The sequence below is a fragment of the Cyanistes caeruleus genome, chromosome 4 (genome assembly GCF_971803275.1).
Source record: "Cyanistes caeruleus chromosome 4, bCyaCae1.hap1.1, whole genome shotgun sequence".
Taxonomy (NCBI): Eukaryota; Metazoa; Chordata; class Aves; order Passeriformes; family Paridae; genus Cyanistes; species Cyanistes caeruleus.
The window spans coordinates 72,313,491-72,385,579 of NC_141704.1; positions in this window are offsets into that span (position 1 = coordinate 72,313,491).

Sequence of the window (72,089 nt, forward strand, 5' to 3'; positions counted from 1 at the left end):
TCAAGAAAAATCCCTCAAAATTCACTGAATTTTTTCAATATCCCACCAAAATCCAGAACCATCTCACAAAATCTCAACAAATTTCCACAAAATCTAAGAAAATTCCGCAAAATTCTTCAAGTCTCCTCCAAATCCCACAAAATTCAAGACAAATCCTCAAAATCCCACAAAAATCCCACCAAATTCCAGAACCATCTCACAAAATCTCAACAAATTTCCACAAAATTCAAGAAGACTCTCACAAAGTTCTTGAAAGCCCCTCAAAATTCCAGAAAAATGCCACAAACTTCCCTACATCTTCTCAAAACCCAAACAAACTCCTGCAACATCTCACAAAATCTCCACCAATTTCCAAACAATTCAAGAAAAATCCCGCAAAATTCTTCAAGTCTCGTACAAATCCCAGAAAAATCCCACAAAATTCCAGAAACATCCCACCAAATCACCTCAATATCACCAAACATTCTGGAAAAGCCTCACAAAATTGCAGAAAAATGCCACAAAATTCCCTAAACCTTCTCAAAACCCTACCCAATTCCTGCAACATCCCACAAAATCTCCAACAATTTCCACAAAATTCAAGAAAAATCCCGCAAAATTCACTGAATTTCCTCAATATCCCACCAAATTCCAGAACCATCTCACAAAATCTCAACAAATTTCCACAAAATCTAAGAAAATTCCCTCCAAATTCTTCAAGTCTCCTCCAAATCCCACAAAATTCAAGACAAATCCTCAAAATTCCTCAAAAATCCAACAAAATTCCTTCCATCTTCTCAAAACCCAAACAAATTCCTGCAACATCTCACAAAATCTCCACCAATTTCCAAACATTTCAAGAAAAATCCCGCAAAATTCTTCAAGTCTCCTCCAAATACCACAAACATCCTACAAACATCTCACAAACATCCCACAAACATCCCATAAAATTCAAGAGAAATCCCACAAAATTCAAGAGAAATCCCACCAAATTCTGTACAAGCCCCACACAATTCCCTAAATCTTCTCAGAACCCAACCACATTCCTGCAACATCCCACAAAATCTCCAACAATTTCCACAAAATTCAAGAAAAATCCCTCAAAATTCACTGAATTTCCTCAATATCCCACCAAATTCCAGAACCATCTCACAAAATCTCAACAAATTTCCACAAAATCTAAGAAAATTCCGCAAAATTCTTCAAGTCTCCTCCAAATCCCACAAAATTCAAGACAAATCCTCAAAATTCCACAAAAATCCCACAAAATTCCTCCCATCTTCTCAGAACCCAAACAAACTCCTGCAACATCTCACAAAATCTCCACACATTTCCAAACAATTCAAGAAAAATCCCGCAAAATTCTTCAAGTCTCCTCCAAATACCACAAACATCCCACAAGCATCCCACAAAATTCAAGAGAAATCCCACAAAATTCAAAAGAAATCGCACAAAATCCTGTAGAAGCCCCACACAATTCCCTAAATCTTCTCAAAACCCAACCACATTCCTGCAACATCCCACAAAATCTCTGGAAATTTCCACAAAATTCAAGAAGACTCACACAAAAAACTTGAAAGCTGCTGAAAATTCCACGAAAATCCCACAAAAATCCCTAAATCTTCTCAAAACCCAACCACATTCCTGCAGCATCTCACAAAATCTCCACCAATATCCAAAAAATTCAAGAAAATTCCCTCCAAATTCTTCAAGTCTCCTCCAAATCCCACAAAATTCAAGACAAATCCTCAAAATCCCACAAAAATCCCACCAAATTCCAGAACCATCTCACAAAATCTCAACAAATTTCCACAAAATTCAAGAAGACTCTCACAAAGTTCTTGAAAGCCCCTCAAAATTCCAGAAAAATGCCACAAACTTCCCTACATCTTCTCAAAACCCAAACAAACTCCTGCAACATCTCACAAAATCTCCACCAATTTCCACAACATTTAGGAAAAATCCCTCCAACTTCTTCAAGTCTTCTCCAAATCCCACAAAATTCAAGAGAAATCCTCAAAATTCCACAAAAATCCCACAAAATTCCTGCAACATCTCACAAAATCTCCGGAAATTTCCACTAAATTCAAGAAAACTCTCACAAAGTTCTTGAAAGCCCCTCAAAATTCCAGAAAAATGCCACAAAATTCCCTACATCTTCTCAAAACCCAAACAAACTCCTGCAACATCCCACAAAATCTCTGGAAATTTCCACAAAATTCAAGAAGACTCTCACAAAATACTTGAAAGCTGCTGAAAATTCCACGAAAATCCCACAAAAATCCCTAAATCTTCTCAAAACCCAACAACATTCCTGCAGCATCTCACAAAATCTCAACAAATTTCCACAAAATCTAAGAAAATTCCCTCCAAATTCTTCAAGTCTCCTCCAAATCCCACAAAATTCAAGACAAATCCTCAAAATCCCACAAAAATCCCAACAAATTCCAGAACCATCTCACAAAATCTCAACAAATTTCCACAAAATTCAAGAAGACTCTCACAAAGTTCTTGAAAGCCCCTCAAAATTCCAGAAAAATGCCACAAACTTCCCTACATCTTCTCAAAACCCAAACAAACTCCTGCAACATCTCACAAAATCTCCACCAATTTCCAAACAATTCAAGAAAAATCCCGCAAAATTCTTCAAGTCTCGTACAAATCCCAGAAAAATCCCACAAAATTCCAGAAACATCCCACCAAATCACCTCAATATCACCAAAAATTCTGGAAAAGCCTCACAAAATTGTAGAAAAATGCCACAAAATTCCCTAAACCTTCTCAAAACCCTACCCAATTCCTGCAACATCCCACAAAATCTCCAACAATTTCCACAAAATTCAAGAAAAAACCCTCCAAATTCACTGAATTTCCTCAATATCCCACCAAATTCCAGAACCATCTCACAAAATCTCAACAAATTTCCACTAAATCTAACAAAATTCCCTCCAAATTCTTCAAGTCTCCTCCAAATCCCACAAAATTCAAGACAAATCCTCAAAATCCCACAAAAATCCCACCAAATTCCAGAACCATCTCACAAAATCTCAACAAATTTCCACTAAATTCAAGAAAACTCTCACAAAGTTCTTGAAAGCCCCTCAAAATTCCAGAAAAATGCCACAAACTTCCCTACATCTTCTCAAAACCCAAACAAACTCCTGCAACATCTCACAAAATCTCCACCAATTTCCAAACAATTCAAGAAAAATCCCGCAAAATTCTTCAAGTCTCGTACAAATCCCAGAAAAATCCCACAAAATTCCAGAAACATCCCACCAAATCACCTCAATATCACCAAAAATTCTGGAAAAGCCTCACAAAATTGCAGAAAAATGCCACAAAATTCCCTAAACCTTCTCAAAACCCTACCCAATTCCTGCAACATCCCACAAAATCTCCAACAATTTCCACAAAATTCAAGAAAAATCCCTCAAAATTCACTGAATTTCCTCAATATCCCACCAAATTCCAGAACCATCTCACAAAATCTCAACAAATTTCCACAAAATCTAAGAAAATTCCGCAAAATTCTTCAAGTCTCCTCCAAATCCCACAAAATTCAAGACAAATCCTCAAAATTCCACAAAAATCCCACAAAATTCCTTCCATCTTCTCAGAACCCAAACAAACTCCTGCAACATCTCACAAAATCTCCACCAATTTCCAAACAATTCAAGAAAAATCCCGCAAAATTCTTCAAGTCTCCTCCAAATACCACAAACATCCCACAAGCATCCCACAAAATTCAAGAGAAATCCCACAAAATTCAAAAGAAATCGCACAAAATCCAGTAGAAGCCCCACACAATTCCCTAAATCTTCTCAGAACCCAACCACATTCCTGCAACATCCCACAAAATCTCTGGAAATTTCCACAAAATTCAAGAAGACTCACACAAAAAACTTGAAAGCTGCTGAAAATTCCACGAAAATCCCACAAAAATCCCTAAATCTTCTCAAAACCCAACCACATTCCTGCAGCATCTCACAAAATCTCCACCAATATCCAAAAAATTCAAGAAAATTCCCTCCAAATTCTTCAAGTCTCCTCCAAATCCCACAAAATTCAAGACAAATCCTCAAAATCCCACAAAAATCCCAACAAATTCCAGAACCATCTCACAAAATCTCAACAAATTTCCACAAAATTCAAGAAGACTCTCACAAAGTTCTTGAAAGCCCCTCAAAATTCCAGAAAAATGCCACAAACTTCCCTACATCTTCTCAAAACCCAAACAAACTCCTGCAACATCTCACAAAATCTCCACCAATTTCCAAACAATTCAAGAAAAATCCCGCAAAATTCTTCAAGTCTCGTACAAATCCCAGAAAAATCCCACAAAATTCCAGAAACATCCCACCAAATCACCTCAATATCACCAAAAATTCTGGAAAAGCCTCACAAAATTGCAGAAAAATGCCACAAAATTCCCTAAACCTTCTCAAAACCCTACCCAATTACTGCAACATCCCACAAAATCTCCAGCAATTTCCACAAAATTCAAGAAAAATCCCTCAAAATTCACTGAATTTTTTCAATATCCCACCAAAATCCAGAACCATCTCACAAAATCTCAACAAATTTCCACAAAATCTAAGAAAATTCCGCAAAATTCTTCAAGTCTCCTCCAAATCCCACAAAATTCAAGACAAATCCTCAAAATCCCACAAAAATCCCACCAAATTCCAGAACCATCTCACAAAATCTCAACAAATTTCCACAAAATTCAAGAAGACTCTCACAAAGTTCTTGAAAGCCCCTCAAAATTCCAGAAAAATGCCACAAACTTCCCTACATCTTCTCAAAACCCAAACAAACTCCTGCAACATCTCACAAAATCTCCACCAATTTCCAAACAATTCAAGAAAAATCCCGCAAAATTCTTCAAGTCTCGTACAAATCCCAGAAAAATCCCACAAAATTCCAGAAACATCCCACCAAATCACCTCAATATCACCAAACATTCTGGAAAAGCCTCACAAAATTGCAGAAAAATGCCACAAAATTCCCTAAACCTTCTCAAAACCCTACCCAATTCCTGCAACATCCCACAAAATCTCCAACAATTTCCACAAAATTCAAGAAAAATCCCGCAAAATTCACTGAATTTCCTCAATATCCCACCAAATTCCAGAACCATCTCACAAAATCTCAACAAATTTCCACAAAATCTAAGAAAATTCCCTCCAAATTCTTCAAGTCTCCTCCAAATCCCACAAAATTCAAGACAAATCCTCAAAATTCCTCAAAAATCCAACAAAATTCCTTCCATCTTCTCAAAACCCAAACAAATTCCTGCAACATCTCACAAAATCTCCACCAATTTCCAAACATTTCAAGAAAAATCCCGCAAAATTCTTCAAGTCTCCTCCAAATACCACAAACATCCTACAAACATCTCACAAACATCCCACAAACATCCCATAAAATTCAAGAGAAATCCCACAAAATTCAAGAGAAATCCCACCAAATTCTGTACAAGCCCCACACAATTCCCTAAATCTTCTCAGAACCCAACCACATTCCTGCAACATCCCACAAAATCTCCAACAATTTCCACAAAATTCAAGAAAAATCCCTCAAAATTCACTGAATTTCCTCAATATCCCACCAAATTCCAGAACCATCTCACAAAATCTCAACAAATTTCCACAAAATCTAAGAAAATTCCGCAAAATTCTTCAAGTCTCCTCCAAATCCCACAAAATTCAAGACAAATCCTCAAAATTCCACAAAAATCCCACAAAATTCCTCCCATCTTCTCAGAACCCAAACAAACTCCTGCAACATCTCACAAAATCTCCACACATTTCCAAACAATTCAAGAAAAATCCCGCAAAATTCTTCAAGTCTCCTCCAAATACCACAAACATCCCACAAGCATCCCACAAAATTCAAGAGAAATCCCACAAAATTCAAAAGAAATCGCACAAAATCCTGTAGAAGCCCCACACAATTCCCTAAATCTTCTCAAAACCCAACCACATTCCTGCAACATCCCACAAAATCTCTGGAAATTTCCACAAAATTCAAGAAGACTCACACAAAAAACTTGAAAGCTGCTGAAAATTCCACGAAAATCCCACAAAAATCCCTAAATCTTCTCAAAACCAAACCACATTCCTGCAGCATCTCACAAAATCTCCACCAATATCCAAAAAATTCAAGAAAATTCCCTCCAAATTCTTCAAGTCTCCTCCAAATCCCACAAAATTCAAGACAAATCCTCAAAATCCCACAAAAATCCCACCAAATTCCAGAACCATCTCACAAAATCTCAACAAATTTCCACAAAATTCAAGAAGACTCTCACAAAGTTCTTGAAAGCCCCTCAAAATTCCAGAAAAATGCCACAAACTTCCCTACATCTTCTCAAAACCCAAACAAACTCCTGCAACATCTCACAAAATCTCCACCAATTTCCAAACAATTCAAGAAAAATCCCGCAAAATTCTTCAAGTCTCGTACAAATCCCAGAAAAATCCCACAAAATTCCAGAAACATCCCACCAAATCACCTCAATATCACCAAAAATTCTGGAAAAGCCTCACAAAATTGCAGAAAAATGCCACAAAATTCCCTAAACCTTCTCAAAACCCTACCCAATTCCTGCAACATCCCACAAAATCTCCAACAATTTCCACAAAATTCAAGAAAAATCCCTCAAAATTCACTGAATTTCCTCAATATCCCACCAAATTCCAGAACCATCTCACAAAATCTCAACAAATTTCCACTAAATCTAACAAAATTCCCTCCAAATTCTTCAAGTCTCCTCCAAATCCCACAAAATTCAAGACAAATCCTCAAAATCCCACAAAAATCCCACCAAATTCCAGAACCATCTCACAAAATCTCAACAAATTTCCACTAAATTCAAGAAAACTCTCACAAAGTTCTTGAAAGCCCCTCAAAATTCCAGAAAAATGCCACAAACTTCCCTACATCTTCTCAAAACCCAAACAAACTCCTGCAACATCTCACAAAATCTCCACCAATTTCCAAACAATTCAAGAAAAATCCCGCAAAATTCTTCAAGTCTCGTACAAATCCCAGAAAAATCCCACAAAATTCCAGAAACATCCCACCAAATCACCTCAATATCACCAAAAATTCTGGAAAAGCCTCACAAAATTGCAGAAAAATGCCACAAAATTCCCTAAACCTTCTCAAAACCCTACCCAATTCCTGCAACATCCCACAAAATCTCCAACAATTTCCACAAAATTCAAGAAAAATCCCTCAAAATTCACTGAATTTCCTCAATATCCCACCAAATTCCAGAACCATCTCACAAAATCTCAACAAATTTCCACAAAATCTAAGAAAATTCCGCAAAATTCTTCAAGTCTCCTCCAAATCCCACAAAATTCAAGACAAATCCTCAAAATTCCACAAAAATCCCACAAAATTCCTTCCATCTTCTCAGAACCCAAACAAACTCCTGCAACATCTCACAAAATCTCCACCAATTTCCAAACAATTCAAGAAAAATCCCGCAAAATTCTTCAAGTCTCCTCCAAATACCACAAACATCCCACAAGCATCCCACAAAATTCAAGAGAAATCCCACAAAATTCAAAAGAAATCGCACAAAATCCAGTAGAAGCCCCACACAATTCCCTAAATCTTCTCAGAACCCAACCACATTCCTGCAACATCCCACAAAATCTCTGGAAATTTCCACAAAATTCAAGAAGACTCACACAAAAAACTTGAAAGCTGCTGAAAATTCCACGAAAATCCCACAAAAATCCCTAAATCTTCTCAAAACCCAACCACATTCCTGCAGCATCTCACAAAATCTCCACCAATATCCAAAAAATTCAAGAAAATTCCCTCCAAATTCTTCAAGTCTCCTCCAAATCCCACAAAATTCAAGACAAATCCTCAAAATCCCACAAAAATCCCACCAAATTCCAGAACCATCTCACAAAATCTCAACAAATTTCCACAAAATTCAAGAAGACTCTCACAAAGTTCTTGAAAGCCCCTCAAAATTCCAGAAAAATGCCACAAACTTCCCTACATCTTCTCAAAACCCAAACAAACTCCTGCAACATCTCACAAAATCTCCACCAATTTCCAAACAATTCAAGAAAAATCCCGCAAAATTCTTCAAGTCTCGTACAAATCCCAGAAAAATCCCACAAAATTCCAGAAACATCCCACCAAATCACCTCAATATCACCAAAAATTCTGGAAAAGCCTCACAAAATTGCAGAAAAATGCCACAAAATTCCCTAAACCTTCTCAAAACCCTACCCAATTACTGCAACATCCCACAAAATCTCCAGCAATTTCCACAAAATTCAAGAAAAATCCCTCAAAATTCACTGAATTTTTTCAATATCCCACCAAAATCCAGAACCATCTCACAAAATCTCAACAAATTTCCACAAAATCTAAGAAAATTCCGCAAAATTCTTCAAGTCTCCTCCAAATCCCACAAAATTCAAGACAAATCCTCAAAATCCCACAAAAATCCCACCAAATTCCAGAACCATCTCACAAAATCTCAACAAATTTCCACAAAATTCAAGAAGACTCTCACAAAGTTCTTGAAAGCCCCTCAAAATTCCAGAAAAATGCCACAAACTTCCCTACATCTTCTCAAAACCCAAACAAACTCCTGCAACATCTCACAAAATCTCCACCAATTTCCAAACAATTCAAGAAAAATCCCGCAAAATTCTTCAAGTCTCGTACAAATCCCAGAAAAATCCCACAAAATTCCAGAAACATCCCACCAAATCACCTCAATATCACCAAACATTCTGGAAAAGCCTCACAAAATTGCAGAAAAATGCCACAAAATTCCCTAAACCTTCTCAAAACCCTACCCAATTCCTGCAACATCCCACAAAATCTCCAACAATTTCCACAAAATTCAAGAAAAATCCCGCAAAATTCACTGAATTTCCTCAATATCCCACCAAATTCCAGAACCATCTCACAAAATCTCAACAAATTTCCACAAAATCTAAGAAAATTCCCTCCAAATTCTTCAAGTCTCCTCCAAATCCCACAAAATTCAAGACAAATCCTCAAAATTCCTCAAAAATCCAACAAAATTCCTTCCATCTTCTCAAAACCCAAACAAATTCCTGCAACATCTCACAAAATCTCCACCAATTTCCAAACATTTCAAGAAAAATCCCGCAAAATTCTTCAAGTCTCCTCCAAATACCACAAACATCCTACAAACATCTCACAAACATCCCACAAACATCCCATAAAATTCAAGAGAAATCCCACAAAATTCAAGAGAAATCCCACCAAATTCTGTACAAGCCCCACACAATTCCCTAAATCTTCTCAGAACCCAACCACATTCCTGCAACATCCCACAAAATCTCCAACAATTTCCACAAAATTCAAGAAAAATCCCTCAAAATTCACTGAATTTCCTCAATATCCCACCAAATTCCAGAACCATCTCACAAAATCTCAACAAATTTCCACAAAATCTAAGAAAATTCCGCAAAATTCTTCAAGTCTCCTCCAAATCCCACAAAATTCAAGACAAATCCTCAAAATTCCACAAAAATCCCACAAAATTCCTCCCATCTTCTCAGAACCCAAACAAACTCCTGCAACATCTCACAAAATCTCCACACATTTCCAAACAATTCAAGAAAAATCCCGCAAAATTCTTCAAGTCTCCTCCAAATACCACAAACATCCCACAAGCATCCCACAAAATTCAAGAGAAATCCCACAAAATTCAAAAGAAATCGCACAAAATCCTGTAGAAGCCCCACACAATTCCCTAAATCTTCTCAAAACCCAACCACATTCCTGCAACATCCCACAAAATCTCTGGAAATTTCCACAAAATTCAAGAAGACTCACACAAAAAACTTGAAAGCTGCTGAAAATTCCACGAAAATCCCACAAAAATCCCTAAATCTTCTCAAAACCCAACCACATTCCTGCAGCATCTCACAAAATCTCCACCAATATCCAAAAAATTCAAGAAAATTCCCTCCAAATTCTTCAAGTCTCCTCCAAATCCCACAAAATTCAAGACAAATCCTCAAAATCCCACAAAAATCCCACCAAATTCCAGAACCATCTCACAAAATCTCAACAAATTTCCACAAAATTCAAGAAGACTCTCACAAAGTTCTTGAAAGCCCCTCAAAATTCCAGAAAAATGCCACAAACTTCCCTACATCTTCTCAAAACCCAAACAAACTCCTGCAACATCTCACAAAATCTCCACCAATTTCCACAACATTTAGGAAAAATCCCTCCAACTTCTTCAAGTCTTCTCCAAATCCCACAAAATTCAAGAGAAATCCTCAAAATTCCACAAAAATCCCACAAAATTCCTGCAACATCTCACAAAATCTCCGGAAATTTCCACTAAATTCAAGAAAACTCTCACAAAGTTCTTGAAAGCCCCTCAAAATTCCAGAAAAATGCCACAAAATTCCCTACATCTTCTCAAAACCCAAACAAACTCCTGCAACATCCCACAAAATCTCTGGAAATTTCCACAAAATTCAAGAAGACTCTCACAAAATACTTGAAAGCTGCTGAAAATTCCACGAAAATCCCACAAAAATCCCTAAATCTTCTCAAAACCCAACAACATTCCTGCAGCATCTCACAAAATCTCAACAAATTTCCACAAAATCTAAGAAAATTCCCTCCAAATTCTTCAAGTCTCCTCCAAATCCCACAAAATTCAAGACAAATCCTCAAAATCCCACAAAAATCCCAACAAATTCCAGAACCATCTCACAAAATCTCAACAAATTTCCACAAAATTCAAGAAGACTCTCACAAAGTTCTTGAAAGCCCCTCAAAATTCCAGAAAAATGCCACAAACTTCCCTACATCTTCTCAAAACCCAAACAAACTCCTGCAACATCTCACAAAATCTCCACCAATTTCCAAACAATTCAAGAAAAATCCCGCAAAATTCTTCAAGTCTCGTACAAATCCCAGAAAAATCCCACAAAATTCCAGAAACATCCCACCAAATCACCTCAATATCACCAAAAATTCTGGAAAAGCCTCACAAAATTGTAGAAAAATGCCACAAAATTCCCTAAACCTTCTCAAAACCCTACCCAATTCCTGCAACATCCCACAAAATCTCCAACAATTTCCACAAAATTCAAGAAAAATCCCTCCAAATTCACTGAATTTCCTCAATATCCCACCAAATTCCAGAACCATCTCACAAAATCTCAACAAATTTCCACTAAATCTAACAAAATTCCCTCCAAATTCTTCAAGTCTCCTCCAAATCCCACAAAATTCAAGACAAATCCTCAAAATCCCACAAAAATCCCACCAAATTCCAGAACCATCTCACAAAATCTCAACAAATTTCCACTAAATTCAAGAAAACTCTCACAAAGTTCTTGAAAGCCCCTCAAAATTTCAGAAAAATGCCACAAACTTCCCTACATCTTCTCAAAACCCAAACAAACTCCTGCAACATCTCACAAAATCTCCACCAATTTCCAAACAATTCAAGAAAAATCCCGCAAAATTCTTCAAGTCTCGTACAAATCCCAGAAAAATCCCACAAAATTCCAGAAACATCCCACCAAATCACCTCAATATCACCAAAAATTCTGGAAAAGCCTCACAAAATTGCAGAAAAATGCCACAAAATTCCCTAAACCTTCTCAAAACCCTACCCAATTCCTGCAACATCCCACAAAATCTCCAACAATTTCCACAAAATTCAAGAAAAATCCCTCAAAATTCACTGAATTTCCTCAATATCCCACCAAATTCCAGAACCATCTCACAAAATCTCAACAAATTTCCACAAAATCTAAGAAAATTCCGCAAAATTCTTCAAGTCTCCTCCAAATCCCACAAAATTCAAGACAAATCCTCAAAATTCCACAAAAATCCCACAAAATTCCTTCCATCTTCTCAGAACCCAAACAAACTCCTGCAACATCTCACAAAATCTCCACCAATTTCCAAACAATTCAAGAAAAATCCCGCAAAATTCTTCAAGTCTCCTCCAAATACCACAAACATCCCACAAGCATCCCACAAAATTCAAGAGAAATCCCACAAAATTCAAAAGAAATCGCACAAAATCCAGTAGAAGCCCCACACAATTCCCTAAATCTTCTCAGAACCCAACCACATTCCTGCAACATCCCACAAAATCTCTGGAAATTTCCACAAAATTCAAGAAGACTCACACAAAAAACTTGAAAGCTGCTGAAAATTCCACGAAAATCCCACAAAAATCCCTAAATCTTCTCAAAACCCAACCACATTCCTGCAGCATCTCACAAAATCTCCACCAATATCCAAAAAATTCAAGAAAATTCCCTCCAAATTCTTCAAGTCTCCTCCAAATCCCACAAAATTCAAGACAAATCCTCAAAATCCCACAAAAATCCCACCAAATTCCAGAACCATCTCACAAAATCTCAACAAATTTCCACAAAATTCAAGAAGACTCTCACAAAGTTCTTGAAAGCCCCTCAAAATTCCAGAAAAATGCCACAAACTTCCCTACATCTTCTCAAAACCCAAACAAACTCCTGCAACATCTCACAAAATCTCCACCAATTTCCAAACAATTCAAGAAAAATCCCGCAAAATTCTTCAAGTCTCGTACAAATCCCAGAAAAATCCCACAAAATTCCAGAAACATCCCACCAAATCACCTCAATATCACCAAAAATTCTGGAAAAGCCTCACAAAATTGCAGAAAAATGCCACAAAATTCCCTAAACCTTCTCAAAACCCTACCCAATTACTGCAACATCCCACAAAATCTCCAGCAATTTCCACAAAATTCAAGAAAAATCCCTCAAAATTCACTGAATTTTTTCAATATCCCACCAAAATCCAGAACCATCTCACAAAATCTCAACAAATTTCCACAAAATCTAAGAAAATTCCGCAAAATTCTTCAAGTCTCCTCCAAATCCCACAAAATTCAAGACAAATCCTCAAAATCCCACAAAAATCCCACCAAATTCCAGAACCATCTCACAAAATCTCAACAAATTTCCACAAAATTCAAGAAGACTCTCACAAAGTTCTTGAAAGCCCCTCAAAATTCCAGAAAAATGCCACAAACTTCCCTACATCTTCTCAAAACCCAAACAAACTCCTGCAACATCTCACAAAATCTCCACCAATTTCCAAACAATTCAAGAAAAATCCCGCAAAATTCTTCAAGTCTCGTACAAATCCCAGAAAAATCCCACAAAATTCCAGAAACATCCCACCAAATCACCTCAATATCACCAAACATTCTGGAAAAGCCTCACAAAATTGCAGAAAAATGCCACAAAATTCCCTAAACCTTCTCAAAACCCTACCCAATTCCTGCAACATCCCACAAAATCTCCAACAATTTCCACAAAATTCAAGAAAAATCCCGCAAAATTCACTGAATTTCCTCAATATCCCACCAAATTCCAGAACCATCTCACAAAATCTCAACAAATTTCCACAAAATCTAAGAAAATTCCCTCCAAATTCTTCAAGTCTCCTCCAAATCCCACAAAATTCAAGACAAATCCTCAAAATTCCTCAAAAATCCAACAAAATTCCTTCCATCTTCTCAAAACCCAAACAAATTCCTGCAACATCTCACAAAATCTCCACCAATTTCCAAACATTTCAAGAAAAATCCCGCAAAATTCTTCAAGTCTCCTCCAAATACCACAAACATCCTACAAACATCTCACAAACATCCCACAAACATCCCATAAAATTCAAGAGAAATCCCACAAAATTCAAGAGAAATCCCACCAAATTCTGTACAAGCCCCACACAATTCCCTAAATCTTCTCAGAACCCAACCACATTCCTGCAACATCCCACAAAATCTCCAACAATTTCCACAAAATTCAAGAAAAATCCCTCAAAATTCACTGAATTTCCTCAATATCCCACCAAATTCCAGAACCATCTCACAAAATCTCAACAAATTTCCACAAAATCTAAGAAAATTCCGCAAAATTCTTCAAGTCTCCTCCAAATCCCACAAAATTCAAGACAAATCCTCAAAATTCCACAAAAATCCCACAAAATTCCTCCCATCTTCTCAGAACCCAAACAAACTCCTGCAACATCTCACAAAATCTCCACACATTTCCAAACAATTCAAGAAAAATCCCGCAAAATTCTTCAAGTCTCCTCCAAATACCACAAACATCCCACAAGCATCCCACAAAATTCAAGAGAAATCCCACAAAATTCAAAAGAAATCGCACAAAATCCTGTAGAAGCCCCACACAATTCCCTAAATCTTCTCAAAACCCAACCACATTCCTGCAACATCCCACAAAATCTCTGGAAATTTCCACAAAATTCAAGAAGACTCACACAAAAAACTTGAAAGCTGCTGAAAATTCCACGAAAATCCCACAAAAATCCCTAAATCTTCTCAAAACCAAACCACATTCCTGCAGCATCTCACAAAATCTCCACCAATATCCAAAAAATTCAAGAAAATTCCCTCCAAATTCTTCAAGTCTCCTCCAAATCCCACAAAATTCAAGACAAATCCTCAAAATCCCACAAAAATCCCACCAAATTCCAGAACCATCTCACAAAATCTCAACAAATTTCCACAAAATTCAAGAAGACTCTCACAAAGTTCTTGAAAGCCCCTCAAAATTCCAGAAAAATGCCACAAACTTCCCTACATCTTCTCAAAACCCAAACAAACTCCTGCAACATCTCACAAAATCTCCACCAATTTCCAAACAATTCAAGAAAAATCCCGCAAAATTCTTCAAGTCTCGTACAAATCCCAGAAAAATCCCACAAAATTCCAGAAACATCCCACCAAATCACCTCAATATCACCAAAAATTCTGGAAAAGCCTCACAAAATTGCAGAAAAATGCCACAAAATTCCCTAAACCTTCTCAAAACCCTACCCAATTCCTGCAACATCCCACAAAATCTCCAACAATTTCCACAAAATTCAAGAAAAATCCCTCAAAATTCACTGAATTTCCTCAATATCCCACCAAATTCCAGAACCATCTCACAAAATCTCAACAAATTTCCACTAAATCTAACAAAATTCCCTCCAAATTCTTCAAGTCTCCTCCAAATCCCACAAAATTCAAGACAAATCCTCAAAATCCCACAAAAATCCCAACAAATTCCAGAACCATCTCACAAAATCTCAACAAATTTCCACTAAATTCAAGAAAACTCTCACAAAGTTCTTGAAAGCCCCTCAAAATTCCAGAAAAATGCCACAAACTTCCCTACATCTTCTCAAAACCCAAACAAACTCCTGCAACATCTCACAAAATCTCCACCAATTTCCAAACAATTCAAGAAAAATCCCGCAAAATTCTTCAAGTCTCGTACAAATCCCAGAAAAATCCCACAAAATTCCAGAAACATCCCACCAAATCACCTCAATATCACCAAAAATTCTGGAAAAGCCTCACAAAATTGCAGAAAAATGCCACAAAATTCCCTAAACCTTCTCAAAACCCTACCCAATTCCTGCAACATCCCACAAAATCTCCAACAATTTCCACAAAATTCAAGAAAAATCCCTCAAAATTCACTGAATTTCCTCAATATCCCACCAAATTCCAGAACCATCTCACAAAATCTCAACAAATTTCCACAAAATCTAAGAAAATTCCGCAAAATTCTTCAAGTCTCCTCCAAATCCCACAAAATTCAAGACAAATCCTCAAAATTCCACAAAAATCCCACAAAATTCCTTCCATCTTCTCAGAACCCAAACAAACTCCTGCAACATCTCACAAAATCTCCACCAATTTCCAAACAATTCAAGAAAAATCCCGCAAAATTCTTCAAGTCTCCTCCAAATACCACAAACATCCCACAAGCATCCCACAAAATTCAAGAGAAATCCCACAAAATTCAAAAGAAATCGCACAAAATCCAGTAGAAGCCCCACACAATTCCCTAAATCTTCTCAGAACCCAACCACATTCCTGCAACATCCCACAAAATCTCTGGAAATTTCCACAAAATTCAAGAAGACTCACACAAAAAACTTGAAAGCTGCTGAAAATTCCACGAAAATCCCACAAAAATCCCTAAATCTTCTCAAAACCCAACCACATTCCTGCAGCATCTCACAAAATCTCCACCAATATCCAAAAAATTCAAGAAAATTCCCTCCAAATTCTTCAAGTCTCCTCCAAATCCCACAAAATTCAAGACAAATCCTCAAAATCCCACAAAAATCCCACCAAATTCCAGAACCATCTCACAAAATCTCAACAAATTTCCACAAAATTCAAGAAGACTCTCACAAAGTTCTTGAAAGCCCCTCAAAATTCCAGAAAAATGCCACAAACTTCCCTACATCTTCTCAAAACCCAAACAAACTCCTGCAACATCTCACAAAATCTCCACCAATTTCCAAACAATTCAAGAAAAATCCCGCAAAATTCTTCAAGTCTCGTACAAATCCCAGAAAAATCCCACAAAATTCCAGAAACATCCCACCAAATCACCTCAATATCACCAAAAATTCTGGAAAAGCCTCACAAAATTGCAGAAAAATGCCACAAAATTCCCTAAACCTTCTCAAAACCCTACCCAATTACTGCAACATCCCACAAAATCTCCAGCAATTTCCACAAAATTCAAGAAAAATCCCTCAAAATTCACTGAATTTTTTCAATATCCCACCAAAATCCAGAACCATCTCACAAAATCTCAACAAATTTCCACAAAATCTAAGAAAATTCCGCAAAATTCTTCAAGTCTCCTCCAAATCCCACAAAATTCAAGACAAATCCTCAAAATCCCACAAAAATCCCACCAAATTCCAGAACCATCTCACAAAATCTCAACAAATTTCCACAAAATTCAAGAAGACTCTCACAAAGTTCTTGAAAGCCCCTCAAAATTCCAGAAAAATGCCACAAACTTCCCTACATCTTCTCAAAACCCAAACAAACTCCTGCAACATCTCACAAAATCTCCACCAATTTCCAAACAATTCAAGAAAAATCCCGCAAAATTCTTCAAGTCTCGTACAAATCCCAGAAAAATCCCACAAAATTCCAGAAACATTCCACCAAATCACCTCAATATCACCAAACATTCTGGAAAAGCCTCACAAAATTGCAGAAAAATGCCACAAAATTCCCTAAACCTTCTCAAAACCCTACCCAATTCCTGCAACATCCCACAAAATCTCCAACAATTTCCACAAAATTCAAGAAAAATCCCGCAAAATTCACTGAATTTCCTCAATATCCCACCAAATTCCAGAACCATCTCACAAAATCTCAACAAATTTCCACAAAATCTAAGAAAATTCCCTCCAAATTCTTCAAGTCTCCTCCAAATCCCACAAAATTCAAGACAAATCCTCAAAATTCCTCAAAAATCCAACAAAATTCCTTCCATCTTCTCAAAACCCAAACAAATTCCTGCAACATCTCACAAAATCTCCACCAATTTCCAAACATTTCAAGAAAAATCCCGCAAAATTCTTCAAGTCTCCTCCAAATACCACAAACATCCTACAAACATCTCACAAACATCCCACAAACATCCCATAAAATTCAAGAGAAATCCCACAAAATTCAAGAGAAATCCCACCAAATTCTGTACAAGCCCCACACAATTCCCTAAATCTTCTCAGAACCCAACCACATTCCTGCAACATCCCACAAAATCTCCAACAATTTCCACAAAATTCAAGAAAAATCCCTCAAAATTCACTGAATTTCCTCAATATCCCACCAAACTCCAGAACCATCTCACAAAATCTCAACAAATTTCCACAAAATCTAAGAAAATTCCGCAAAATTCTTCAAGTCTCCTCCAAATCCCACAAAATTCAAGACAAATCCTCAAAATTCCACAAAAATCCCACAAAATTCCTCCCATCTTCTCAGAACCCAAACAAACTCCTGCAACATCTCACAAAATCTCCACACATTTCCAAACAATTCAAGAAAAATCCCGCAAAATTCTTCAAGTCTCCTCCAAATACCACAAACATCCCACAAGCATCCCACAAAATTCAAGAGAAATCCCACAAAATTCAAAAGAAATCGCACAAAATCCTGTAGAAGCCCCACACAATTCCCTAAATCTTCTCAAAACCCAACCACATTCCTGCAACATCCCACAAAATCTCTGGACATTTCCACAAAATTCAAGAAGACTCACACAAAAAACTTGAAAGCTGCTGAAAATTCCACGAAAATCCCACAAAAATCCCTAAATCTTCTCAAAACCCAACCACATTCCTGCAGCATCTCACAAAATCTCCACCAATATCCAAAAAATTCAAGAAAATTCCCTCCAAATTCTTCAAGTCTCCTCCAAATCCCACAAAATTCAAGACAAATCCTCAAAATCCCACAAAAATCCCACCAAATTCCAGAACCATCTCACAAAATCTCAACAAATTTCCACAAAATTCAAGAAGACTCTCACAAAGTTCTTGAAAGCCCCTCAAAATTCCAGAAAAATGCCACAAACTTCCCTACATCTTCTCAAAACCCAAACAAACTCCTGCAACATCTCACAAAATCTCCACCAATTTCCACAACATTTAGGAAAAATCCCTCCAACTTCTTCAAGTCTTCTCCAAATCCCACAAAATTCAAGAGAAATCCTCAAAATTCCACAAAAATCCCACAAAATTCCTGCAACATCTCACAAAATCTCCGGAAATTTCCACTAAATTCAAGAAAACTCTCACAAAGTTCTTGAAAGCCCCTCAAAATTCCAGAAAAATGCCACAAAATTCCCTACATCTTCTCAAAACCCAAACAAACTCCTGCAACATCCCACAAAATCTCTGGAAATTTCCACAAAATTCAAGAAGACTCTCACAAAATACTTGAAAGCTGCTGAAAATTCCACGAAAATCCCACAAAAATCCCTAAATCTTCTCAAAACCCAACAACATTCCTGCAGCATCTCACAAAATCTCAACAAATTTCCACAAAATCTAAGAAAATTCCCTCCAAATTCTTCAAGTCTCCTCCAAATCCCACAAAATTCAAGACAAATCCTCAAAATCCCACAAAAATCCCAACAAATTCCAGAACCATCTCACAAAATCTCAACAAATTTCCACAAAATTCAAGAAGACTCTCACAAAGTTCTTGAAAGCCCCTCAAAATTCCAGAAAAATGCCACAAACTTCCCTACATCTTCTCAAAACCCAAACAAACTCCTGCAACATCTCACAAAATCTCCACCAATTTCCAAACAATTCAAGAAAAATCCCGCAAAATTCTTCAAGTCTCGTACAAATCCCAGAAAAATCCCACAAAATTCCAGAAACATCCCACCAAATCACCTCAATATCACCAAAAATTCTGGAAAAGCCTCACAAAATTGCAGAAAAATGCCACAAAATTCCCTAAACCTTCTCAAAACCCTACCCAATTCCTGCAACATCCCACAAAATCTCCAACAATTTCCACAAAATTCAAGAAAAATCCCTCCAAATTCACTGAATTTCCTCAATATCCCACCAAATTCCAGAACCATCTCACAAAATCTCAACAAATTTCCACTAAATCTAACAAAATTCCCTCCAAATTCTTCAAGTCTCCTCCAAATCCCACAAAATTCAAGACAAATCCTCAAAATCCCACAAAAATCCCACCAAATTCCAGAACCATCTCACAAAATCTCAACAAATTTCCACAAAATTCAAGAAAACTCTCACAAAGTTCTTGAAAGCCCCTCAAAATTCCAGAAAAATGCCACAAACTTCCCTACATCTTCTCAAAACCCAAACAAACTCCTGCAACATCTCACAAAATCTCCACCAATTTCCAAACAATTCAAGAAAAATCCCGCAAAATTCTTCAAGTCTCGTACAAATCCCAGAAAAATCCCACAAAATTCCAGAAACATCCCACCAAATCACCTCAATATCACCAAAAATTCTGGAAAAGCCTCACAAAATTGCAGAAAAATGCCACAAAATTCCCTAAACCTTCTCAAAACCCTACCCAATTCCTGCAACATCCCACAAAATCTCCAACAATTTCCACAAAATTCAAGAAAAATCCCTCAAAATTCACTGAATTTCCTCAATATCCCACCAAATTCCAGAACCATCTCACAAAATCTCAACAAATTTCCACAAAATCTAAGAAAATTCCGCAAAATTCTTCAAGTCTCCTCCAAATCCCACAAAATTCAAGACAAATCCTCAAAATTCCACAAAAATCCCACAAAATTCCTTCCATCTTCTCAGAACCCAAACAAACTCCTGCAACATCTCACAAAATCTCCACCAATTTCCAAACAATTCAAGAAAAATCCCGCAAAATTCTTCAAGTCTCCTCCAAATACCACAAACATCCCACAAGCATCCCACAAAATTCAAGAGAAATCCCACAAAATTCAAAAGAAATCGCACAAAATCCAGTAGAAGCCCCACACAATTCCCTAAATCTTCTCAGAACCCAACCACATTCCTGCAACATCCCACAAAATCTCTGGAAATTTCCACAAAATTCAAGAAGACTCACACAAAAAACTTGAAAGCTGCTGAAAATTCCACGAAAATCCCACAAAAATCCCTAAATCTTCTCAAAACCCAACCACATTCCTGCAGCATCTCACAAAATCTCCACCAATATCCAAAAAATTCAAGAAAATTCCCTCCAAATTCTTCAAGTCTCCTCCAAATCCCACAAAATTCAAGACAAATCCTCAAAATCCCACAAAAATCCCACCAAATTCCAGAACCATCTCACAAAATCTCAACAAATTTCCACAAAATTCAAGAAGACTCTCACAAAGTTCTTGAAAGCCCCTCAAAATTCCAGAAAAATGCCACAAACTTCCCTACATCTTCTCAAAACCCAAACAAACTCCTGCAACATCTCACAAAATCTCCACCAATTTCCAAACAATTCAAGAAAAATCCCGCAAAATTCTTCAAGTCTCGTACAAATCCCAGAAAAATCCCACAAAATTCCAGAAACATCCCACCAAATCACCTCAATATCACCAAAAATTCTGGAAAAGCCTCACAAAATTGCAGAAAAATGCCACAAAATTCCCTAAACCTTCTCAAAACCCTACCCAATTACTGCAACATCCCACAAAATCTCCAGCAATTTCCACAAAATTCAAGAAAAATCCCTCAAAATTCACTGAATTTTTTCAATATCCCACCAAAATCCAGAACCATCTCACAAAATCTCAACAAATTTCCACAAAATCTAAGAAAATTCCGCAAAATTCTTCAAGTCTCCTCCAAATCCCACAAAATTCAAGACAAATCCTCAAAATCCCACAAAAATCCCACCAAATTCCAGAACCATCTCACAAAATCTCAACAAATTTCCACAAAATTCAAGAAGACTCTCACAAAGTTCTTGAAAGCCCCTCAAAATTCCAGAAAAATGCCACAAACTTCCCTACATCTTCTCAAAACCCAAACAAACTCCTGCAACATCTCACAAAATCTCCAACAATTTCCAAACAATTCAAGAAAAATCCCGCAAAATTCTTCAAGTCTCGTACAAATCCCAGAAAAATCCCACAAAATTCCAGAAACATCCCACCAAATCACCTCAATATCACCAAACATTCTGGAAAAGCCTCACAAAATTGCAGAAAAATGCCACAAAATTCCCTAAACCTTCTCAAAACCCTACCCAATTCCTGCAACATCCCACAAAATCTCCAACAATTTCCACAAAATTCAAGAAAAATCCCACAAAATTCACTGAATTTCCTCAATATCCCACCAAATTCCAGAACCATCTCACAAAATCTCAACAAATTTCCACAAAATCTAAGAAAATTCCCTCCAAATTCTTCAAGTCTCCTCCAAATCCCACAAAATTCAAGACAAATCCTCAAAATTCCTCAAAAATCCAACAAAATTCCTTCCATCTTCTCAAAACCCAAACAAATTCCTGCAACATCTCACAAAATCTCCACCAATTTCCAAACATTTCAAGAAAAATCCCGCAAAATTCTTCAAGTCTCCTCCAAATACCACAAACATCCTACAAACATCTCACAAACATCCCACAAACATCCCATAAAATTCAAGAGAAATCCCACAAAATTCAAGAGAAATCCCACCAAATTCTGTACAAGCCCCACACAATTCCCTAAATCTTCTCAGAACCCAACCACATTCCTGCAACATCCCACAAAATCTCCAACAATTTCCACAAAATTCAAGAAAATTCCCTCCAAATTCACTGAATTTCCTCAATATCCCACCAAACTCCAGAACCATCTCAAAAATCTCAACAAATTTCCACAAAATCTAAGAAAATTCCCTCCAAATTCTTCAAGTCTCCTCCAAATCCCACAAAATTCAAGAGAAATCCTCAAAATTCCACAAAAATCCCACAATTTTCCTTCTATCTTCTCAGAACCCAAACAAACTCCTGCAACATCTCACAAAATCTCCACCAATTTCCAAACAATTCAAGAAAAATCCCACAAAATTCTTCAAGTCTCCTCCAAATACCACAAATATCCCACAAACATCCCACAAAATTCAAGAGAAATCCCACAAAATTCAAAAGAAATCCCACAAAATCCTGTACAAGCCCCACACAATTCCCTAAATCTTCTCAGAACTCAACCACATTCCTGCAACATCCCACAAAATCTCCGGAAATTTCCACAAAATTCAAGAAGACTCACACAAAAAACTTGAAAGCTGCTGAAAATTCCACGAAAATCCCACAAAAATCCCTAAATCTTCTCAAAACCCAACCACATTCCTGCAGCATCTCACAAAATCTCCACCAATATCCAAAAAATACAAGAAAATTCCCTCCAAATTCTTCAAGTCTCCTCCAAATCCCACAAAATTCAAGACAAATCCTCAAAATCCCACAAAAATCCCACCAAATTCCAGAACCATCTCACAAAATCTCAACAAATTTCCACTAAATTCAAGAAAACTCTCACAAAGTTCTTGAAAGCCCCTCAAAATTCCAGAAAAATGCCACAAACTTCCCTACATCTTCTCAAAACCCAAACAAACTCCTGCAACATCTCACAAAATCTCCACCAATTTCCAAACAATTCAAGAAAAATCCCGCAAAATTCTTCAAGTCTCGTACAAATCCCAGAAAAATCCCACAAAATTCCAGAAACATCCCACCAAATCACCTCAATATCACCAAAAATTCTGGAAAAGCCTCACAAAATTGCAGAAAAATGCCACAAAATTCCCTAAACCTTCTCAAAACCCTACCAAATTCCTGCAACATCCCACAAAATCTCCAACAATTTCCACAAAATTCAAGAAAAATCCCGCAAAATTCACTGAAATTCCTCAATATCCCACCAAATTCCAGAACCATCTCACAAAATCTCAACAAATTTCCACAAAATCTAAGAAAATTCCTTCCAAATTCTTCAAGTCTCCTCCAAATCCCACAAAATTCAAGACAAATCCTCAAAATTCCTCAAAAATCCAACAAAATTCCTTCCATCTTCTCAAAACCCAAACAAATTCCTGCAACATCTCACAAAATCTCCACCAATTTCCAAACATTTCAAGAAAAATCCCGCAAAATTCTTCAAGTCTCCTCCAAATACCACAAACATCCTACAAACATCTCACAAACATCCCACAAACATCCCATAAAATTCAAGAGAAATCCCACAAAATTCAAGAGAAATCCCACCAAATTCTGTACAAGCCCCACACAATTCCCTAAATCTTCTCAGAACCCAACCACATTCCTGCAACATCCCACAAAATCTCCAACAATTTCCACAAAATTCAAGAAAATTCCCTCCAAATTCACTGAATTTCCTCAATATCCCACCAAACTCCAGAACCATCTCAAAAATCTCAACAAATTTCCACAAAATCTAAGAAAATTCCCTCCAAATTCTTCAAGTCTCCTCCAAATCCCACAAAATTCAAGAGAAATCCTCAAAATTCCACAAAAATCCCACAATTTTCCTTCTATCTTCTCAGAACCCAAACAAACTCCTGCAACATCTCACAAAATCTCCACCAATTTCCAAACAATTCAAGAAAAATCCCACAAAATTCTTCAAGTCTCCTCCAAATACCACAAATATCCCACAAACATCCCACAAAATTCAAGAGAAATCCCACAAAATTCAAAAGAAATCCCACAAAATCCTGTACAAGCCCCACACAATTCCCTAATTCTTCTCAGAACTCAACCACATTCCTGCAACATCCCACAAAATCTCCGGAAATTTCCACAAAATTCAAGAAGACTCACACAAAAAACTTGAAAGCTGCTGAAAATTCCACGAAAATCCCACAAAAATCCCTAAATCTTCTCAAAACCCAACCACATTCCTGCAGCATCTCACAAAATCTCCACCAATATCCAAAAAATTCAAGAAAATTCCCTCCAAATTCTTCAAGTCTCCTCCAAATCCCACAAAATTCAAGACAAATCCTCAAAATCCCACAAAAATCCCAACAAATTCCAGAACCATCTCACAAAATCTCAACAAATTTCCACTAAATTCAAGAAAACTCTCACAAAGTTCTTGAAAGCCCCTCAAAATTCCAGAAAAATGCCACAAACTTCCCTACATCTTCTCAAAACCCAAACAAACTCCTGCAACATCTCACAAAATCTCCACCAATTTCCAAACAATTCAAGAAAAATCCCGCAAAATTCTTCAAGTCTCGTACAAATCCCAGAAAAATCCCACAAAATTCCAGAAACATCCCACCAAATCACCTCAATATCACCAAAAATTCTGGAAAAGCCTCACAAAATTGCAGAAAAATGCCACAAAATTCCCTAAACCTTCTCAAAACCCTACCAAATTCCTGCAACATCCCACAAAATCTCCAACAATTTCCACAAAATTCAAGAAAAATCCCGCAAAATTCACTGAAATTCCTCAATATCCCACCAAATTCCAGAACCATCTCACAAAATCTCAACAAATTTCCACAAAATCTAAGAAAATTCCCTCCAAATTCTTCAAGTCTCCCCCAAATCCCACAAAATTCAAGACAAATCCTCAAAATTCCACAAAAATCCCACAAAATTCCTTCCATCTTCTCAAAACCCAAACAAATTCCTGCAACATCTCACAAAATCTCCACCAATTTCCAAACATTTCAAGAAAAATCCCGCAAAATTCTTCAAGTCTCCTCCAAATACCACAAACATCCTACAAACATCTCACAAATATCCCACAAACATCCCATAAAATTCAATAGAAATCCCACAAAATTCAAGAGAAATCCCACCAAATTCTGTACAAGCCCCACACAATTCCCTAAATCTTCTCAGAACCCAACCACATTCCTGCAACATCCCACAAAATCTCCAACAATTTCCACAAAATTCAAGAAAAATCCCTCAAAATTCACTGAATTTCCTCAATATCCCACCAAATTCCAGAACCATCTCACAAAATCTCAACAAATTTCCACAAAATCTAAGAAAATTCCGCAAAATTCTTCAAGTCTCCTCCAAATCCCACAAAATTCAAGACAAATCCTCAAAATTCCACAAAAATCCCACAAAATTCCTTCCATCTTCTCAGAACCCAAACAAACTCCTGCAACATCTCACAAAATCTCCACCAATTTCCAAACAATTCAAGAAAAATCCCGCAAAATTCTTCAAGTCTCCTCCAAATACCACAAACATCCCACAAGCATCCCACAAAATTCAAGAGAAATCCCACAAAATTCAAAAGAAATCGCACAAAATCCAGTAGAAGCCCCACACAATTCCCTAAATCTTCTCAGAACCCAACCACATTCCTGCAACATCCCACAAAATCTCTGGAAATTTCCACAAAATTCAAGAAGACTCACACAAAAAACTTGAAAGCTGCTGAAAATTCCACGAAAATCCCACAAAAATCCCTAAATCTTCTCAAAACCCAACCACATTCCTGCAGCATCTCACAAAATCTCCACCAATATCCAAAAAATTCAAGAAAATTCCCTCCAAATTCTTCAAGTCTCCTCCAAATCCCACAAAATTCAAGACAAATCCTCAAAATCCCACAAAAATCCCACCAAATTCCAGAACCATCTCACAAAATCTCAACAAATTTCCACAAAATTCAAGAAGACTCTCACAAAGTTCTTGAAAGCCCCTCAAAATTCCAGAAAAATGCCACAAACTTCCCTACATCTTCTCAAAACCCAAACAAACTCCTGCAACATCTCACAAAATCTCCACCAATTTCCAAACAATTCAAGAAAAATCCCGCAAAATTCTTCAAGTCTCGTACAAATCCCAGAAAAATCCCACAAAATTCCAGAAACATCCCACCAAATCACCTCAATATCACCAAAAATTCTGGAAAAGCCTCACAAAATTGCAGAAAAATGCCACAAAATTCCCTAAACCTTCTCAAAACCCTACCCAATTACTGCAACATCCCACAAAATCTCCAGCAATTTCCACAAAATTCAAGAAAAATCCCTCAAAATTCACTGAATTTTTTCAATATCCCACCAAAATCCAGAACCATCTCACAAAATCTCAACAAATTTCCACAAAATCTAAGAAAATTCCGCAAAATTCTTCAAGTCTCCTCCAAATCCCACAAAATTCAAGACAAATCCTCAAAATCCCACAAAAATCCCACCAAATTCCAGAACCATCTCACAAAATCTCAACAAATTTCCACAAAATTCAAGAAGACTCTCACAAAGTTCTTGAAAGCCCCTCAAAATTCCAGAAAAATGCCACAAACTTCCCTACATCTTCTCAAAACCCAAACAAACTCCTGCAACATCTCACAAAATCTCCAACAATTTCCAAACAATTCAAGAAAAATCCCGCAAAATTCTTCAAGTCTCGTACAAATCCCAGAAAAATCCCACAAAATTCCAGAAACATCCCACCAAATCACCTCAATATCACCAAACATTCTGGAAAAGCCTCACAAAATTGCAGAAAAATGCCACAAAATTCCCTAAACCTTCTCAAAACCCTACCCAATTCCTGCAACATCCCACAAAATCTCCAACAATTTCCACAAAATTCAAGAAAAATCCCGCAAAATTCACTGAATTTCCTCAATATCCCACCAAATTCCAGAACCATCTCACAAAATCTCAACAAATTTCCACAAAATCTAAGAAAATTCCCTCCAAATTCTTCAAGTCTCCTCCAAATCCCACAAAATTCAAGACAAATCCTCAAAATTCCTCAAAAATCCAACAAAATTCCTTCCATCTTCTCAAAACCCAAACAAATTCCTGCAACATCTCACAAAATCTCCACCAATTTCCAAACATTTCAAGAAAAATCCCGCAAAATTCTTCAAGTCTCCTCCAAATACCACAAACATCCTACAAACATCTCACAAATATCCCACAAACATCCCATAAAATTCAATAGAAATCCCACAAAATTCAAGAGAAATCCCACCAAATTCTGTACAAGCCCCACACAATTCCCTAAATCTTCTCAGAACCCAACCACATTCCTGCAACATCCCACAAAATCTCCAACAATTTCCACAAAATTCAAGAAAAATCCCTCAAAATTCACTGAATTTCCTCAATATCCCACCAAATTCCAGAACCATCTCACAAAATCTCAACAAATTTCCACAAAATCTAAGAAAATTCCGCAAAATTCTTCAAGTCTCCTCCAAATCCCACAAAATTCAAGACAAATCCTCAAAATTCCACAAAAATCCCACAAAATTCCTTCCATCTTCTCAGAACCCAAACAAACTCCTGCAACATCTCACAAAATCTCCACCAATTTCCAAACAATTCAAGAAAAATCCCGCAAAATTCTTCAAGTCTCCTCCAAATACCACAAACATCCCACAAGCATCCCACAAAATTCAAGAGAAATCCCACAAAATTCAAAAGAAATCGCACAAAATCCAGTAGAAGCCCCACACAATTCCCTAAATCTTCTCAGAACCCAACCACATTCCTGCAACATCCCACAAAATCTCTGGAAATTTCCACAAAATTCAAGAAGACTCACACAAAAAACTTGAAAGCTGCTGAAAATTCCACGAAAATCCCACAAAAATCCCTAAATCTTCTCAAAACCCAACCACATTCCTGCAGCATCTCACAAAATCTCCACCAATATCCAAAAAATTCAAGAAAATTCCCTCCAAATTCTTCAAGTCTCCTCCAAATCCCACAAAATTCAAGACAAATCCTCAAAATCCCACAAAAATCCCACCAAATTCCAGAACCATCTCACAAAATCTCAACAAATTTCCACAAAATTCAAGAAGACTCTCACAAAGTTCTTGAAAGCCCCTCAAAATTCCAGAAAAATGCCACAAACTTCCCTACATCTTCTCAAAACCCAAACAAACTCCTGCAACATCTCACAAAATCTCCACCAATTTCCAAACAATTCAAGAAAAATCCCGCAAAATTCTTCAAGTCTCGTACAAATCCCAGAAAAATCCCACAAAATTCCAGAAACATCCCACCAAATCACCTCAATATCACCAAAAATTCTGGAAAAGCCTCACAAAATTGCAGAAAAATGCCACAAAATTCCCTAAACCTTCTCAAAACCCTACCCAATTACTGCAACATCCCACAAAATCTCCAGCAATTTCCACAAAATTCAAGAAAAATCCCTCAAAATTCACTGAATTTTTTCAATATCCCACCAAAATCCAGAACCATCTCACAAAATCTCAACAAATTTCCACAAAATCTAAGAAAATTCCGCAAAATTCTTCAAGTCTCCTCCAAATCCCACAAAATTCAAGACAAATCCTCAAAATCCCACAAAAATCCCACCAAATTCCAGAACCATCTCACAAAATCTCAACAAATTTCCACAAAATTCAAGAAGACTCTCACAAAGTTCTTGAAAGCCCCTCAAAATTCCAGAAAAATGCCACAAACTTCCCTACATCTTCTCAAAACCCAAACAAACTCCTGCAACATCTCACAAAATCTCCAACAATTTCCAAACAATTCAAGAAAAATCCCGCAAAATTCTTCAAGTCTCGTACAAATCCCAGAAAAATCCCACAAAATTCCAGAAACATCCCACCAAATCACCTCAATATCACCAAACATTCTGGAGAAGCCTCACAAAATTGCAGAAAAATGCCACAAAATTCCCTAAACCTTCTCAAAACCCTACCCAATTCCTGCAACATCCCACAAAATCTCCAACAATTTCCACAAAATTCAAGAAAAATCCCGCAAAATTCACTGAATTTCCTCAATATCCCACCAAATTCCAGAACCATCTCACAAAATCTCAACAAATTTCCACAAAATCTAAGAAAATTCCCTCCAAATTCTTCAAGTCTCCTCCAAATCCCACAAAATTCAAGACAAATCCTCAAAATTCCTCAAAAATCCAACAAAATTCCTTCCATCTTCTCAAAACCCAAACAAATTCCTGCAACATCTCACAAAATCTCCACCAATTTCCAAACATTTCAAGAAAAATCCCGCAAAATTCTTCAAGTCTCCTCCAAATACCACAAACATCCTACAAACATCTCACAAACATCCCACAAACATCCCATAAAATTCAAGAGAAATCCCACAAAATTCAAGAGAAATCCCACCAAATTCTGTACAAGCCCCACACAATTCCCTAAATCTTCTCAGAACCCAACCACATTCCTGCAACATCCCACAAAATCTCCAACAATTTCCACAAAATTCAAGAAAATTCCCTCCAAATTCACTGAATTTCCTCAATATCCCACCAAACTCCAGAACCATCTCAAAAATCTCAACAAATTTCCACAAAATCTAAGAAAATTCCCTCCAAATTCTTCAAGTCTCCTCCAAATCCCACAAAATTCAAGAGAAATCCTCAAAATTCCACAAAAATCCCACAATTTTCCTTCTATCTTCTCAGAACCCAAACAAACTCCTGCAACATCTCACAAAATCTCCACCAATTTCCAAACAATTCAAGAAAAATCCCACAAAATTCTTCAAGTCTCCTCCAAATACCACAAATATCCCACAAACATCCCACAAAATTCAAGAGAAATCCCACAAAATTCAAAAGAAATCCCACAAAATCCTGTACAAGCCCCACACAATTCCCTAAATCTTCTCAGAACTCAACCACATTCCTGCAACATCCCACAAAATCTCCGGAAATTTCCACAAAATTCAAGAAGACTCACACAAAAAACTTGAAAGCTGCTGAAAATTCCACGAAAATCCCACAAAAATCCCTAAATCTTCTCAAAACCCAACCACATTCCTGCAGCATCTCACAAAATCTCCACCAATATCCAAAAAATACAAGAAAATTCCCTCCAAATTCTTCAAGTCTCCTCCAAATCCCACAAAATTCAAGACAAATCCTCAAAATCCCACAAAAATCCCACCAAATTCCAGAACCATCTCACAAAATCTCAACAAATTTCCACTAAATTCAAGAAAACTCTCACAAAGTTCTTGAAAGCCCCTCAAAATTCCAGAAAAATGCCACAAACTTCCCTACATCTTCTCAAAACCCAAACAAACTCCTGCAACATCTCACAAAATCTCCACCAATTTCCAAACAATTCAAGAAAAATCCCGCAAAATTCTTCAAGTCTCGTACAAATCCCAGAAAAATCCCACAAAATTCCAGAAACATCCCACCAAATCACCTCAATATCACCAAAAATTCTGGAAAAGCCTCACAAAATTGCAGAAAAATGCCACAAAATTCCCTAAACCTTCTCAAAACCCTACCAAATTCCTGCAACATCCCACAAAATCTCCAACAATTTCCACAAAATTCAAGAAAAATCCCGCAAAATTCACTGAAATTCCTCAATATCCCACCAAATTCCAGAACCATCTCACAAAATCTCAACAAATTTCCACAAAATCTAAGAAAATTCCTTCCAAATTCTTCAAGTCTCCTCCAAATCCCACAAAATTCAAGACAAATCCTCAAAATTCCTCAAAAATCCAACAAAATTCCTTCCATCTTCTCAAAACCCAAACAAATTCCTGCAACATCTCACAAAATCTCCACCAATTTCCAAACATTTCAAGAAAAATCCCGCAAAATTCTTCAAGTCTCCTCCAAATACCACAAACATCCTACAAACATCTCACAAACATCCCACAAACATCCCATAAAATTCAAGAGAAATCCCACAAAATTCAAGAGAAATCCCACCAAATTCTGTACAAGCCCCACACAATTCCCTAAATCTTCTCAGAACCCAACCACATTCCTGCAACATCCCACAAAATCTCCAACAATTTCCACAAAATTCAAGAAAATTCCCTCCAAATTCACTGAATTTCCTCAATATCCCACCAAACTCCAGAACCATCTCAAAAATCTCAACAAATTTCCACAAAATCTAAGAAAATTCCCTCCAAATTCTTCAAGTCTCCTCCAAATCCCACAAAATTCAAGAGAAATCCTCAAAATTCCACAAAAATCCCACAATTTTCCTTCTATCTTCTCAGAACCCAAACAAACTCCTGCAACATCTCACAAAATCTCCACCAATTTCCAAACAATTCAAGAAAAATCCCACAAAATTCTTCAAGTCTCCTCCAAATACCACAAATATCCCACAAACATCCCACAAAATTCAAGAGAAATCCCACAAAATTCAAAAGAAATCCCACAAAATCCTGTACAAGCCCCACACAATTCCCTAATTCTTCTCAGAACTCAACCACATTCCTGCAACATCCCACAAAATCTCCGGAAATTTCCACAAAATTCAAGAAGACTCACACAAAAAACTTGAAAGCTGCTGAAAATTCCACGAAAATCCCACAAAAATCCCTAAATCTTCTCAAAACCCAACCACATTCCTGCAGCATCTCACAAAATCTCCACCAATATCCAAAAAATTCAAGAAAATTCCCTCCAAATTCTTCAAGTCTCCTCCAAATCCCACAAAATTCAAGACAAATCCTCAAAATCCCACAAAAATCCCAACAAATTCCAGAACCATCTCACAAAATCTCAACAAATTTCCACTAAATTCAAGAAAACTCTCACAAAGTTCTTGAAAGCCCCTCAAAATTCCAGAAAAATGCCACAAACTTCCCTACATCTTCTCAAAACCCAAACAAACTCCTGCAACATCTCACAAAATCTCCACCAATTTCCAAACAATTCAAGAAAAATCCCGCAAAATTCTTCAAGTCTCGTACAAATCCCAGAAAAATCCCACAAAATTCCAGAAACATCCCACCAAATCACCTCAATATCACCAAAAATTCTGGAAAAGCCTCACAAAATTGCAGAAAAATGCCACAAAATTCCCTAAACCTTCTCAAAACCCTACCAAATTCCTGCAACATCCCACAAAATCTCCAACAATTTCCACAAAATTCAAGAAAAATCCCGCAAAATTCACTGAAATTCCTCAATATCCCACCAAATTCCAGAACCATCTCACAAAATCTCAACAAATTTCCACAAAATCTAAGAAAATTCCCTCCAAATTCTTCAAGTCTCCCCCAAATCCCACAAAATTCAAGACAAATCCTCAAAATTCCACAAAAATCCCACAAAATTCCTTCCATCTTCTCAAAACCCAAACAAATTCCTGCAACATCTCACAAAATCTCCACCAATTTCCAAACATTTCAAGAAAAATCCCGCAAAATTCTTCAAGTCTCCTCCAAATACCACAAACATCCTACAAACATCTCACAAATATCCCACAAACATCCCATAAAATTCAATAGAAATCCCACAAAATTCAAGAGAAATCCCACCAAATTCTGTACAAGCCCCACACAATTCCCTAAATCTTCTCAGAACCCAACCACATTCCTGCAACAGCCCACAAAATCTCCAACAATTTCCACAAAATTCAAGAAAAATCCCTCAAAATTCACTGAATTTCCTCAATATCCCACCAAATTCCAGAACCATCTCACAAAATCTCAACAAATTTCCACAAAATCTAAGAAAATTCCGCAAAATTCTTCAAGTCTCCTCCAAATCCCACAAAATTCAAGACAAATCCTCAAAATTCCACAAAAATCCCACAAAATTCCTCCCATCTTCTCAGAACCCAAACAAACTCCTGCAACATCTCACAAAATCTCCACACATTTCCAAACAATTCAAGAAAAATCCCACAAAATTCTTCAAGTCTCCTCCAAATACCACAAATATCCCACAAACATCCCACAAAATTCAAGAGAAATCCCACAAAATTCAAAAGAAATCCCACAAAATCCTGTACAAGCCCCACACAATTCCCTAAATCTTCTCAGAACTCAACCACATTCCTGCAACATCCCACAAAATCTCCGGAAATTTCCACAAAATTCAAGAAGACTCACACAAAAAACTTGAAAGCTGCTGAAAATTCCACGAAAATCCCACAAAAATCCCTAAATCTTCTCAAAACCCAACCACATTCCTGCAGCATCTCACAAAATCTCCACCAATATCCAAAAAATTCAAGAAAATTCCCTCCAAATTCTTCAAGTCTCCTCCAAATCCCACAAAATTCAAGACAAATCCTCAAAATCCCACAAAAATCCCAACAAATTCCAGAACCATCTCACAAAATCTCAACAAATTTCCACTAAATTCAAGAAAACTCTCACAAAGTTCTTGAAAGCCCCTCAAAATTCCAGAAAAATGCCACAAACTTCCCTACATCTTCTCAAAACCCAAACAAACTCCTGCAACATCTCACAAAATCTCCACCAATTTCCAAACATTTCAAGAAAAATCCCGCAAAATTCTTCAAGTCTCCTCCAAATACCACAAACATCCTACAAACATCTCACAAATATCCCACAAACATCCCATAAAATTCAATAGAAATCCCACAAAATTCAAGAGAAATCCCACCAAATTCTGTACAAGCCCCACACAATTCCCTAAATCTTCTCAGAACCCAACCACATTTCTGCAACATCCCACAAAATCTCCAACAATTTCCACAAAATTCAAGAAAATTCCCTCCAAATTCACTGAATTTCCTCAATATCCCACCAAACTCCAGAACCATCTCACAAAATCTCAACAAATTTCCAAAAACTTCAAAAAAAACTCTCACAAAGTTCTTGAAAGCCCCTCAAAATTCCAGAAAAATGCCACAAAATTCCCTACATCTTCTCAAAACCCAAACAAACTCCTGCAACATCCCACAAAATCTCTGGAAATTTCCACAAAATTCAAGAAGACTCTCACAAAATACTTGAAAGCTGCTGAAAATTCCACGAAAATCCCACAAAAATCCCTAAATCTTCTCAAAACCCAACCACATTCCTGCAGCATCTCACAAAATCTCCACCAATATCCAAAAAATTCAAGAAAATTCCCTCCAAATTCTTCAAGTCTCCTCCAAATCCCACAAAATTCAAGACAAATCCTCAAAATTCCACAAAAATCCAACAAAATTCCTTCCATCTTCTCAAAACCCAAACAAATTCCTGCAACATCTCACAAAATCTCCACCAATTTCCAAACATTTCAAGAAAAATCCCGCAAAATTCTTCAAGTCTCCTCCAAATACCACAAACATCCTACAAACATCTCACAAACATCCCACAAACATCCCATAAAATTCAAGAGAAATCCCACAAAATTCAAGAGAAATCCCACCAAATTCTGTACAAGCCCCACACAATTCCCTAAATCTTCTCAGAACCCAACCACATTCCTGCAACATCCCACAAAATCTCCAACAATTTCCACAAAATTCAAGAAAATTCCCTCCAAATTCACTGAATTTCCTCAATATCCCACCAAACTCCAGAACCATCTCACAAAATCTCAACAAATTTCCAAAAACTTCAAAAAAAACTCTCACAAAGTTCTTGAAAGCCCCTCAAAATTCCAGAAAAATGCCACAAAATTCCCTACATCTTCTCAAAACCCAAACAAACTCCTGCAACATCCCACAAAATCTCTGGAAATTTCCACAATATTCAAGAAGACTCTCACAAAAAACTTGAAAGCTGCTGAAAATTCCACGAAAATCCCACAAAAATCCCTAAATGTTCTCAAAACCCAACCACATTCCTGCAGCATCTCACAAAATCTCCACCAATATCCAAAAAATTCAAGAAAATTCCCTCCAAATTCTTCAAGTCTCCTCCAAATCCCACAAAATTCAAGACAAATCCTCAAAATTCCACAAAAATCCAACAAAATTCCTTCCATCTTCTCAAAACCCAAACAAATTCCTGCAACATCTCACAAAATCTCCACCAATTTCCAAACATTTCAAGAAAAATCCCGCAAAATTCTTCAAGTCTCCTCCAAATACCACAAACATCCTACAAACATCTCACAAACATCCCACAAACATCCCATAAAATTCAAGAGAAATCCCACAAAATTCAAGAGAAATCCCACCAAATTCTGTACAAGCCCCACACAATTCCCTAAATCTTCTCAGAACCCAACCACATTCCTGCAACATCCCACAAAATCTCCAACAATTTCCACAAAATTCAAGAAAATTCCCTCCAAATTCACTGAATTTCCTCAATATCCCACCAAACTCCAGAACCATCTCACAAAATCTCAACAAATTTCCAAAAACTTCAAAAAAAACTCTCACAAAGTTCTTGAAAGCCCCTCAAAATTCCAGAAAAATGCCACAAAATTCCCTACATCTTCTCAAAACCCAAACAAACTCCTGCAACATCCCACAAAATCTCAACAAATTTCCACAAAATTCAAGAAGACTCTCACAAAATACTTGAAAGCTGCTGAAAATTCCACGAAAATCCCACAAAAATCCCTAAATCTTCTCAAAACCCAACCACATTCCTGCAGCATCTCACAAAATCTCCACCAATATCCAAAAAATTCAAGAAAATTCCCTCCAAATTCTTCAAGTCTCCTCCAAATCCCACAAAATTCAAGACAAATCCTCAAAATTCCACAAAAATCCAACAAAATTCCTTCCATCTTCTCAAAACCCAAACAAATTCCTGCAACATCTCACAAAATCTCCACCAATTTCCAAACATTTCAAGAAAAATCCCGCAAAATTCTTCAAGTCTCCTCCAAATACCACAAACATCCTACAAACATCTCACAAACATCCCACAAACATCCCATAAAATTCAAGAGAAATCCCACAAAATTCAAGAGAAATCCCACCAAATTCTGTACAAGCCCCACACAATTCCCTAAATCTTCTCAGAACCCAACCACATTCCTGCAACATCCCACAAAATCTCCAACAATTTCCACAAAATTCAAGAAAATTCCCTCCAAATTCACTGAATTTCCTCAATATCCCACCAAACTCCAGAACCATCTCACAAAATCTCAACAAATTTCCAAAAACTTCAAAAAAAACTCTCACAAAGTTCTTGAAAGCCCCTCAAAATTCCAGAAAAATGCCACAAAATTCCCTACATCTTCTCAAAACCCAAACAAACTCCTGCAACATCCCACAAAATCTCTGGAAATTTCCACAAAATTCAAGAAGACTCTCACAAAATACTTGAAAGCTGCTGAAAATTCCACGAAAATCCCACAAAAATCCCTAAATCTTCTCAAAACCCAACCACATTCCTGCAGCATCTCACAAAATCTCCACCAATATCCAAAAAATTCAAGAAAATTCCCTCCAAATTCTTCAAGTCTCCTCCAAATCCCACAAAATTCAAGACAAATCCTCAAAATTCCACAAAAATCCAACAAAATTCCTTCCATCTTCTCAAAACCCAAACAAATTCCTGCAACATCTCACAAAATCTCCACCAATTTCCAAACATTTCAAGAAAAATCCCGCAAAATTCTTCAAGTCTCCTCCAAATACTACAAACATCCTACAAACATCTCACAAACATCCCACAAACATCCCATAAAATTCAAGAGAAATCCCACAAAATTCAAGAGAAATCCCACCAAATTCTGTACAAGCCCCACACAATTCCTTAAATCTTCTCTGAACCCAACCACATTCCTGCAACATCCCACAAAATCTCCAACAATTTCCACAAAATTCAAGAAAATTCCCTCCAAATTCACTGAATTTCCTCAATATCCCACCAAACTCCAGAACCATCTCACAAAATCTCAACAAATTTCCAAAAACTTCAAAAAAAACTCTCACAAAGTTCTTGAAAGCCCCTCAAAATTCCAGAAAAATGCCACAAACTTCCCTACATCTTCTCAAAACCCAAACAAACTCCTGCAACATCTCACAAAATCTCCACCAATTTCCAAACAATTCAAGAAAAATCCCGCAAAATTCTTCAAGTCTCGTACAAATCCCAGAAAAATCCCACAAAATTCCAGAAACATCCCACCAAATCACCTCAATATCACCAAAAATTCTGGAAAAGCCTCACAAAATTGCAGAAAAATGCCACAAAATTCCCTAAACCTTCTCAAAACCCTACCCAATTACTGCAACATCCCACAAAATCTCCAGCAATTTCCACAAAATTCAAGAAAAATCCCTCAAAATTCACTGAATTTTTTCAATATCCCACCAAAATCCAGAACCATCTCACAAAATCTCAACAAATTTCCACAAAATCTAAGAAAATTCCGCAAAATTCTTCAAGTCTCCTCCAAATCCCAAAAAATTCAAGACAAATCCTCAAAATCCCACAAAAATCCCACCAAATTCCAGAACCATCTCACAAAATCTCAACAAATTTCCACAAAATTCAAGAAGACTCTCACAAAGTTCTTGAAAGCCCCTCAAAATTCCAGAAAAATGCCACAAACTTCCCTACATCTTCTCAAAACCCAAACAAACTCCTGCAACATCTCACAAAATCTCCACCAATTTCCAAACAATTCAAGAAAAATCCCGCAAAATTCTTCAAGTCTCGTACAAATCCCAGAAAAATCCCACAAAATTCCAGAAACATCCCACCAAATCACCTCAATATCACCAAACATTCTGGAAAAGCCTCACAAAATTGCAGAAAAATGCCACAAAATTCCCTAAACCTTCTCAAAACCCTACCCAATTCCTGCAACATCCCACAAAATCTCCAACAATTTCCACAAAATTCAAGAAAAATCCCGCAAAATTCACTGAATTTCCTCAATATCCCACCAAATTCCAGAACCATCTCACAAAATCTCAACAAATTTCCACAAAATCTAAGAAAATTCCCTCCAAATTCTTCAAGTCTCCTCCAAATCCCACAAAATTCAAGACAAATCCTCAAAATTCCTCAAAAATCCAACAAAATTCCTTCCATCTTCTCAAAACCCAAACAAATTCCTGCAACATCTCACAAAATCTCCACCAATTTCCAAACATTTCAAGAAAAATCCCGCAAAATTCTTCAAGTCTCCTCCAAATACCACAAACATCCTACAAACATCTGACAAACATCCCACAAACATCCCATAAAATTCAAGAGAAATCCCACAAAATTCAAGAGAAATCCCACCAAATTCTGTACAAGCCCCACACAATTCCCTAAATCTTCTCAGAACCCAACCACATTCCTGCAACATCCCACAAAATCTCCAACAATTTCCACAAAATTCAAGAAAATTCCCTCCAAATTCACTGAATTTCCTCAATATCCCACCAAACTCCAGAACCATCTCACAAAATCTCAACAAATTTCCACAAAATTTAAGAAAATTCCCTCCAAATTCTTCAAGTCTCCTCCAAATCCCACAAAATTCAAGAGAAATCCTCAAAATTCCACAAAAATCCCACAATTTTCCTTCCATCTTCTCAGAACCCAAACAAACTCCTGCAACATCTCACAAAATCTCCACCAATTTCCAAACAATTCAAGAAAAATCCCACAAAATTCTTCAAGTCTCCTCCAAATACCACAAATATCCCACAAACATCCCACAAAATTCAAGAGAAATCCCACAAAATTCAAAAGAAATCCCACAAAATCCTGTACAAGCCCCACACAATTCCCTAAATCTTCTCAGAACTCAACCACATTCCTGCAACATCCCACAAAATCTCCGGAAATTTCCACAAAATTCAAGAAGACTCACACAAAAAACTTGAAAGCTGCTGAAAATTCCACGAGAATCCCACAAAAATCCCTAAATCTTCTCAAAACCCAACCACATTCCTGCAGCATCTCACAAAATCTCCACCAATATCCAAAAAATTCAAGAAAATTCCCTCCAAATTCTTCAAGTCTCCTCCAAATCCCACAAAATTCAAGACAAATCCTCAAAATCCCACAAAAATCCCACCAAATTCCAGAACCATCTCACAAAATCTCAACAAATTTCCACAAAATTCAAGAAGACTCTCACAAAGTTCTTGAAAGCCCCTCAAAATTCCAGAAAAATGCCACAAACTTCCCTACATCTTCTCAAAACCCAAACAAACTCCTGCAACATCTCACAAAATCTCCACCAATTTCCAAACAATTCAAGAAAAATCCCGCAAAATTCTTCAAGTCTCGTACAAATCCCAGAAAAATCCCACAAAATTCCAGAAACATCCCACCAAATCACCTCAATATCACCAAAAATTCTGGAAAAGCCTCACAAAATTGCAGAAAAATGCCACAAAATTCCCTAAACCTTCTCAAAACCCTACCAAATTCCTGCAACATCCCACAAAATCTCCAACAATTTCCACAAAATTCAAGAAAAATCCCGCAAAATTCACTGAAATTCCTCAATATCCCACCAAATTCCAGAACCATCTCACAAAATCTCAACAAATTTCCACAAAATCTAAGAAAATTCCCTCCAAATTCTTCAAGTCTCCTCCAAATCCCACAAAATTCAAGACAAATCCTCAAAATTCCACAAAAATCCCACAAAATTCCTTCCATCTTCTCAAAACCCAAACAAATTCCTGCAACATCTCACAAAATCTCCACCAATTTCCAAACATTTCAAGAAAAATCCCGCAAAATTCTTCAAGTCTCCTCCAAATACCACAAACATCCTACAAACATCTCACAAATATCCCACAAACATCCCATAAAATTCAATAGAAATCCCACAAAATTCAAGAGAAATCCCACCAAATTCTGTACAAGCCCCACACAATTCCCTAAATCTTCTCAGAACCCAACCACATTCCTGCAACATCCCACAAAATCTCCAACAATTTCCACAAAATTCAAGAAAATTCCCTCCAAATTCACTGAATTTCCTCAATATCCCACCAAACTCCAGAACCATCTCACAAAATCTCAACAAATTTCCAAAAACTTCAAAAAAAACTCTCACAAAGTTCTTGAAAGCCCCTCAAAATTCCAGAAAAATGCCACAAACTTCCCTACATCTTCTCAAAACCCAAACAAACTCCTGCAACATCCCACAAAATCTCTGGAAATTTCCACAAAATTCAAGAAGACTCTCACAAAATACTTGAAAGCTGCTGAAAATTCCACGAAAATCCCACAAAAATCCCTAAATCTTCTCAAAACCCAACCACATTCCTGCAGCATCTCACAAAATCTCCACCAATATCCAAAAAATTCAAGAAAATTCCCTCCAAATTCTTCAAGTCTCCTCCAAATCCCACAAAATTCAAGACAAATCCTCAAAATTCCACAAAAATCCAACAAAATTCCTTCCATCTTCTCAAAACCCAAACAAATTCCTGCAACATCTCACAAAATCTCCACCAATTTCCAAACATTTCAAGAAAAATCCCGCAAAATTCTTCAAGTCTCCTCCAAATACCACAAACATCCTACAAACATCTCACAAACATCCCACAAACATCCCATAAAATTCAAGAGAAATCCCACAAAATTCAAGAGAAATCCCACCAAATTCTGTACAAGCCCCACACAATTCCCTAAATCTTCTCAGAACCCAACCACATTCCTGCAACATCCCACAAAATCTCCAACAATTTCCACAAAATTCAAGAAAATTCCCTCCAAATTCACTGAATTTCCTCAATATCCCACCAAACTCCAGAACCATCTCACAAAATCTCAACAAATTTCCAAAAACTTCAAAAAAAACTCTCACAAAGTTCTTGAAAGCCCCTCAAAATTCCAGAAAAATGCCACAAAATTCCCTACATCTTCTCAAAACCCAAACAAACTCCTGCAACATCTCACAAAATCTCTGGAAATTTCCACAATATTCAAGAAGACTCTCACAAAAAACTTGAAAGCTGCTGAAAATTCCACGAAAATCCCACAAAAATCCCTAAATGTTCTCAAAACCCAACCACATTCCTGCAGCATCTCACAAAATCTCCACCAATATCCAAAAAATTCAAGAAAATTCCCTCCAAATTCTTCAAGTCTCCTCCAAATCCCACAAAATTCAAGACAAATCCTCAAAATTCCACAAAAATCCAACAAAATTCCTTCCATCTTCTCAAAACCCAAACAAATTCCTGCAACATCTCACAAAATCTCCACCAATTTCCAAACATTTCAAGAAAAATCCCGCAAAATTCTTCAAGTCTCCTCCAAATACCACAAACATCCTACAAACATCTCACAAACATCCCACAAACATCCCATAAAATTCAAGAGAAATCCCACAAAATTCAAGAGAAATCCCACCAAATTCTGTACAAGCCCCACACAATTCCCTAAATCTTCTCAGAACCCAACCACATTCCTGCAACATCCCACAAAATCTCCAACAATTTCCACAAAATTCAAGAAAATTCCCTCCAAATTCACTGAATTTCCTCAATATCCCACCAAACTCCAGAACCATCTCACAAAATCTCAACAAATTTCCAAAAACTTCAAAAAAAACTCTCACAAACTTCTTGAAAGCCCCTCAAAATTCCAGAAAAATGCCACAAAATTCCCTACATCTTCTCAAAACCCAAACAAACTCCTGCAACATCCCACAAAATCTCTGGAAATTTCCACAAAATTCAAGAAGACTCTCACAAAATACTTGAAAGCTGCTGAAAATTCCACGAAAATCCCACAAAAATCCCTAAATCTTCTCAAAACCCAACCACATTCCTGCAGCATCTCACAAAATCTCCACCAATATCCAAAAAATTCAAGAAAATTCCCTCCAAATTCTTCAAGTCTCCTCCAAATCCCACAAAATTCAAGACAAATCCTCAAAATTCCACAAAAATCCAACAAAATTCCTTCCATCTTCTCAAAACCCAAACAAATTCCTGCAACATCTCACAAAATCTCCACCAATTTCCAAACATTTCAAGAAAAATCCCGCAAAATTCTTCAAGTCTCCTCCAAATACCACAAACATCCTACAAACATCTCACAAACATCCCACAAACATCCCATAAAATTCAAGAGAAATCCCACAAAATTCAAGAGAAATCCCACCAAATTCTGTACAAGCCCCACACAATTCCCTAAATCTTCTCAGAACCCAACCACATTCCTGCAACATCCCACAAAATCTCCAACAATTTCCACAAAATTCAAGAAAATTCCCTCCAAATTCACTGAATTTCCTCAATATCCCACCAAACTCCAGAACCATCTCACAAAATCTCAACAAATTTCCAAAAAATTCAAAAAAACTCTCACAAAGTTCTTGAAAGCCCCTCAAAATTCCAGAAAAATGCCACAAAATTCCCTACATCTTCTCAAAACCCAAACAAACTCCTGCAACATCCCACAAAATCTCTGGAAATTTCCACAATATTCAAGAAGACTCTCACAAAATACTTGAAAGCTGCTGAAAATTCCACGAAAATCCCACAAAAATCCCTAAATCTTCTCAAAACCCAACCACATTCCTGCAGCATCTCACAAAATCTCCACCAATATCCAAAAAATTCAAGAAAATTCCCTCCAAATTCTTCAAGTCTCCTCCAAATCCCACAAAATTCAAGACAAATCCTCAAAATCCCACAAAAATCCCACCAAATTCCAGAACCATCTCACAAAATCTCAACAAATTTCCACTAAATTCAAGAAAACTCTCACAAAGTTCTTGAAAGCCCCTCAAAATTCCAGAAAAATGCCACAAACTTCCCTACATCTTCTCAAAACCCAAACAAACTCCTGCAACATCTCACAAAATCTCCAACAATTTCCAAACAATTCAAGAAAAATCCCGCAAAATTCTTCAAGTCTCGTACAAATCCCGGAAAAATCCCACAAAATTCCAGAAACATCCCACCAAATCACCTCAATATCACCAAAAATTCTGGAAAAGCCTCACAAAATTGCAGAAAAATGCCACAAAATTCCCTAAACCTTCTCAAAACCCTACCAAATTCCTGCAACATCCCACAAAATCTCCAACAATTTCCACAAAATTCAAGAAAAATCCCTCAAAATTCACTGAATTTCCTCAATATCCCACCAAATTCCAGAACCATCTCACAAAATCTCAACAAATTTCCACTAAATCTAAGAAAATTCCCTCCAAATTCTTCAAGTCTCCTCCAAATCCCACAAAATTCAAGACAAATCCTCAAAATTCCACAAAAATCCCACAAAATTCCTTCCATCTTCTCAGAACCCAAACAAACTCCTGCAACATCTCACAAAATCTCCACACATTTCCAAACAATTCAAGAAAAATCCCGCAAAATTCTTCAAGTCTCCTCCAAATACCACAAATATCCCACAAACATCCCACAAAATTCAAGAGAAATCCCACAAAATTCAAAAGAAATCGCACAAAATCCCGTACAAGCCCCACACAATTCCCTAAATCTTCTCAGAACCCAACCACATTCCTGCAACATCCCACAAAATCTCCGGAAATTTCCACAAAATTCAAGAAGACTCTCACAAAATACTTGAAAGCTGCTGAAAATTCCACGAAAATCCCACAAAAATCCCTAAATCTTCTCAAAACCCAACCACATTCCTGCAGCATCTCACAAAATCTCCACCAATATCCAAAAAATTCAAGAAAATTCCCTCCAAATTCTTCAAGTCTCCTCCAAATCCCACAAAATTCAAGACAAATCCTCAAAATCCCACAAAAATCCCACCAAATTCCAGAACCATCTCACAAAATCTCAACAAATTTCCACTAAATTCAAGAAAACTCTCACAAAGTTCTTGAAAGCCCCTCAAAATTCCAGAAAAATGCCACAAACTTCCCTACATCTTCTCAAAACCCAAACAAACTCCTGCAACATCTCACAAAATCTCCAACAATTTCCAAACAATTCAAGAAAAATCCCGCAAAATTCTTCAAGTCTCGTACAAATCCCAGAAAAATCCCACAAAATTCCAGAAACATCCCACCAAATCACCTCAATATCACCAAAAATTCTGGAAAAGCCTCACAAAATTGCAGAAAAATGCCACAAAATTCCCTAAACCTTCTCAAAACCCTACCCAATTCCTGCAACATCCCACAAAATCTCCAACAATTTCCACAAAATTCAAGAAAAATCCCTCAAAATTCACTGAATTTCCTCAATATCCCACCAAATTCCAGAACCATCTCACAAAATCTCAACAAATTTCCACTAAATCTAAGAAAATTCCCTCCAAATTCTTCAAGTCTCCTCCAAATCCCACAAAATTCAAGAGAAATCCTCAAAATTCCACAAAAATCCCACAAAATTCCTTCCATCTTCTCAAAACCCAAACAAACTCCTGCAACATCTCACAAAATCTCCACACATTTCCAAACAATTCAAGAAAAATCCCGCAAAATTCTTCAAGTCTCCTCCAAATACCACAAATATCCCACAAACATCCCACAAAATTCAAGAGAAATCCCACAAAATTCAAAAGAAATCGCACAAAATCCTGTACAAGCCCCACACAATTCCCTAAATCTTCTCAGAACCCAACCACATTCCTGCAACATCCCACAAAATCTCCGGAAATTTCCACAAAATTCAAGAAGACTCTCACAAAAAACTTGAAAGCTGCTGAAAATTCCACGAATATCCCACAAAAATCCCTAAATCTTCTCAAAACCCAACCACATTCCTGCAGCATCTCACAAAATCTCCACCAATATCCAAAAAATTCAAGAAAATTCCCTCCAAATTCTTCAAGTCTCCTCCAAATCCCACAAAATTCAAGACAAATCCTCAAAATCCCACAAAAATCCCACCAAATTCCAGAACCATCTCACAAAATCTCAACAAATTTCCACAAAATTCAAGAAGACTCTCACAAAGTTCTTGAAAGCCCCTCAAAATTCCAGAAAAATGCCACAAACTTCCCTACATCTTCTCAAAACCCAAACAAACTCCTGCAACATCTCACAAAATCTCCAACAATTTCCAAACAATTCAAGAAAAATCCCGCAAAATTCTTCAAGTCTCGTACAAATCCCAGAAAAATCCCACAAAATTCCAGAAACATCCCACCAAATCACCTCAATATCACCAAAAATTCTGGAAAAGCCTCACAAAATTGCAGAAAAATGCCACAAAATTCCCTAAACCTTCTCAAAACCCTACCAAATTCCTGCAACATCCCACAAAATCTCCAACAATTTCCACAAAATTCAAGAAAAATCCCGCAAAATTCACTGAAATTCCTCAATATCCCACCAAATTCCAGAACCATCTCACAAAATCTCAACAAATTTCCACAAAATCTAAGAAAATTCCCTCCAAATTCTTCAAGTCTCCTCCAAATCCCACAAAATTCAAGACAAATCCTCAAAATTCCACAAAAATCCCACAAAATTCCTTCCATCTTCTCAAAACCCAAACAAATTCCTGCAACATCTCACAAAATCTCCACCAATTTCCAAACATTTCAAGAAAAATCACGCAAAATTCTTCAAGTCTCCTCCAAATACCACAAACATCCTACAAACATCTCACAAATATCCCACAAACATCCTATAAAATTCAATAGAAATCCCACAAAATTCAAGAGAAATCCCACAAAATTCTGTACAAGCCCCACAAAATTCCCTAAATCTTCTCAGAACCCAACCACATTCCTGCAACATCCCACAAAATCTCCAACAATTTCCACAAAATTCAAGAAAATTCCCTCCAAATTCACTGAATTTCCTCAATATCCCACCAAACTCCAGAACCATCTCACAAAATCTCAACAAATTTCCACAAAATCTAAGAAAATTCCCTCCAAATTCTTCAAGTCTCCTCCAAATCCCACAAAATTCAAGAGAAATCCTCAAAATTCCACAAAAATCCCACAAAATTCCTTCCATCTTCTCAGAACCCAAACTCCTGCAACATCTCACAAAATCTCCACACATTTCCAAACAATTCAAGAAAAATCCCGCAAAATTCTTCAAGTCTCCTCCAAATACCACAAATATCCCACAAACATCCCACAAAATTCAAGAGAAATCCCACAAAATTCAAAAGAAATCGCACAAAATCCTGTACAAGCCCCACACAATTCCCTAAATCTTCTCAGAACTCAACCACATTCCTGCAACATCCCACAAAATCTCCGGAAATTTCCACAAAATTCAAGAAGACTCTCACAAAAAACTTGAAAGCTGCTGAAAATTCCACAAATATCCCACAAAAATCCCTAAATCTTCTCAAAACCCAACCACATTCCTGCAGCATCTCACAAAATCTCCACCAATATCCAAAAAATTCAAGAAAATTCCCTCCAAATTCTTCAAGTCTCCTCCAAATCCCACAAAATTCAAGACAAATCCTCAAAATCCCACAAAAATCCCACCAAATTCCAGAACCATCTCACAAAATCTCAACAAATTTCCACAAAATTCAAGAAAACTCTCACAAAGTTCTTGAAAGCCCCTCAAAATTCCAGAAAAATGCCACAAACTTCCCTACATCTTCTCAAAACCCAAACAAACTCCTGCAACATCTCACAAAATCTCCAACAATTTCCAAACAATTCAAGAAAAATCCCGCAAAATTCTTCAAGTCTCGTACAAATCCCAGAAAAATCCCACAAAATTCCAGAAACATCCCACCAAATCACCTCAATATCACCAAAAATTCTGGAAAAGCCTCACAAAATTGCAGAAAAATGCCACAAAATTCCCTAAACCTTCTCAAAACCCTACCCAATTCCTGCAACATCCCACAAAATCTCCAACAATTTCCACAAAATTCAAGAAAAATCCCGCAAAATTCACTGAATTTCCTCAATATCCCACCAAATTCCAGAACCATCTCACAAAATCTCAACAAATTTCCACAAAATCTAAGAAAATTCCCTCCAAATTCTTCAAGTCTCCCCCAAATCCCACAAAATTCAAGACAAATCCTCAAAATTCCACAAAAATCCAACAAAATTCCTTCCATCTTCTCAAAACCCAAACAAATTCCTGCAACATCTCACAAAATCTCCAACAATTTCCAAACAATTCAAGAAAAATCCCGCAAAATTCTTCAAGTCTCGTACAAATCCCAGAAAAATCCCACAAAATTCCAGAAACATCCCACCAAATCACCTCAATATCACCAAAAATTCTGGAAAAGCCTCACAAAATTGCAGAAAAATGCCACAAAATTCCCTAAACCTTCTCAAAACCCTACCAAATTCCTGCAACATCCCACAAAATCTCCAACAATTTCCACAAAATTCAAGAAAAATCCCGCAAAATTCACTGAATTTCCTCAATATCCCACCAAATTCCAGAACCATCTCACAAAATCTCAACAAATTTCCACTAAATCTAAGAAAATTCCCTCCTAATTCTTCAAGTCTCCCCCAAATCCCACAAAATTCAAGACAAATCCTCAAAATTCCACAAAAATCCCACAAAATTCCTTCCATCTTCTCAAAACCCAAACAAATTCCTGCAACATCTCACAAAATCTCCACCAATTTCCAAACATTTCAAGAAAAATCCCGCAAAATTCTTCAAGTCTCCTCCAAATACCACAAACATCCTACAAACATCTCACAAATATCCCACAAACATCCCATAAAATTCAATAGAAATCCCACAAAATTCAAGAGAAATCCCACCAAATTCTGTACAAGCCCCACACAATTCCCTAAATCTTCTCAGAACCCAACCACATTCCTGCAACATCCCACAAAATCTCCAACAATTTCCACAAAATTCAAGAAAATTCCCTCCAAATTCACTGAATTTCCTCAATATCCCACCAAACTCCAGAACCATCTCACAAAATCTCAACAAATTTCCAAAAAATTCAAAAAAAACTCTCACAAACTTCTTGAAAGCCCCTCAAAATTCCAGAAAAATGCCACAAAATTCCCTACATCTTCTCAAAACCCAAACAAACTCCTGCAACATCCCACAAAATCTCTGGAAATTTCCACAAAATTCAAGAAGACTCTCACAAAATACTTGAAAGCTGCTGAAAATTCCACGAAAATCCCACAAAAATCCCTAAATCTTCTCAAAACCCAACCACATTCCTGCAGCATCTCACAAAATCTCCACCAATATCCAAAAAATTCAAGAAAATTCCCTCCAAATTCTTCAAGTCTCCTCCAAATCCCACAAAATTCAAGACAAATCCTCAAAATCCCACAAAAATCCCACCAAATTCCAGAACCATCTCACAAAATCTCAACAAATTTCCACTAAATTCAAGAAAACTCTCACAAAGTTCTTGAAAGCCCCTCAAAATTCCAGAAAAATGCCACAAACTTCCCTACATCTTCTCAAAACCCAAACAAACTCCTGCAACATCTCACAAAATCTCCAACAATTTCCAAACAATTCAAGAAAAATCCCGCAAAATTCTTCAAGTCTCGTACAAATCCCAGAAAAATCCCACAAAATTCCAGAAACATCCCACCAAATCACCTCAATATCACCAAAAATTCTGGAAAAGCCTCACAAAATTGCAGAAAAATGCCACAAAATTCCCTAAACCTTCTCAAAACCCTACCAAATTCCTGCAACATCCCACAAAATCTCCAACAATTTCCACAAAATTCAAGAAAAATCCCTCCAAATTCACTGAATTTCCTCAATATCCCACCAAATTCCAGAACCATCTCACAAAATCTCAACAAATTTCCACAAAATCTAAGAAAATTCCCTCCAAATTCTTCAAGTCTCCTCTAAATCCCACAAAATTCAAGACAAATCCTCAAAATTCCACAAAAATCCCACAAAATTCCTTCCATCTTCTCAAAACCCAAACAAATTCCTGCAACATCTCACAAAATCTCCACCAATTTCCAAACATTTCAAGAAAAATCCCGCAAAATTCTTCAAGTCTCCTCCAAATACCACAAACATCCTACAAACATCTCACAAACATCCCACAAACATCCCATAAAATTCAATAGAAATCCCACAAAATTCAAGAGAAATCCCACCAAATTCTGTACAAGCCCCACACAATTCCCTAAATCTTCTCAGAACCCAACCACATTCCTGCAACATCCCACAAAATCTCCAACAATTTCCACAAAATTCAAGAAAATTCCCTCCAAATTCACTGAATTTCCTCAATATCCCACCAAACTCCAGAACCATCTCACAAAATCTCAACAAATTTCCAAAAAATTCAAAAAAACTCTCACAAAGTTCTTGAAAGCCCCTCAAAATTCCAGAAAAATGCCACAAAATTCCCTACATCTTCTCAAAACATTACAAAATTCTACAGACATCTCACAAAATCTCCACACATTTCCACAAAATCTAAGAAAATTCCCGCAAAATTCTTCAAGTCTCCTCCAAATCCCACAAAATTCAAGAGAAATCCTCAAAATTCCACAAAAATCCAACAAAATTCCCTACATCTTCTCAAAATCCAAACAAATTCCTGAAACATCTCACAAAATCTCCACCAATTTCCACAACATTTAGGAAAAATCCCTCCAACTTCTTCAAGTCTCCTCCAAATCCCACAATATTCAAGAGAATTCCTCAAAATTCCACAAAAATCCCACAAAATTCCTGCAACATCTCACAAAATCTCCGGAAATTTCCACAAAATTCAAGAAGACTCTCACAAAATACTTGAAAGCTGCTGAAAATTCCACGAATATCCCACAAAAATCCCTAAATCTTCTCAAAACCCAACCACATTCCTGCAGCATCTCACAAAATCTCCACCAATATCCAAAAAATTCAAGAAAATTCCCTCCAAATTCTTCAAGTCTCCTCCAAATCCCACAAAATTCAAGACAAATCCTCAAAATCCCACAAAAATCCCACCAAATTCCAGAACCATCTCACAAAATCTCAACAAATTTCCACTAAATTCAAGAAAACTCTCACAAAGTTCTTGAAAGCCCCTCAAAATTCCAGAAAAATGCCACAAACTTCCCTACATCTTCTCAAAACCCAAACAAACTCCTGCAACATCTCACAAAATCTCCAACAATTTCCAAACAATTCAAGAAAAATCCCGCAAAATTCTTCAAGTCTCGTACAAATCCCAGAAAAATCCCACAAAATTCCAGAAACATCCCACCAAATCACCTCAATATCACCAAACATTCTGGAAAAGCCTCACAAAATTGCAGAAAAATGCCACAAAATTCCCTAAACCTTCTCAAAACCCTACCCAATTCCTGCAACATCCCACAAAATCTCCAACAATTTCCACAAAATTCAAGAAAAATCCCGCAAAATTCACTGAATTTCCTCAATATCCCACCAAATTCCAGAACCATCTCACAAAATCTCAACAAATTTCCATTAAATCTAAGAAAATTCCCTCCAAATTCTTCAAGTCTCCTCTAAATCCCACAAAATTCAAGACAAATCCTCAAAATTCCACAAAAATCCCACAAAATTCCCTACATCTTCTCAAAACCCAAATTCCTGCAACATCTCACAAAATCTCCACCAATTTCCAAACATTTCAAGAAAAATCCCGCAAAATTCTTCAAGTCTCCTCCAAATACCACAAACATCCTACAAACATCTCACAAACATCCCACAAACATCCCATAAAATTCAAGAGAAATCCCACAAAATTCAAGAGAAATCCCACCAAATTCTGTACAAGCCCCACACAATTCCCTAAATCTTCTCAGAACCCAACCACATTCCTGCAACATCCCACAAAATCTCCAACAATTTCCACAAAATTCAAGAAAATTCCCTCCAAATTCACTGAATTTCCTCAATATCCCACCAAACTCCAGAACCATCTCACAAAATCTCAACAAATTTCCAAAAAATTCAAAAAAACTCTCACAAAGTTCTTGAAAGCCCCTCAAAATTCCAGAAAAATGCCACAAAATTCCCTACATCTTCTCAAAACATTACAAAATTCTACAGACATCTCACAAAATCTCCACACATTTCCACAAAATCTAAGAAAATTCCCGCAAAATTCTTCAAGTCTCCTCCAAATCCCACAAAATTCAAGAGAAATCCTCAAAATTCCACAAAAATCCAACAAAATTCCCTACATCTTCTCAAAATCCAAACAAATTCCTGAAACATCTCACAAAATCTCCACCAATTTCCACAACATTTAGGAAAAATCCCTCCAACTTCTTCAAGTCTCCTCCAAATCCCACAATATTCAAGAGAATTCCTCAAAATTCCACAAAAATCCCACAAAATTCCTGCAACATCTCACAAAATCTCCGGAAATTTCCACAAAATTCAAGAAGACTCTCACAAAATACTTGAAAGCTGCTGAAAATTCCACGAATATCCCACAAAAATCCCTAAATCTTCTCAAAACCCAACCACATTCCTGCAGCATCTCACAAAATCTCCACCAATATCCAAAAAATTCAAGAAAATTCCCTCCAAATTCTTCAAGTCTCCTCCAAATCCCACAAAATTCAAGACAAATCCTCAAAATCCCACAAAAATCCCACCAAATTCCAGAACCATCTCACAAAATCTCAACAAATTTCCACAAAATTCAAGAAGACTCTCACAAAGTTCTTGAAAGCCCCTCAAAATTCCAGAAAAATGCCACAAACTTCCCTACATCTTCTCAAAACCCAAACAAACTCCTGCAACATCTCACAAAATCTCCAACAATTTCCAAACAATTCAAGAAAAATCCCGCAAAATTCTTCAAGTCTCGTACAAATCCCAGAAAAATCCCACAAAATTCCAGAAACATCCCACCAAATCACCTCAATATCACCAAACATTCTGGAAAAGCCTCACAAAATTGCAGAAAAATGCCACAAAATTCCCTAAACCTTCTCAAAACCCTACCCAATTCCTGCAACATCCCACAAAATCTCCAACAATTTCCACAAAATCCAAGAAAAATCCCGCAAAATTCACTGAATTTCCTCAATATCCCACCAAATTCCAGAACCATCTCACAAAATCTCAACAAATTTCCATTAAATCTAAGAAAATTCCCTCCAAATTCTTCAAGTCTCCTCTAAATCCCACAAAATTCAAGACAAATCCTCAAAATTCCACAAAAATCCCACAAAATTCCTTCCATCTTCTCAAAACCCAAATTCCTGCAACATCTCACAAAATCTCCACCAATTTCCAAACATTTCAAGAAAAATCCCGCAAAATTCTTCAAGTCTCCTCCAAATACCACAAACATCCTACAAACATCTCACAAACATCCCACAAACATCCCATAAAATTCAATAGAAATCCCACAAAATTCAAGAGAAATCCCACCAAATTCTGTACAAGCCCCACACAATTCCCTAAATCTTCTCAGAACCCAACCACATTCCTGCAACATCCCACAAAATCTCCAACAATTTCCACAAAATTCAAGAAAATTCCCTCCAAATTCACTGAATTTCCTCAATATCCCACCAAACTCCAGAACCATCTCACAAAATCTCAACAAATTTCCAAAAAATTCAAAAAAACTCTCACAAAGTTCTTGAAAGCCCCTCAAAATTCCAGAAAAATGCCACAAAATTCCCTACATCTTCTCAAAACATTACAAAATTCTACAGACATCTCACAAAATCTCCACACATTTCCACAAAATCTAAGAAAATTCCCGCAAAATTCTTCAAGTCTCCTCCAAATCCCACAAAATTCAAGAGAAATCCTCAAAATTCCACAAAAATCCAACAAAATTCCCTACATCTTCTCAAAATCCAAACAAATTCCTGAAACATCTCACAAAATCTCCACCAATTTCCACAACATTTAGGAAAAATCCCTCCAACTTCTTCAAGTCTCCTCCAAATCCCACAATATTCAAGAGAATTCCTCAAAATTCCACAAAAATCCCACAAAATTCCTGCAACATCTCACAAAATCTCCGGAAATTTCCACAAAATTCAAGAAGACTCTCACAAAATACTTGAAAGCTGCTGAAAATTCCACGAATATCCCACAAAAATCCCTAAATCTTCTCAAAACCCAACCACATTCCTGCAGCATCTCACAAAATCTCCACCAATATCCAAAAAATTCAAGAAAATTCCCTCCAAATTCTTCAAGTCTCCTCCAAATCCCACAAAATTCAAGACAAATCCTCAAAATCCCACAAAAATCCCACCAAATTCCAGAACCATCTCACAAAATCTCAACAAATTTCCACAAAATTCAAGAAGACTCTCACAAAGTTCTTGAAAGCCCCTCAAAATTCCAGAAAAATGCCACAAACTTCCCTACATCTTCTCAAAACCCAAACAAACTCCTGCAACATCTCACAAAATCTCCAACAATTTCCAAACAATTCAAGAAAAATCCCGCAAAATTCTTCAAGTCTCGTACAAATCCCAGAAAAATCCCACAAAATTCCAGAAACATCCCACCAAATCACCTCAATATCACCAAACATTCTGGAAAAGCCTCACAAAATTGCAGAAAAATGCCACAAAATTCCCTAAACCTTCTCAAAACCCTACCCAATTCCTGCAACATCCCACAAAATCTCCAACAATTTCCACAAAATCCAAGAAAAATCCCGCAAAATTCACTGAATTTCCTCAATATCCCACCAAATTCCAGAACCATCTCACAAAATCTCAACAAATTTCCATTAAATCTAAGAAAATTCCCTCCAAATTCTTCAAGTCTCCTCTAAATCCCACAAAATTCAAGACAAATCCTCAAAATTCCACAAAAATCCCACAAAATTCCCTACATCTTCTCAAAACCCAAATTCCTGCAACATCTCACAAAATCTCCACCAATTTCCAAACATTTCAAGAAAAATCCCGCAAAATTCTTCAAGTCTCCTCCAAATACCACAAACATCCTACAAACATCTCACAAACATCCCACAAACATCCCATAAAATTCAATAGAAATCCCACAAAATTCAAGAGAAATCCCACCAAATTCTGTACAAGCCCCACACAATTCCCTAAATCTTCTCAGAACCCAACCACATTCCTGCAACATCCCACAAAATCTCCAACAATTTCCACAAAATTCAAGAAAATTCCCTCCAAATTCACTGAATTTCCTCAATATCCCACCAAACTCCAGAACCATCTCACAAAATCTCAACAAATTTCCAAAAAATTCAAAAAAACTCTCACAAAGTTCTTGAAAGCCCCTCAAAATTCCAGAAAAATGCCACAAAATTCCCTACATCTTCTCAAAACATTACAAAATTCTACAGACATCTCACAAAATCTCCACACATTTCCACAAAATCTAAGAAAATTCCCGCAAAATTCTTCAAGTCTCCTCCAAATCCCACAAAATTCAAGAGAAATCCTCAAAATTCCACAAAAATCCAACAAAATTCCCTACATCTTCTCAAAATCCAAACAAATTCCTGAAACATCTCACAAAATCTCCACCAATTTCCACAACATTTAGGAAAAATCCCTCCAACTTCTTCAAGTCTCCTCCAAATCCCACAATATTCAAGAGAATTCCTCAAAATTCCACAAAAATCCCACAAAATTCCTGCAACATCTCACAAAATCTCCGGAAATTTCCACAAAATTCAAGAAGACTCACACAAAAAACTTGAAAGCTGCTGAAAATTCCACGAATATCCCACAAAAATCCCTAAATCTTCTCAAAACCCAACCACATTCCTGCAGCATCTCACAAAATCTCCACCAATATCCAAAAAATTCAAGAAAATTCCCTCCAAATTCTTCAAGTCTCCTCCAAATCCCACAAAATTCAAGACAAATCCTCAAAATCCCACAAAAATCCCACCAAATTCCAGAACCATCTCACAAAATCTCAACAAATTTCCACTAAATTCAAGAAAACTCTCACAAAGTTCTTGAAAGCCCCTCAAAATTCCAGAAAAATGCCACAAACTTCCCTACATCTTCTCAAAACCCAAACAAACTCCTGCAACATCTCACAAAATCTCCACCAATTTCCAAACAATTCAAGAAAAATCCCGCAAAATTCTTCAAGTCTCGTACAAATCCCAGAAAAATCCCACAAAATTCCAGAAACATCCCACCAAATCACCTCAATATCACCAAACATTCTGGAAAAGCCTCACAAAATTGCAGAAAAATGCCACAAAATTCCCTAAACCTTCTCAAAACCCTACCCAATTCCTGCAACATCCCAAAAAATCTCCAACAATTTCCACAAAATTCAAGAAAAATCCCGCAAAATTCACTGAATTTCCTCAATATCCCACCAAATTCCAGAACCATCTCACAAAATCTCAACAAATTTCCATTAAATCTAAGAAAATTCCCTCCAAATTCTTCAAGTCTCCTCTAAATCCCACAAAATTCAAGACAAATCCTCAAAATTCCACAAAAATCCCACAAAATTCCCTACATCTTCTCAAAACCCAAACAAATTTCTGCAACATCTCACAAAATCTCCACCAATTTCCAAACATTTCAAGAAAAATCCCGCAAAATTCTTCAAGTCTCCTCCAAATACCACAAACATCCTACAAACATCTCACAAACATCCCACAAACATCCCATAAAATTCAAGAGAAATCCCACAAAATTCAAGAGAAATCCCACCAAATTCTGTACAAGCCCCACACAATTCCCTAAATCTTCTCAGAACCTAACCACATTCCTGCAACATCCCACAAAATCTCCAACAATTTCCACAAAATTCAAGAAAATTCCCTCCAAATTCACTGAATTTCCTCAATATCCCACCAAACTCCAGAACCATCTCACAAAATCTCAACAAATTTCCAAAAAATTCAAAAAAACTCTCACAAAGTTCTTGAAAGCCCCTCAAAATTCCAGAAAAATGCCACAAAATTCCCTACATCTTCTCAAAACATTACAAAATTCTACAGACATCTCACAAAATCTCCACACATTTCCACAAAATCTAAGAAAATTCCCGCAAAATTCTTCAAGTCTCCTCCAAATCCCACAAAATTCAAGAGAAATCCTCAAAATTCCACAAAAATCCAACAAAATTCCCTACATCTTCTCAAAATCCAAACAAATTCCTGAAACATCTCACAAAATCTCCACCAATTTCCACAACATTTAGGAAAAATCCCTCCAACTTCTTCAAGTCTCCTCCAAATCCCACAATATTCAAGAGAATTCCTCAAAATTCCACAAAAATCCCACAAAATTCCTGCAACATCTCACAAAATCTCCGGAAATTTCCACAAAATTCAAGAAGACTCACACAAAAAACTTGAAAGCTGCTGAAAATTCCACGAATATCCCACAAAAATCCCTGAATCTTCTCAAAACCCAACCACATTCCTGCAGCATCTCACAAAATCTCCACCAATATCCAAAAAATTCAAGAAAATTCCCTCCAAATTCTTCAAGTCTCCTCCAAATCCCACAAAATTCAAGACAAATCCTCAAAATCCCACAAAAATCCCACCAAATTCCAGAACCATCTCACAAAATCTCAACAAATTTCCACTAAATTCAAGAAAACTCTCACAAAGTTCTTGAAAGCCCCTCAAAATTCCAGAAAAATGCCACAAACTTCCCTACATCTTCTCAAAACCCAAACAAACTCCTGCAACATCTCACAAAATCTCCAACAATTTCCAAACAATTCAAGAAAAATCCCGCAAAATTCTTCAAGTCTCGTACAAATCCCAGAAAAATCCCACAAAATTCCAGAAACATCCCACCAAATCACCTCAATATCACCAAACATTCTGGAAAAGCCTCACAAAATTGCAGAAAAATGCCACAAAATTCCCTAAACCTTCTCAAAACCCTACCCAATTCCTGCAACATCCCAAAAAATCTCCAACAATTTCCACAAAATTCAAGAAAAATCCCGCAAAATTCACTGAATTTCCTCAATATCCCACCAAATTCCAGAACCATCTCACAAAATCTCAACAAATTTCCATTAAATCTAAGAAAATTCCCTCCAAATTCTTCAAGTCTCCTCTAAATCCCACAAAATTCAAGACAAATCCTCAAAATTCCACAAAAATCCCACAAAATTCCTTCCATCTTCTCAAAACCCAAATTCCTGCAACATCTCACAAAATCTCCACCAATTTCCAAACATTTCAAGAAAAATCCCGCAAAATTCTTCAAGTCTCCTCCAAATACCACAAACATCCTACAAACATCTCACAAACATCCCACAAACATCCCATAAAATTCAAGAGAAATCCCACAAAATTCAAGAGAAATCCCACCAAATTCTGTACAAGCCCCACACAATTCCCTAAATCTTCTCAGAACCCAACCACATTCCTGCAACATCCCACAAAATCTCCAACAATTTCCACAAAATTCAAGAAAATTCCCTCCAAATTCACTGAATTTCCTCAATATCCCACCAAACTCCAGAACCATCTCACAAAATCTCAACAAATTTCCAAAAAATTCAAAAAAACTCTCACAAAGTTCTTGAAAGCCCCTCAAAATTCCAGAAAAATGCCACAAAATTCCCTACATCTTCTCAAAACATTACAAAATTCTACAGACATCTCACAAAATCTCCACACATTTCCACAAAATCTAAGAAAATTCCCGCAAAATTCTTCAAGTCTCCTCCAAATCCCACAAAATTCAAGAGAAATCCTCAAAATTCCACAAAAATCCAACAAAATTCCCTACATCTTCTCAAAATCCAAACAAATTCCTGAAACATCTCACAAAATCTCCACCAATTTCCACAACATTTAGGAAAAATCCCTCCAACTTCTTCAAGTCTCCTCCAAATCCCACAATATTCAAGAGAATTCCTCAAAATTCCACAAAAATCCCACAAAATTCCTGCAACATCTCACAAAATCTCCGGAAATTTCCACAAAATTCAAGAAGACTCACACAAAAAACTTGAAAGCTGCTGAAAATTCCACGAATATCCCACAAAAATCCCTAAATCTTCTCAAAACCCAACCACATTCCTGCAGCATCTCACAAAATCTCCACCAATATCCAAAAAATTCAAGAAAATTCCCTCCAAATTCTTCAAGTCTCCTCCAAATCCCACAAAATTCAAGACAAATCCTCAAAATCCCACAAAAATCCCACCAAATTCCAGAACCATCTCACAAAATCTCAACAAATTTCCACTAAATTCAAGAAAACTCTCACAAAGTTCTTGAAAGCCCCTCAAAATTCCAGAAAAATGCCACAAACTTCCCTACATCTTCTCAAAACCCAAACAAACTCCTGCAACATCTCACAAAATCTCCACCAATTTCCAAACAATTCAAGAAAAATCCCGCAAAATTCTTCAAGTCTCGTACAAATCCCAGAAAAATCCCACAAAATTCCAGAAACATCCCACCAAATCACCTCAATATCACCAAACATTCTGGAAAAGCCTCACAAAATTGCAGAAAAATGCCACAAAATTCCCTAAACCTTCTCAAAACCCTACCCAATTCCTGCAACATCCCAAAAAATCTCCAACAATTTCCACAAAATTCAAGAAAAATCCCGCAAAATTCACTGAATTTCCTCAATATCCCACCAAATTCCAGAACCATCTCACAAAATCTCAACAAATTTCCATTAAATCTAAGAAAATTCCCTCCAAATTCTTCAAGTCTCCTCTAAATCCCACAAAATTCAAGACAAATCCTCAAAATTCCACAAAAATCCCACAAAATTCCCTACATCTTCTCAAAACCCAAACAAATTTCTGCAACATCTCACAAAATCTCCACCAATTTCCAAACATTTCAAGAAAAATCCCGCAAAATTCTTCAAGTCTCCTCCAAATACCACAAACATCCTACAAACATCTCACAAACATCCCACAAACATCCCATAAAATTCAATAGAAATCCCACAAAATTCAAGAGAAATCCCACCAAATTCTGTACAAGCCCCACACAATTCCCTAAATCTTCTCAGAACCCAACCACATTCCTGCAACATCCCACAAAATCTCCAACAATTTCCACAAAATTCAAGAAAATTCCCTCCAAATTCACTGAATTTCCTCAATATCCCACCAAACTCCAGAACCATCTCACAAAATCTCAACAAATTTCCAAAAAATTCAAAAAAACTCTCACAAAGTTCTTGAAAGCCCCTCAAAATTCCAGAAAAATGCCACAAAATTCCCTACATCTTCTCAAAACATTACAAAATTCTACAGACATCTCACAAAATCTCCACACATTTCCACAAAATCTAAGAAAATTCCCGCAAAATTCTTCAAGTCTCCTCCAAATCCCACAAAATTCAAGAGAAATCCTCAAAATTCCACAAAAATCCAACAAAATTCCCTACATCTTCTCAAAATCCAAACAAATTCCTGAAACATCTCACAAAATCTCCACCAATTTCCACAACATTTAGGAAAAATCCCTCCAACTTCTTCAAGTCTCCTCCAAATCCCACAATATTCAAGAGAATTCCTCAAAATTCCACAAAAATCCCACAAAATTCCTGCAACATCTGACAAAATCTCCGGAAATTTCCACAAAATTCAAGAAGACTCTCACAAAAAACTTGAAAGCTGCTGAAAATTCCACGAATATCCCACAAAAATCCCTAAATCTTCTCAAAACCCAACCACATTCCTGCAGCATCTCACAAAATCTCCACCAATATCCAAAAAATTCAAGAAAATTCCCTCCAAATTCTTCAAGTCTCCTCCAAATCCCACAAAATTCAAGACAAATCCTCAAAATCCCACAAAAATCCCACCAAATTCCAGAACCATCTCACAAAATCTCAACAAATTTCCACTAAATTCAAGAAAACTCTCACAAAGTTCTTGAAAGCCCCTCAAAATTCCAGAAAAATGCCACAAACTTCCCTACATCTTCTCAAAACCCAAACAAACTCCTGCAACATCTCACAAAATCTCCAACAATTTCCAAACAATTCAAGAAAAATCCCGCAAAATTCTTCAAGTCTCGTACAAATCCCAGAAAAATCCCACAAAATTCCAGAAACATCCCACCAAATCACCTCAATATCACCAAACATTCTGGAAAAGCCTCACAAAATTGCAGAAAAATGCCACAAAATTCCCTAAACCTTCTCAAAACCCTACCCAATTCCTGCAACATCCCAAAAAATCTCCAACAATTTCCACAAAATTCAAGAAAAATCCCGCAAAATTCACTGAATTTCCTCAATATCCCACCAAATTCCAGAACCATCTCACAAAATCTCAACAAATTTCCATTAAATCTAAGAAAATTCCCTCCAAATTCTTCAAGTCTCCTCTAAATCCCACAAAATTCAAGACAAATCCTCAAAATTCCACAAAAATCCCACAAAATTCCTTCCATCTTCTCAAAACCCAAATTCCTGCAACATCTCACAAAATCTCCACCAATTTCCAAACATTTCAAGAAAAATCCCGCAAAATTCTTCAAGTCTCCTCCAAATGCCACAAACATCCCACAAACATCCCACAAACATCCCACAAAATTCAAGAGAAATCCCACAAAATTCAAAAGAAATCGCACAAAATCCTGTACAAGCCCCACACAATTCCCTAAATCTTCTCAGAACCCAACCACATTCCTGCAACATCCCACAAAATCTCCAACAATTTCCACAAAATTCAAGAAAATTCCCTCCAAATTCACTGAATTTCCTCAATATCCCACCAAACTCCAGAACCATCTCACAAAATCTCAACAAATTTCCAAAAAATTCAAAAAAACTCTCACAAAGTTCTTGAAAGCCCCTCAAAATTCCAGAAAAATGCCACAAAATTCCCTACATCTTCTCAAAACATTACAAAATTCTACAGACATCTCACAAAATCTCCACACATTTCCACAAAATCTAAGAAAATTCCCGCAAAATTCTTCAAGTCTCCTCCAAATCCCACAAAATTCAAGAGAAATCCTCAAAATTCCACAAAAATCCAACAAAATTCCCTACATCTTCTCAAAATCCAAACAAATTCCTGAAACATCTCACAAAATCTCCACCAATTTCCACAACATTTAGGAAAAATCCCTCCAACTTCTTCAAGTCTCCTCCAAATCCCACAATATTCAAGAGAATTCCTCAAAATTCCACAAAAATCCCACAAAATTCCTGCAACATCTCACAAAATCTCCGGAAATTTCCACAAAATTCAAGAAGACTCACACAAAAAACTTGAAAGCTGCTGAAAATTCCACGAATATCCCACAAAAATCCCTAAATCTTCTCAAAACCCAACCACATTCCTGCAGCATCTCACAAAATCTCCACCAATATCCAAAAAATTCAAGAAAATTCCCTCCAAATTCTTCAAGTCTCCTCCAAATCCCACAAAATTCAAGACAAATCCTCAAAATCCCACAAAAATCCCACCAAATTCCAGAACCATCTCACAAAATCTCAACAAATTTCCACTAAATTCAAGAAAACTCTCACAAAGTTCTTGAAAGCCCCTCAAAATTCCAGAAAAATGCCACAAACTTCCCTACATCTTCTCAAAACCCAAACAAACTCCTGCAACATCTCACAAAATCTCCAACAATTTCCAAACAATTCAAGAAAAATCCCGCAAAATTCTTCAAGTCTCGTACAAATCCCAGAAAAATCCCACAAAATTCCAGAAACATCCCACCAAATCACCTCAATATCACCAAACATTCTGGAAAAGCCTCACAAAATTGCAGAAAAATGCCACAAAATTCCCTAAACCTTCTCAAAACCCTACCCAATTCCTGCAACATCCCAAAAAATCTCCAACAATTTCCACAAAATTCAAGAAAAATCCCGCAAAATTCACTGAATTTCCTCAATATCCCACCAAATTCCAGAACCATCTCACAAAATCTCAACAAATTTCCATTAAATCTAAGAAAATTCCCTCCAAATTCTTCAAGTCTCCTCTAAATCCCACAAAATTCAAGACAAATCCTCAAAATTCCACAAAAATCCCACAAAATTCCTTCCATCTTCTCAAAACCCAAATTCCTGCAACATCTCACAAAATCTCCACCAATTTCCAAACATTTCAAGAAAAATCCCGCAAAATTCTTCAAGTCTCCTCCAAATACCACAAACATCCCACAAACATCCCACAAACATCCCACAAAATTCAAGAGAAATCCCACAAAATTCAAAAGAAATCGCACAAAATCCTGTACAAGCCCCACACAATTCCCTAAATCTTCTCAGAACCCAACCACATTCCTGCAACATCCCACAAAATCTCCAACAATTTCCACAAAATTCAAGAAAATTCCCTCCAAATTCACTGAATTTCCTCAATATCCCACCAAACTCCAGAACCATCTCACAAAATCTCAACAAATTTCCAAAAAATTCAAAAAAACTCTCACAAAGTTCTTGAAAGCCCCTCAAAATTCCAGAAAAATGCCACAAAATTCCCTACATCTTCTCAAAACATTACAAAATTCTACAGACATCTCACAAAATCTCCACACATTTCCACAAAATCTAAGAAAATTCCCGCAAAATTCTTCAAGTCTCCTCCAAATCCCACAAAATTCAAGAGAAATCCTCAAAATTCCACAAAAATCCAACAAAATTCCCTACATCTTCTCAAAATCCAAACAAATTCCTGAAACATCTCACAAAATCTCCACCAATTTCCACAACATTTAGGAAAAATCCCTCCAACTTCTTCAAGTCTCCTCCAAATCCCACAATATTCAAGAGAATTCCTCAAAATTCCACAAAAATCCCACAAAATTCCTGCAACATCTCACAAAATCTCCGGAAATTTCCACAAAATTCAAGAAGACTCACACAAAAAACTTGAAAGCTGCTGAAAATTCCACGAATATCCCACAAAAATCCCTAAATCTTCTCAAAACCCAACCACATTCCTGCAGCATCTCACAAAATCTCCACCAATATCCAAAAAATTCAAGAAAATTCCCTCCAACTTCTTCAAGTCTCCTCCAAATCCCACAAAATTCAAGACAAATCCTCAAAATCCCACAAAAATCCCACCAAATTCCAGAACCATCTCACAAAATCTCAACAAATTTCCACTAAATTCAAGAAAACTCTCACAAAGTTCTTGAAAGCCCCTCAAAATTCCAGAAAAATGCCACAAACTTCCCTACATCTTCTCAAAACCCAAACAAACTCCTGCAACATCTCACAAAATCTCCAACAATTTCCAAACAATTCAAGAAAAATCCCGCAAAATTCTTCAAGTCTCGTACAAATCCCAGAAAAATCCCACAAAATTCCAGAAACATCCCACCAAATCACCTCAATATCACCAAACATTCTGGAAAAGCCTCACAAAATTGCAGAAAAATGCCACAAAATTCCCTAAACCTTCTCAAAACCCTACCCAATTCCTGCAACATCCCAAAAAATCTCCAACAATTTCCACAAAATTCAAGAAAAATCCCGCAAAATTCACTGAATTTCCTCAATATCCCACCAAATTCCAGAACCATCTCACAAAATCTCAACAAATTTCCATTAAATCTAAGAAAATTCCCTCCAAATTCTTCAAGTCTCCTCTAAATCCCACAAAATTCAAGACAAATCCTCAAAATTCCACAAAAATCCCACAAAATTCCTTCCATCTTCTCAAAACCCAAATTCCTGCAACATCTCACAAAATCTCCACCAATTTCCAAACATTTCAAGAAAAATCCCGCAAAATTCTTCAAGTCTCCTCCAAATACCACAAACATCCTACAAACATCTCACAAACATCCCACAAACATCCCATAAAATTCAAGAGAAATCCCACAAAATTCAAGAGAAATCCCACCAAATTCTGTACAAGCCCCACACAATTCCCTAAATCTTCTCAGAACCCAACCACATTCCTGCAACATCCCACAAAATCTCCAACAATTTCCACAAAATTCAAGAAAATTCCCTCCAAATTCACTGAATTTCCTCAATATCCCACCAAACTCCAGAACCATCTCACAAAATCTCAACAAATTTCCAAAAAATTCAAAAAAACTCTCACAAAGTTCTTGAAAGCCCCTCAAAATTCCAGAAAAATGCCACAAAATTCCCTACATCTTCTCAAAACATTACAAAATTCTACAGACATCTCACAAAATCTCCACACATTTCCACAAAATCTAAGAAAATTCCCGCAAAATTCTTCAAGTCTCCTCCAAATCCCACAAAATTCAAGAGAAATCCTCAAAATTCCACAAAAATCCAACAAAATTCCCTACATCTTCTCAAAATCCAAACAAATTCCTGAAACATCTCACAAAATCTCCACCAATTTCCACAACATTTAGGAAAAATCCCTCCAACTTCTTCAAGTCTCCTCCAAATCCCACAATATTCAAGAGAATTCCTCAAAATTCCACAAAAATCCCACAAAATTCCTGCAACATCTCACAAAATCTCCGGAAATTTCCACAAAATTCAAGAAGACTCACACAAAAAACTTGAAAGCTGCTGAAAATTCCACGAATATCCCACAAAAATCCCTAAATCTTCTCAAAACCCAACCACATTCCTGCAGCATCTCACAAAATCTCCACCAATATCCAAAAAATTCAAGAAAATTCCCTCCAAATTCTTCAAGTCTCCTCCAAATCCCACAAAATTCAAGACAAATCCTCAAAATCCCACAAAAATCCCACCAAATTCCAGAACCATCTCACAAAATCTCAACAAATTTCCACTAAATTCAAGAAAACTCTCACAAAGTTCTTGAAAGCCCCTCAAAATTCCAGAAAAATGCCACAAACTTCCCTACATCTTCTCAAAACCCAAACAAACTCCTGCAACATCTCACAAAATCTCCAACAATTTCCAAACAATTCAAGAAAAATCCCGCAAAATTCTTCAAGTCTCGTACAAATCCCAGAAAAATCCCACAAAATTCCAGAAACATCCCACCAAATCACCTCAATATCACCAAACATTCTGGAAAAGCCTCACAAAATTGCAGAAAAATGCCACAAAATTCCCTAAACCTTCTCAAAACCCTACCCAATTCCTGCAACATCCCAAAAAATCTCCAACAATTTCCACAAAATTCAAGAAAAATCCCGCAAAATTCACTGAATTTCCTCAATATCCCACCAAATTCCAGAACCATCTCACAAAATCTCAACAAATTTCCATTAAATCTAAGAAAATTCCCTCCAAATTCTTCAAGTCTCCTCTAAATCCCACAAAATTCAAGACAAATCCTCAAAATTCCACAAAAATCCCACAAAATTCCCTACATCTTCTCAAAACCCAAACAAATTTCTGCAACATCTCACAAAATCTCCACCAATTTCCAAACATTTCAAGAAAAATCCCGCAAAATTCTTCAAGTCTCCTCCAAATACCACAAACATCCTACAAACATCTCACAAACATCCCACAAACATCCCATAAAATTCAATAGAAATCCCACAAAATTCAAGAGAAATCCCACCAAATTCTGTACAAGCCCCACACAATTCCCTAAATCTTCTCAGAACCCAACCACATTCCTGCAACATCCCACAAAATCTCCAACAATTTCCACAAAATTCAAGAAAATTCCCTCCAAATTCACTGAATTTCCTCAATATCCCACCAAACTCCAGAACCATCTCACAAAATCTCAACAAATTTCCAAAAAATTCAAAAAAACTCTCACAAAGTTCTTGAAAGCCCCTCAAAATTCCAGAAAAATGCCACAAAATTCCCTACATCTTCTCAAAACATTACAAAATTCTACAGACATCTCACAAAATCTCCACACATTTCCACAAAATCTAAGAAAATTCCCGCAAAATTCTTCAAGTCTCCTCCAAATCCCACAAAATTCAAGAGAAATCCTCAAAATTCCACAAAAATCCAACAAAATTCCCTACATCTTCTCAAAATCCAAACAAATTCCTGAAACATCTCACAAAATCTCCACCAATTTCCACAACATTTAGGAAAAATCCCTCCAACTTCTTCAAGTCTCCTCCAAATCCCACAATATTCAAGAGAATTCCTCAAAATTCCACAAAAATCCCACAAAATTCCTGCAACATCTGACAAAATCTCCGGAAATTTCCACAAAATTCAAGAAGACTCTCACAAAAAACTTGAAAGCTGCTGAAAATTCCACGAATATCCCACAAAAATCCCTAAATCTTCTCAAAACCCAACCACATTCCTGCAGCATCTCACAAAATCTCCACCAATATCCAAAAAATTCAAGAAAATTCCCTCCAAATTCTTCAAGTCTCCTCCAAATCCCACAAAATTCAAGACAAATCCTCAAAATCCCACAAAAATCCCACCAAATTCCAGAACCATCTCACAAAATCTCAACAAATTTCCACTAAATTCAAGAAAACTCTCACAAAGTTCTTGAAAGCCCCTCAAAATTCCAGAAAAATGCCACAAACTTCCCTACATCTTCTCAAAACCCAAACAAACTCCTGCAACATCTCACAAAATCTCCAACAATTTCCAAACAATTCAAGAAAAATCCCGCAAAATTCTTCAAGTCTCGTACAAATCCCAGAAAAATCCCACAAAATTCCAGAAACATCCCACCAAATCACCTCAATATCACCAAACATTCTGGAAAAGCCTCACAAAATTGCAGAAAAATGCCACAAAATTCCCTAAACCTTCTCAAAACCCTACCCAATTCCTGCAACATCCCAAAAAATCTCCAACAATTTCCACAAAATTCAAGAAAAATCCCGCAAAATTCACTGAATTTCCTCAATATCCCACCAAATTCCAGAACCATCTCACAAAATCTCAACAAATTTCCATTAAATCTAAGAAAATTCCCTCCAAATTCTTCAAGTCTCCTCTAAATCCCACAAAATTCAAGACAAATCCTCAAAATTCCACAAAAATCCCACAAAATTCCTTCCATCTTCTCAAAACCCAAATTCCTGCAACATCTCACAAAATCTCCACCAATTTCCAAACATTTCAAGAAAAATCCCGCAAAATTCTTCAAGTCTCCTCCAAATACCACAAACATCCTACAAACATCTCACAAACATCCCACAAACATCCCATAAAATTCAATAGAAATCCCACAAAATTCAAGAGAAATCCCACCAAATTCTGTACAAGCCCCACACAATTCCCTAAATCTTCTCAGAACCCAACCACATTCCTGCAACATCCCACAAAATCTCCAACAATTTCCACAAAATTCAAGAAAATTCCCTCCAAATTCACTGAATTTCCTCAATATCCCACCAAACTCCAGAACCATCTCACAAAATCTCAACAAATTTCCAAAAAATTCAAAAAAACTCTCACAAAGTTCTTGAAAGCCCCTCAAAATTCCAGAAAAATGCCACAAAATTCCCTACATCTTCTCAAAACATTACAAAATTCTACAGACATCTCACAAAATCTCCACACATTTCCACAAAATCTAAGAAAATTCCCGCAAAATTCTTCAAGTCTCCTCCAAATCCCACAAAATTCAAGAGAAATCCTCAAAATTCCACAAAAATCCAACAAAATTCCCTACATCTTCTCAAAATCCAAACAAATTCCTGAAACATCTCACAAAATCTCCACCAATTTCCACAACATTTAGGAAAAATCCCTCCAACTTCTTCAAGTCTCCTCCAAATCCCACAATATTCAAGAGAATTCCTCAAAATTCCACAAAAATCCCACAAAATTCCTGCAACATCTCACAAAATCTCCGGAAATTTCCACAAAATTCAAGAAGACTCACACAAAAAACTTGAAAGCTGCTGAAAATTCCACGAATATCCCACAAAAATCCCTAAATCTTCTCAAAACCCAACCACATTCCTGCAGCATCTCACAAAATCTCCACCAATATCCAAAAAATTCAAGAAAATTCCCTCCAACTTCTTCAAGTCTCCTCCAAATCCCACAAAATTCAAGACAAATCCTCAAAATCCCACAAAAATCCCAACAAATTCCAGAACCATCTCACAAAATCTCAACAAATTTCCACTAAATTCAAGAAAACTCTCACAAAGTTCTTGAAAGCCCCTCAAAATTCCAGAAAAATGCCACAAACTTCCCTACATCTTCTCAAAACCCAAACAAACTCCTGCAACATCTCACAAAATCTCCAACAATTTCCAAACAATTCAAGAAAAATCCCGCAAAATTCTTCAAGTCTCGTACAAATCCCAGAAAAATCCCACAAAATTCCAGAAACATCCCACCAAATCACCTCAATATCACCAAACATTCTGGAAAAGCCTCACAAAATTGCAGAAAAATGCCACAAAATTCCCTAAACCTTCTCAAAACCCTACCCAATTCCTGCAACATCCCAAAAAATCTCCAACAATTTCCAAACAATTCAAGAAAAATCCCGCAAAATTCACTGAATTTCCTCAATATCCCACCAAATTCCAGAACCATCTCACAAAATCTCAACAAATTTCCATTAAATCTAAGAAAATTCCCTCCAAATTCTTCAAGTCTCCTCTAAATCCCACAAAATTCAAGACAAATCCTCAAAATTCCACAAAAATCCCACAAAATTCCCTACATCTTCTCAAAACCCAAACAAATTTCTGCAACATCTCACAAAATCTCCACCAATTTCCAAACATTTCAAGAAAAATCCCGCAAAATTCTTCAAGTCTCCTCCAAATACCACAAACATCCTACAAACATCTCACAAACATCCCACAAACATCCCATAAAATTCAAGAGAAATCCCACAAAATTCAAGAGAAATCCCACCAAATTCTGTACAAGCCCCACACAATTCCCTAAATCTTCTCAGAACCCAACCACATTCCTGCAACATCCCACAAAATCTCCAACAATTTCCACAAAATTCAAGAAAATTCCCTCCAAATTCACTGAATTTCCTCAATATCCCACCAAACTCCAGAACCATCTCACAAAATCTCAACAAATTTCCAAAAAATTCAAAAAAACTCTCACAAAGTTCTTGAAAGCCCCTCAAAATTCCAGAAAAATGCCACAAAATTCCCTACATCTTCTCAAAACATTACAAAATTCTACAGACATCTCACAAAATCTCCACACATTTCCACAAAATCTAAGAAAATTCCCGCAAAATTCTTCAAGTCTCCTCCAAATCCCACAAAATTCAAGAGAAATCCTCAAAATTCCACAAAAATCCAACAAAATTCCCTACATCTTCTCAAAATCCAAACAAATTCCTGAAACATCTCACAAAATCTCCACCAATTTCCACAACATTTAGGAAAAATCCCTCCAACTTCTTCAAGTCTCCTCCAAATCCCACAATATTCAAGAGAATTCCTCAAAATTCCACAAAAATCCCACAAAATTCCTGCAACATCTCACAAAATCTCCGGAAATTTCCACAAAATTCAAGAAGACTCTCACAAAAAACTTGAAAGCTGCTGAAAATTCCACGAATATCCCACAAAAATCCCTAAATCTTCTCAAAACCCAACCACATTCCTGCAGCATCTCACAAAATCTCCACCAATATCCAAAAAATTCAAGAAAATTCCCTCCAAATTCTTCAAGTCTCCTCCAAATCCCACAAAATTCAAGACAAATCCTCAAAATCCCACAAAAATCCCACCAAATTCCAGAACCATCTCACAAAATCTCAACAAATTTCCACTAAATTCAAGAAAACTCTCACAAAGTTCTTGAAAGCCCCTCAAAATTCCAGAAAAATGCCACAAACTTCCCTACATCTTCTCAAAACCCAAACAAACTCCTGCAACATCTCACAAAATCTCCAACAATTTCCAAACAATTCAAGAAAAATCCCGCAAAATTCTTCAAGTCTCGTACAAATCCCAGAAAAATCCCACAAAATTCCAGAAACATCCCACCAAATCACCTCAATATCACCAAACATTCTGGAAAAGCCTCACAAAATTGCAGAAAAATGCCACAAAATTCCCTAAACCTTCTCAAAACCCTACCCAATTCCTGCAACATCCCAAAAAATCTCCAACAATTTCCACAAAATTCAAGAAAAATCCCTCAAAATTCACTGAATTTCCTCAATATCCCACCAAATTCCAGAACCATCTCACAAAATCTCAACAAATTTCCATTAAATCTAAGAAAATTCCCTCCAAATTCTTCAAGTCTCCTCTAAATCCCACAAAATTCAAGACAAATCCTCAAAATTCCACAAAAATCCCACAAAATTCCTTCCATCTTCTCAAAACCCAAATTCCTGCAACATCTCACAAAATCTCCACCAATTTCCAAACATTTCAAGAAAAATCCCGCAAAATTCTTCAAGTCTCCTCCAAATACCACAAACATCCTACAAACATCTCACAAACATCCCACAAACATCCCATAAAATTCAATAGAAATCCCACAAAATTCAAGAGAAATCCCACCAAATTCTGTACAAGCCCCACACAATTCCCTAAATCTTCTCAGAACCCAACCACATTCCTGCAACATCCCACAAAATCTCCAACAATTTCCACAAAATTCAAGAAAATTCCCTCCAAATTCACTGAATTTCCTCAATATCCCACCAAACTCCAGAACCATCTCACAAAATCTCAACAAATTTCCAAAAAATTCAAAAAAACTCTCACAAAGTTCTTGAAAGCCCCTCAAAATTCCAGAAAAATGCCACAAAATTCCCTACATCTTCTCAAAACATTACAAAATTCTACAGACATCTCACAAAATCTCCACACATTTCCACAAAATCTAAGAAAATTCCCGCAAAATTCTTCAAGTCTCCTCCAAATCCCACAAAATTCAAGAGAAATCCTCAAAATTCCACAAAAATCCAACAAAATTCCCTACATCTTCTCAAAATCCAAACAAATTCCTGAAACATCTCACAAAATCTCCACCAATTTCCACAACATTTAGGAAAAATCCCTCCAACTTCTTCAAGTCTCCTCCAAATCCCACAATATTCAAGAGAATTCCTCAAAATTCCACAAAAATCCCACAAAATTCCTGCAACATCTCACAAAATCTCCGGAAATTTCCACAAAATTCAAGAAGACTCACACAAAAAACTTGAAAGCTGCTGAAAATTCCACGAATATCCCACAAAAATCCCTAAATCTTCTCAAAACCCAACCACATTCCTGCAGCATCTCACAAAATCTCCACCAATATCCAAAAAATTCAAGAAAATTCCCTCCAAATTCTTCAAGTCTCCTCCAAATCCCACAAAATTCAAGACAAATCCTCAAAATCCCACAAAAATCCCACCAAATTCCAGAACCATCTCACAAAATCTCAACAAATTTCCACTAAATTCAAGAAAACTCTCACAAAGTTCTTGAAAGCCCCTCAAAATTCCAGAAAAATGCCACAAACTTCCCTACATCTTCTCAAAACCCAAACAAACTCCTGCAACATCTCACAAAATCTCCAACAATTTCCAAACAATTCAAGAAAAATCCCGCAAAATTCTTCAAGTCTCGTACAAATCCCAGAAAAATCCCACAAAATTCCAGAAACATCCCACCAAATCACCTCAATATCACCAAACATTCTGGAAAAGCCTCACAAAATTGCAGAAAAATGCCACAAAATTCCCTAAACCTTCTCAAAACCCTACCCAATTCCTGCAACATCCCAAAAAATCTCCAACAATTTCCACAAAATTCAAGAAAAATCCCGCAAAATTCACTGAATTTCCTCAATATCCCACCAAATTCCAGAACCATCTCACAAAATCTCAACAAATTTCCATTAAATCTAAGAAAATTCCCTCCAAATTCTTCAAGTCTCCTCTAAATCCCACAAAATTCAAGACAAATCCTCAAAATTCCACAAAAATCCCACAAAATTCCTTCCATCTTCTCAAAACCCAAATTTCTGCAACATCTCACAAAATCTCCACCAATTTCCAAACATTTCAAGAAAAATCCCGCAAAATTCTTCAAGTCTCCTCCAAATACCACAAACATCCTACAAACATCTCACAAACATCCCACAAACATCCCATAAAATTCAATAGAAATCCCACAAAATTCAAGAGAAATCCCACCAAATTCTGTACAAGCCCCACACAATTCCCTAAATCTTCTCAGAACCCAACCACATTCCTGCAACATCCCACAAAATCTCCAACAATTTCCACAAAATTCAAGAAAATTCCCTCCAAATTCACTGAATTTCCTCAATATCCCACCAAACTCCAGAACCATCTCACAAAATCTCAACAAATTTCCAAAAAATTCAAAAAAACTCTCACAAAGTTCTTGAAAGCCCCTCAAAATTCCAGAAAAATGCCACAAAATTCCCTACATCTTCTCAAAACATTACAAAATTCTACAGACATCTCACAAAATCTCCACACATTTCCACAAAATCTAAGA